Source organism: Phascolarctos cinereus, unplaced genomic scaffold (genome assembly GCF_003287225.1).
Source record: "Phascolarctos cinereus isolate Bilbo 61053 unplaced genomic scaffold, phaCin_HiC Scaffold_3;HRSCAF=262, whole genome shotgun sequence".
Classification (NCBI taxonomy): domain Eukaryota; kingdom Metazoa; phylum Chordata; class Mammalia; order Diprotodontia; family Phascolarctidae; genus Phascolarctos; species Phascolarctos cinereus.
Window position 1 is genome coordinate 235,403,112 of NW_027555736.1, and position 72,089 is coordinate 235,475,200.

A 72,089-nucleotide genomic window follows, 5' to 3' on the forward strand; every position below is an offset into this window, starting at 1 on the left:
ATGAACTACTGAGAAGTAGTATGGTATGATGGATAGAGTAATGAATCTTCAGTCAGGAAAAGCTGGGTTTGGCTCCTGTCTCTAACACATACCAGTTATGTGACCCTCGGCAAGGCACGACATCTTTAAGCTTACGCTTACTCCTCTATAAAATGGTGATAGTTGGGGCAGCTAGGTGGTGCAGTGCGTAGAGCACTGGTCCTGGAGTCAGGAGGACCTGAGTTCAAATCTGGCCTCTGACACTTGACAGCTACTGGCTGTGTGACCCTGGGCAAGTCACTTAACCCCATGGCCTAGCAAAGAACAAAAAAAATGGTGATAGTAACATATATCTCAGAGCTATTGTGGAACTCAAATGAGGCAATGTATATAAATGGCTTTGCAATTTTTAAATATTTATGTGAGTTATTTTTAACTGGCTTGTGATCTAATTGAAAGTTATTATCCTGGTAATATAATTTCTTCATTAATTTTTTTTTTCTTACCCTGTGTGTATTGCTAGGCTAATCTCTTCTGAGACTGATTTCATTGGAACAGCTTTGTTGTTGAGTCATGTCTGACTCTTCTTGATCCCATTCAGGCTTTCTTGGCAAAGATACTAGCGTGGTTTGCCACCTCCTTCTCCAGTTTATCTTATAGATGAGGAAACTGAGGTAAACAGGGTTAAGTGACTTGCCCAGAGTCACACAGCTAGTAAGCGTCCTAGGCCAGATTTGAACTTAGGTCTTCTTAATTCCAGGCCCTGAACTCTATCCCCTGTGCCACCTAGTTGCACATTGGAGCAGCTAAAGAAAACATTATTGCGGGAAATCTCTCTTATGTGACAGTCACAAAAAGCTTTAGTGACTATATCTCCTAGTTTTACAGCTCAGATACTGTAATTTGAATGCTTAGAGGGTCATTTAATAAAGTTCGTTCTTTTTCTGGTAGCATCTGCCAAGGACTCTTACATGAGCTTAACATGACAAAATGCAATATTAAATGCAGATTAAAACAATGTATGCCTAATTCCCATATGAAGTTTACAAGGAGAACACATTTACTAACACATTTTTGATTTGCTCTTTTCATTCTAAGTATACAAAATATGTTCTTCCTATCTTCTAAGATTTGTAGAAAATTACTGAATGTGAAATCAGTGGTGTGTGAAAACAGGAGAGGCACTTCAGCCTAAGGGAATACTGAAGCAAAATTGTGAAGTGAATTTTATATTCGATCTCCCTGATGGACTCTTTCTGTGCCTCTTACTTCTCACCTCCCTTTCAGATTTCCAGTGCCCTTCCTCCTATCAAATCTCGCCCCCTGGAAAAGATATGATATCAGTCATTTACATCTTTCAGTGAATTTGTCTGATGCAAATTGCCCATAGGAGATAATCTCCTAAGGCATTGTAGGCCTTATCACCACTTTTCCAAAGTAAAGTTTTGTCCTGGTTAAAAGAACACCAAATATTAGAAGACATATTTTGTAGGCAAAGGCCTTTGATACTTCTGAGATAGGTGTGATATTTGAAAAGTTCAAGAAACATAATTTCTGAGTAGTTGATCATTTTATTAACAATGTTAGCATTTTATTAATAAAAGAGGTCAGTGCCACTTTCAAATGCCAATGACCTGTATGGTGGCAGGCTCACAGCTTGTATGCCCTGTGAAAAGTGGTTGTTGCAGAGGGTGGCAATCAACTCTGATTGGTTAACAATTAATGAGAATGAATATTACAATGAGAAGTGGGCTTACTCCGATAAGGGTCTGAGAGAATGACATCATGTCACTCTTGGACAAAGAGACCATCTCTATACCCAGACCATCCCCCAGCCTTGGACAATCTAGACAAAGGATCTTTCTCCGCACAAATTTGAGTAGAGTACAATGGGCTTCCCTACTTTAGATTAAATTCTTTGTAAGACTGAGTGGGGTCTGACCAAGACTGAGGAGAATTAATTCAATCTCATGATCAGTAATGTCCTTCAAGAGACCTAACTTTGAAATGGGAACTATTGGAGAAAGGGGGAACTCTGGATCTCTCCAAATCATTGGTTCTTAATAATCATTTCTCTCATAGGACTAAGTAAGCTTAACTGCCTAGATTGCCGTATATGTGTAAAGTCATCACTGTTGTACAAGATATAAAAGTTTCTAAAGGAAAATTAAAGTTAGAAAAACCTGAGATCAATAACTTGAGAGAGATTTCCCGTTTGGGCAACAGTGAGAAGGTGGCAAGCTTCATCTGACTCTCATAGGCAATCTTACCTTAAGGACTCCAGGAGTGCCCTGATTTATACAATTTGTTGCTACAATATTAAGCATGAATGGTGTACAATGTCAGATAACGTCCCTCTCTGTGGCACTGCCCAAATCTTGTTTTGAACTACCTTTTAAACTCAGAAATTAAATGCTATATCCAGGTAACTTTTGTGCTAAACCCCAAACCAGTTATACTTGAAATTAATAAGCCTCTGCATTTCTAAATAGCATGACTTTATTCTCCTAAACCAACATTCTGACATTCCCGCCAGTAATATCCAATAGCAGGTGATTGAATATGTTCTCTATGCATGCATTAAAAGGATAAATGGTTAAGTGACTGAAGGAATCTTTACCATTTGGCTAAGAAAATCTTCATCTTTAATAGGTCTTCTCACTGGATACATCAATTTGGTTCATTTCCTCTTGTATTTCTTGAATTATTTGTCAAACTCAGAACATTTTAAAAGTTTATTTTCTACAAAAAGAAAACTTGTTTGTTAGGATTTTTAAAAAATCCTTTTGGAATAGAATGTATCACTATCATGAGGACTACTGAATAATATATTCTGTAGTGATATCTTTCTGATGATCTCTAAGAGCTTAAAGTCCATGAATATTGACAAATGGGTATTAACTCCTTTTTTGTTTGTTTGTTTGTTTTTACACCTGTGGCTCCAATAGTCTAATCCTGGAGCCACAGGTGTTAAAAAAAAAAAAGGACTTAATACCCGCCTGTTAGTCAACACAGTCTACAAATAGATATATTGGGTTAGCCAAGGCTAGAAAGGATAAGTACTTCTGGTACTCTTCATCTTTATATACTTTGTTTTCTCTCAAGGAAGCTGAAGTTAACCTACCAGTTATTTCTATGGTTCTCTCCAAGTCACAGATAAAGGAATCTATTTAGTTAAGAGCCTTGTACCCAGGATCATACCATGGGCAGGAGAAGCTTTCAAGTTTTGGGTTTCCTCTATGCCATGGTGAAGACTTCTTTTTCATTTTGGTCCAGGCCAATGAGCTGCCATGTTTCTCTGCCAAGAAGTCTTCCCAGAAGTTATCTTTGATGCAATGAGATGTGCTAGGTATGGTTGCTGAACATGTTTTAGAAGACAGGAAATTGCCCATGGTGGCTGGAAAGTATCATCTGAGGAATTTCTTTTGGGATGTTTTTTTTAAAAGATTTCTTTTGGAAGTGGGGGAGGTGGGTGTGCATGTAAAAAAAATCAAGGTAGATTCACTTACCAGAAAATAATTTCAATATTACCGGTCACGTCACATTGTAGTTGTTTGGAAATAATTATATCCGTATCACAGACAGTAAATAATAGATGTGCTTTCGCTGACATTTTATTCATGTTTTGTTTTAATATGGCAAACTTAGAAGTAATTTAATCTCCCAGTAAATTGAACTAGTAGGGGGTTCTTCACACAGAAGACTGCAAGTTATTAATTCTGGGCAGTCTTCATCTTGTACAATTAGTCACTGTTTGCAGCTGGAAATGTTTTATTAATTTTCCAGAGCAGTTGATTTTCCACAGTTTTCTCAGTTTAAATTAAGCAGTAAGAGCTGCTGTTTCTTCTTAAATAAATTTCCTTTCCACAAAAATACATGCCTCTGGCCATGTCAATTTTCCCATTTGATTAAAGTACCAGCAGGCAATTAATAATTTAATGCATTTTAAAGTACTTTTGGAAAAGTAATTTGAATAGCCAAACTTGTGTATTTGAATTGATTGTTGCATAAGATTTAATAGACATTTGAAAACCACAGAGCCTTGGGAAGGACAAATGAGGCTCAGTAATTCTCTGTTGGATTGTGGGATGTTCTCCTTAAATGAGTCCAAACTGTCACTAGCTTGTAAAAAAGAACACACAACTTCCAAGGAGATGGAAGGAAGACATGGTGCTTCAAAAACCCTCTAATTCTCAAAGGTGCATCAGGAACTTGGACTAAGGTACGTAGTACAGTGAGAGTGCAAAAAAGTGGATTTGGGAAATCTATTGGTTACAACAAAGAGATCATTCACAACAAACTTTTTATCCGAAAGGGAAAAACTTCAATAAAAGGACTATTGTGCTTATCTACCTTCCTTCAGATGTTTGGAAACGGAATAAAAAGGCCTAACTTTCAAGACAGTTAACACCATATTTTATACCAGTTCCCAAATGTCAAGAATCACAAGTTTTAATGAACAAAGTACCTTTTGTCCTTGTTGTTTGCCCAATTTTTTTGTCCTTCTAGTGGGAGAAATCTGCAGTCCACATGGCTGTTTTTGTTCCAACACCTGAAGCCACTTGAGATCAGAGTGGGATTTTCTCTTCCCTTCTGAAAGAGTGACCTAGGGCCCTCAGGTCCTGCTGACCTATCCCAATGTCTTATGTATTAATAATCTGCTTAAAGAAATGTCAACAACATTGATGATTGTGTTAAATTTCTAGGTTTCTGACAAGCCCATTCTTAGGGACCAGCCAATTTATTACTTCTATTATGTACCGGTTTTCAGGAAGTGTAAAATGTCTCTATGTTTTTAAAAAGCATCCTATCTTGTGTCTGTGAGATGGTGTTGGATTATTTTCCTGACACTGAGCTGATATGTTCCTGACAGCTCTAATGTAGATACAGAATCGAGTGCATGGTCTCAGGAGGAAAAGGAGTGGTGATTTATGTTGTGGATATCAGTGTTTCACACATCTAAAAGTGTGATGTACACCAGCTGAGAGCTTCAATTCACTTCGTGTATGATGAAATGGCAGCTGTGCTGCCTTGATAAAAAATCATGAAATAATAGGATTAATGCCAAACCATTGCTGGGGACCAGAAGGTCATTTTGATGGATGCAATTTTTATTATTAAGCATCAAAATATAAGAATGTTTTCCTCTTCTGGGGACCTGCTGAGGGGATAAGGAAGAATTCAGAATAGTCAAATGGTTCACCACTTCAGAAAATTGATTTTATCTTATGTCTTAGTTGTGTTGCCATCAGGTTTGGTTTTCTTGGTAGACTTGAGTGCAACAAAGTGGTAATTGATACACTTTAGTAGCTTGTAAGAGTATTCAACTTTCATTGAAAGCTTATTGTAGGCCTCTGGGAGAATGTGGCTCCTCCCCAGTAAAAACAGGTTCAAAAAGGGTTTATATAAGTTCATAGATGATCGATCCATGAGGACAATGCTATTTTAAGTTTTTATTACACATTCCTATAAAGGTTTCTCAATGCTACTGTCATACGCTTAATACAAGCTCACTGAAGGCAGGAATTAAGTTTTACTATATTTTTTTTCTATTCCCAACTAGCACAGTGATTTACACACACACACACACACACACACACACACACACACACACACACACACGTATATATGTGTGTAAATATTCTCTATGTATGTATGTGTATGTATGTGTGTGTGTGTATAATCTCAACCTGAGATTTCATTGGTGTAAAGAACTTATTCAACTAATACAAATAGCCAGATCATCCCTAATATACACTGTAAGAGAGTTTCCTGGTCACCAAGAGGTAACATGACTTGGTCAGGATTATACACCTGTCAGAGACTGATATTGAAACTAAGTCTTTCTGACTCCAAGGCAGGCCTTCTAACCACTACCACCCTATAACTCTCATGATACTCTAGGGCCCAGGGGTGGGCCTTGAGGCCATATGTGGACTTCTAGGGCCCCAGATGTAGCCCTTTGACTGAATCCAAACTTCGCAAAACAAATCTCCTTTAAGGATTTGTTCTGTAAAACTTAAACTCATTCAAATGGCTGCACTCAAAGATCTAGAGGGATACATGTGGCAAGGGTTCCCTACCCCTGTGTTTAGGCCGATATTGTTAGCATTTTTCAGAGAGACAGACAGAAACTGATTTAAAAGAACTGATTTAACATCAAAAGGCATAGAAGTATCAGAATTTCCATAGCTTTATTAAACAGATAAAGTCAAACAACCAAACTGAATGAAAATAGTCAATTAAGTCAGGCCATAAAAGGTGGTTAATAAGTATATGCTGGACAGAATTAGATACATATTGGAATTGATGGGCCACCAATTAGACCTAACATGGTATTTCTTCTCTTTCTGAGATTTAACTCTGACATTATAAGAGAGACACCATAATCAACTTTCTATCACCAGTAACCTTCTTGTGTCAAAGAACAAATTTGATAAGCTTTGGAAAATCCTATTTTTCATTATTAGTGTAACCACAGAATCCTTGGGTTTAGAAGTCTTGGGTACCCCATCCTACAAAGATGCCCTGGCTTCTAGACTCCCAAGGCTCAGTTCTATGGAAGCTTGGATGGTGAAGAAAGGGGTCAGGTTTCTTTTTTATTTTTCTTTCTCTCTGGTTCTTTGTACCTCCACCTCCAGATCCCCAAAGGAAATCATTTAAAGCTTATGCTTGGCTCATGTTAAGGGTCTCCCCAAAATGGATCAACACGGTCTCTTCTAGAAAAGCATGGAAGTACAGAGAAGACCAGTTATTAGACAGCTTTTTGCTTCCTCTATACTTAAGGCACAAAAGACTCATAAGTATTCATTGACAAAGACTTAAAATGTGATACAATAAGCCATAATTTCTAGAATAGTTAATTACCCAAGAGGTTGATATATAAAACATGTGAAATTGCTGGACAGCCATTCACTTTCCACCTTGGCCCTCCTGCACTTTCAGAGCAAATTCCTCAAGGTTCATATGTTCTGACAAGTCATTAATTAAATGACTTGGACTCATCTTCCTGGTGGTAGTCTTCTTCTCTGAGAAGGATTCAATTATAGAAAATTCTTCCTGCTAATACTTAGCTCTGACTGAGGAGCTGAGGGACTACTAAATTCATAGATAGCTACTCTCCCCCCCCCAAAAAAAAAATTCTCATGATCACTGTTCAGTCACCTACACTCAGGGAGAGAAAGATAAAGCAGAAGAGGCAAGCCAGACACTTGAGGTCCTGTCTCAGGGTAATGTATATCAGCATATGTCCTCCAACCGCAATGTGTCAATATAGCCTCTATAGACACTTGAGAAGAAAGGATTCTCTCCCTTACTCTAAGGAAAGTTTAAAAGAGATATTAAAAGAGACCCTGGCACTCTTATCAAATGAGAACTGAAAGTACAAGAAGGCAGAATCATCCTTTTTGAGGTCTATTTAGTGAATGGCCCTATTGGCTCAGTGATCGATCCTCTTTGATTTAGACCTTCCTTGCTGCTGTCACAAGGACCAAGAGACCAATAAAGACATTGTGAGAGAAATGATTATCAATAACCAAGGATTTAGGGAGATCCCTTTTTCTAAAGTCCTCATTTCAAAAGTTCAGTGTCTCAAAAGACATTACTGATAATGAGATTGTATTAACTTTCTTAACAATCTTGTTCAGACCCCACCCAGGTGGGGAAGTCATTGTGTTCTACTCAGGTTTGGGTGGGGATAAATTCCTTGAATAGATTGCCTAAGGCTGGGGGTAACTTAGAAGTGAATGACATAATCAAAGTTCATTAGAATAGGTCCAGACCCTCATTGTAATATTCATTCTCTTATTAATTGTTAACCAATCAGACTTGATTGCCACCCTCAGGAACATTCCTTTTCCAAGAGCATATAACCTGTGAGCCCACTGCCATGATTATCTTTGGCATTCGAAGGTGCCACTGACCTCTTTTTACTAAAATGCTGGCATTATTAATAAAATGACTTATAGCCCAGAAATTATGTCTCTTAAACTTTTTAAACACCACAATTGCTTCACCATCTCAAAGCTTAAGTCCATCTGCACTGAGCCCACGTGTCCTCCATGGAGTATGCACTAGTACAATCCTCACGACAGCAAGATGTTCCAGGAGTATAGAGACCAGATCCTTGTACCACAAAAGGTTGCTCAGTCTGTCTTTTCTCTGTAGAAGTCCTAAGATAAGAATCATACCTTATTATTAAGTAGTGGAAAAGCAAGGTGATGCAGACGTCTCAATTTATTCATTGAATAAATTTGTGAGTATAGCTGTTATTGAAATGGGAAGGGTTTTTGTTGTTGTGTGTAGGGGAGAGCTCTTTTTTGAATGACAAGAAAATGTCTTCATCATAGTTACCTAGTGACCATTTCCCTGAACACATAATGGCTGCCAATGTCAGGGCATTGACTTTCTGGTAATACATGAACAAAGCCCTGGATGACAGAAGGCATCCACCTGACGCTGACAATGATGAGAGGTATTTTAGATTCTTTCTGTGCCCTGACTGCCCTACCTACTGCTAAAGTAAAGCTACTAAGAGTACCTCTTCTTCTTCAAGCTCCTGGAGTCCTTCCTGCTAATTGGCTACTTCATCAGGTCCCTTGGTGTTACCTTGTGTTAAAAGTTCTTGCATAACTCATGAATATCTTGAGTGTGGTTTACTTAACTGCTTATGAATAAGAGGTTCCATATGACTTTTACAAAGAGTTAAAATGGAAAAAAGAGTTAGCAGTTCTTCAAATGTGATGTTTAGTTGTTTCTGTTGCATATAACTCTTCATAACCCCATTTGAAGTTTTCTTGGCAAAGATACTAGAGTGGTTTGCCATTTCCTTCTTCAGCTCATTTTACAGATGAGATAACTGAGGCAAATAGGGCTAAGTGACTTGCCCAGGATCACAGCTAGCAAGTGTCTGAGGTCAGATTTGAACTCAGGTCTCCCTGACTTCAGGCCCAACACTCTATTCACTGTGCCACCTAGCTGCTCTTCAAATGTTGAATGATAAAAAATGGAGTTGAAGAAAGGAACTTTCTTAAAGGCCAGTTTGTTCCTTATTTCTGGTTGGAAAAGAATAGAAGTTATTTCAAAAAATTGTGCTTTAATTATTTCCTTAGAGAGATGAAACATACAATAAATACTAAGTTTGGTGAGAATACTGATCAATGACCACTGAAGATAATTTAAACTTAATTAAAACGAAGAGATTTTAAAAAATGCAAGAACACTGGAAGAGTATTGTAAGACCAATTTTTTTTTCTCAGATAATGACATATGGGAAGCATACTGCTAGCCCTTTCCAAGTGAAGATGTAAGTAGCAGTTTAGATTCCCCAAATCTTAACAAACTTATTAAATTAGTTTAGATTTCTTGGCTCTATGGTTCAAAAGGTATTAAATTCCTGAAGGTGAAAATGAGACACTGTGGCAAATGTGTTGGCAAATAGGATTAAGTAATTTGCAGTGATGCAAAAATTTAATGAAATGAAACCAGCGAATATTGCATTCAATAATGCCAGCCTTCTCTCCCACATATCTCACCATAAAACTAACTTTCTGCTATTTACTATGCCCCAGATACTTGCACTGCCAGAACGTAATGCAAATGCTCTTTTGTTTGTATTCCATATTTATGAGCTTGGCAATTTTTTTTTATTATATAGGTTTGTCCTTGTAAGAGTTATCACTTTGGGATTGAGAAATAATCTATAAATTTACTTGATATGTATTGATAATTTCCATGCTCTCGTACTCTTGATATTTCCTGTTCCACCCCTCCTGATGGGGCAGCTAGGTGCCACAGTGGATAGAGTGTGGGGTCTAGAGTCAGGAATACTTATCTTCCTGAGTTCAAATCTAGCCTCTCATGTTAGCTGCCATTTAACCTTGTTTCTTTAGTTTCTCAACTGTAAACTGAGTTGGAAAAGTAAAAGGCAAACCATTCCAGAGTCTTTGCCAAGAAAACCCCAAATGGGGTCAAGAAGAACAGGATACAACTGAAGCAACTGAATAACAACAAAACCCCCTTCCAGTTCCAAAGGTATGATCATTCATGGGGAATCACTTTCTTCCTTGAAGTCTGTGAAGCAAACACCTTTGACAAGGATATCTCACTTGACTTAGGGGGTGTGTGTGTGTGTGTGTAAGAACAATCAAGGAACCTTATATCAACTGAGCATATGCATGGGGAACACTTTATTGGAGGAGAAGATTTGAGGTAGTACTTACTCTATTGAATCAAATGTTTGGGGAGTAATTGATAAAGAATAAACATAGCGGAATCTTGTATTTCCCACATCTTTCAGTCCATTATGTAGCTATAAAGATGTGGCCTGCTGCAGAATATTATTTGTAAAAGCTCACCTGTTCTTTTTTCATATTTTCATCAGAGATGCCCTCAACATGAAAATAAATCATTCTTATACATATTTTGTAGAGATGAGAAGTTAGGTATATAAATCAGTAGTTATTGACGTCTTCTTGATCACTTTTTAAAAAATCATAACACTGTCCATGAACAGGTTCCTGAATATTACTAATAAAGAACTGACATGGAAGAAGAATATCAGTGGAGAGGGGAATGACTAGAAATGGAGGATGGCTAAGACAAGGCAAGCGATAACCAGTGGAGGACCCCATGCTCTATTGGTTATTCATCCAATATCAAGAGATCTTGAAGGTGGCCTCCAGCAAAATGGGTAGATTCCTGTGGGAGATATAGATGAATCACACTGTATGAGTCATGGATGGGTTTCCATGGGTTCCTGCTGAAGAGTGAACCACTTCAATGAAATCATAGATCCAGCAAAGCATTGAAGAGTTATTCCTTCCCCTCTCCACTCCATTCATTCTCTAAAAAGGAGTGATCTTCATGGTGTAAATTTCAGATAGATATGTGATGGTAAAAGATGAGAAGAGCATGCATCTTGAACTTCAGGTCACTTAAAGTTTATGTTTTCTGTGGATCCATGTGTCTTCTGATGTTTTATTACAAGAGAGTATGAGAAATCTACCTATTAAGCTATGTCTCTTTAAATGTTTCCAGAAATAATTCATGGGTTCTCTGAATCACAGATGTCGTGTTTCCATGTAAAGTTACTGACCCAAGGTAATAAATGACCTATGGAGATTTAAATGTCAAAAATTCCCATCTGGAATTTAAAACTACATTCATTTGTTTTTCAGTTGAGAAAGCAGTTAATGGTACTTACTATGGGTTTCCCAGTTGAAGTAGAGAACTAAAATATTTGCAGACAGAGAATTCCCTCCCACTGTTTGTAGATCAAACACAAACATAAACAGTGGGTATATGGGAAATGGAGGGGGGGCATCCGTCTCTTACAGAGAGAATCAATATCAGTGAAACAGACAAAATCCCCAAATCTCAAAATAATGAAAACTAAGATATCCAAGTAATAAAATCTCTTAGAATCACAAATACAACGTAACTCAGGTCTCAGCTGGCTCAAAGAAAGTGTCCATTAACAAGGGATTAACACAAGGGAAGTACACAACCATCCAATAAGAAAAAAACATTTCACACAATCAAGTGCTTTCAGAGCCCTCTCTAGGTTATGTATAAAGAATATGTTGAAATGGTTAGGTGATTATAAAAAGAGAAACTTCAGAATCCAACATCAAAATAGTAATTCCCAAATTTGGGAAGAGACATACATATGTAAGACCTATCAAAGCACAAATTAGTTAAGATGTATGTATTTCTCTTGTAATTTTTATTAGATTCTTAGAAATAAAAAAGCTGTTCTTAATGATAAAGATTGAGTTTCCTTTTCATTATTGATCTAAAAAGTAGCATGTTGTAGTGAAAAGGGTATGTGCTTTGGCATCAGGAGACCTGGGTTGGAATCCAGTCTCTGTCATTAACTAATTATGTGACCTTGAGAAAATCACCTCACCTATCTGGGCCAAAATTGCCTTGTCTATAAAATGAAATCTTTGAGATCCCCTTCCAGCTCTAAATTCTGTGGTTTCATGATAGTTACTTGTTGGGGACCACTATTTCTCAGGCTGTAGCTATTTATTTTCATTGTCATAGTACAAAATATAAGGGAATGCATTTTCCATGTTAAATCCAAAAACAGTGAGGCATTTTACAATTAAAGACGCTACATGCTGGAACAGGTCAAAAGTAAATAGGAAAAAAATAATCATGTTTGTCCAGTGGAAATACAATTTATTGCAATAACAATTTCGCTTCCCAAATACAAGGTGGCTGAAGTATTTTCCTTGCTATTAAGGCTAGGTCATTGGACTGACTCAGGTGATTGTTTAACTCAGTTTGAAACAGTTTCATTTACCCAATCCTTATTTATGTGACAAGAATAAAACTCATTTGAAAGCATTAACCAGTTGAGCTTTGAAAAAAAAATGCATTCCACATCTTTTTTTATTTTCCTTTAGAAAGTGTCAACATTCTGCCGCGACTTGATTTAACATATCTTTTGATTCTGAAAATAGACTTGGTACAGTGCCCAAGATTCTAGATTATAATTAGGGATAGAATAGAATTCTAGATTCTAGATTAGAATTAGGAAGACCTAGGTTTAAATCCTGTGTCTCATGTTTACCAGCTGTGTGACCCTAAGTCAACTTAACTTCTCTGGTTTTGGTACAACTCTCTTGGATTTATTTGTGAAGGGGTAATAAATATATTTATTTCTTAGAAGAAACAAAATCTATTCATTTATTTATTAGAAAGACTGCTGGTAGGAAATATTCTCAAACCAGGATTCCTAGAAAGGAAATCATGGATTCTGTGACCAGATTTGGTATAGATACAGCTGGTACTCCAAGGAGGTCAAAGACAGAATGGAAGATTCCAAATACAGCAAAATATTTATAGCAATATTTTTTGTTGTAGCAAAAGCCTGGAAACAAGTGGGAGCTTATCAATTGAGCAGCGGCTAAACAAATTGCTACTTATGAATATAACAGAATATAATTATGCAATAAGAAATTGGCAGCTAGGTGGTGCAGTGGATAGAGTGCTTGGGCTGGAATCAAGAAGATCTGAGTTGAAATCCAGCCTCAGACACCTACTAGCAAGTCACTTAACCCTGTTTGCCTCAGTTTCCTCATCTGTAAAATGAGCTGGAGAAGGAAATGGCAAACCATTCTCATATCTTTGCCAAATAAACCCCAAATGAGGTCGTGAAGAGTTGGACATGACTGAAATGACTGAACAACGACAACAAATACAGTGAGGAGCAATGACTATGAGCAATTCAGAGAAAGATGGGACGATGGGGGGCGGAGCCAAGATGGCAAAGTGAAAGCAGTGACTTGCTTGAGCTCTCCCCCAAACCCCTCCAAATACCTATAAGAAATGGCTCTAAACAAATTCTAAAGCAGCCGAACACACAAAAAGACAGAGTGAAGCAAACTTCCATCCCAAGACAGCCTGGATGGTTGATTGAAAAGGTATATCGTGCCGTGTTGGGAGATGCACAGTTCGGTGTGGGTGCGCAGGCTGCAGTGAACCTGGAGCAGGCCTCAGAGGACTGAATCACAAACAGCTGTGGTGGTTTCCAGACTTCTCAACCCACAAATGCCAAAGACAACTTAGAAGGTCAATGGGAAAAGTCTGTTTCTGCAGTGGTGAGAGAGGAGCTTGGGGTTCCAAACGTGGCCCCGGGGCAGTGGCTGCCTCCTGAGCTTCTGGCCCATAGACTGAGGGGGAATCGAGTGGGGGGGATTGCAGGGATCTCTTTGGGGCAGGATTCTCTTGCTTTGCCCGTGCTTGGATCTGGGTCACAGTTCTGGGTGGTGGTCCAGGGGCGAGGAGGAGCACTGGCGTGGTGGAGGTTGTAGTGGCTGTGGAGAGGAAACCCTCACAGTTCCAAGACAGAAAAGACTGCTTGTCGTCACTCATAGACCAAAGCACAGGACAGGAAAGGAGTAAATACCTTGCCTTTGATCATAGCACCTGGGAAGAACTGAAAAGTATCTTTGAAAACAGCAGCACAAAACCCCTGAAACTTGGGACAGTATATTTTCCACACTGGAAACAGACTCCTACCTTGACAAAGAGTTTATAACTCAAGTAATTGGCTGGGATCATGAGCAAGCAGCGCAAAAAGAGTCAGACTATATTATCTTACTTTGGTGACAAAGAAGATCAAAACATACAACCAGAAGAAGACAACGAAGCCAAAGCTCCTACATCCAAAGCCTCCAAGAAAAATATGAATTGGTCCCAGGCCATGGAAGAGCTCAAAAAGGATTTTGAGAAGCAAGTAAGAGAAGTAGAGGAAAAACTGAGAGTGATGCTGAAGGAGACCCAAAAAAATACTGAAGAAAATAACACCTTAAAAAATAGCCTAACCCAAATGGCAAAAGAGGTCCAAAAAGCCAATGAGGAGAAGAATGCCCTAAAAAGCAAAATTGGCCAAATGGAAAAGGAAGTCCAAAAGCTTACTGAAGAAAATACTTCCTTAAAAATTAAAATGGAGTAATTGGAAGCTAGTGACAATATGAGAAATAAAGTCACTGTAACACTAATCTGAAAGAATGTGAAATATCTCATTGGAAAAACAACTGACCTAGAAAATAGATCCAGGAGAGAGAACTTAAAAATTATTGGACTATCTGAAAGCCATGATCAAAAAAAGAGCCTAGACATTCTCTTTCAAGAAATTATCAAGGAAAACTGCCCTGATTTTAGAACCAGAGGGCAAAATAGAAATTGAAAGAATCCACGATCACCTCCTGAAAGAGATCCCCAAAGGAAAACTCCTAGGAATATTGTAGCCAAATTCCAGAGTTCCCAGGTCAAGGAGAAAATATTACAAGCAGCCAGAAAGAAACGATTCAAATATTGTGGAAACACAATCAGGATAACACAAGATTTAGTAGCTTCTACATTAAGGTACCAGAGGGCATGGAGTATGATATTCTGGAGAGTAAAGGAGATAGGACTACAACCAAGAATCACCTACCCAGCAAAACTGAGTATAATCCTTCAGGGTAAAAAATAGCTAGTCAATGAAATAGGGGGCTTTCAAGCATTCCTGAGGAAATGACCTGAATATAAAATTTGACTTTCAAATACAAGACTCAAGTGAAACATGGAAGAGGTAAACAGGAAAGAGAAATCATAAGAGACTTATTAAGGTTGAACTGTTTACATTCCTGCATGGAAAGATGATATTTGTAACTCATGAGTCCTTTGTCAGTATTAGGGTAGTGAGAGGGAAAAAAATTATATGTATGTATACATAAATAGATAGAGGGCACAGAGTGAGTTGAAGATGAAGGGGTGATATCTGGAAATAAAATTAAGGGGTGAGAGAGGATTATACTGGGAGAAGGAGAAAGGGAGAAGTAGAATGGGGTAAATTATCTCACATGAAACAGACAAGAAAAGGCTTTTACAGTGGAGGGGAAATGGGGGAAGGTGAGAGGGAATGAGTGAATCTTATTCTCATAGGATTTGGCTTAAGGAGGGAATAACATACACAGTGGAGTATGGAAATCTAACTTACCATACAGGAAAATAAGGGGGAAGGGGACAAGAGAGCAGGGGTTGATAGAGGGGAGGGCAGATTGGGGAGGGATAATCAAAAGCAAACACTTCTGAGGAGGGACAGGGTCAAAAGAGAGAATAGAATAAATGGGGGGGAGGTAGGATAGGATGAAGGAAAATATACTTAGATTTTCACAAGCAGACTACTATGGAAGTGTTTTGCATGACTATACATCTATATAACCTGTATCGAGATGCTTGCCTTTTCAATGAGGGTAGGTTGGGAGGGAGGAAGAGAGAAAATTCATAACCCAAAGTTTTAAAAACACATGTTAAAAAATAAAAAAAATAAAAAAAAATAAAGAAATATGGGAAAATGCATGAACTGATATATAGCAGGACTACAACAGTATGCATGATGACTACATTAACATACGTAATAAAGTAAATAAGCATTTATGAAGTACCTACTAAGCACTTTACAAATATAATCTTCTCTGACTCTCACAACAACCTTAGGAGATAGGTGCTATTATTACTCTGATTTTACAGTTGAGAAAACTGAGGCAGGAAGAGGTTGACTTGCTCAGGGCCCACACAGAAAGTTTTTGAGATTGAATTTGAACTCAGGTTTTCCTGGCTGCAGGCCCATCTCCATGTCTCTAACATAAGTTAAAAGAACTTTAAAAATAAAATGGAATGCTGATTTTGGTTTTGAAGAAGAGATGAGGAAATTCCTTTCCACTTTGATGTTGAGATGTGGGAAGGGGGAAGAATCTGGGTGCAGAATGCACCATTCACTATCATGGTCTGATGGTCATTGTTTTGGTTGGTTTTGTTTAAATGCATTTTTTTTTTCCAATTTTACAAGAGATGACTAGTAGTGATAGCTGGGAATGATTGTAATGTACAAGCAAATGGCATCAAGGAGACATTTTAAAAAATAATCTGTATTATCTATCTATCTATCTGTCTGTCTGCCTGTCTATTTATCTATCTATCTGTCTATCTATCTATCCGTCTGTCTCTCTATCTATTTATCTGTCTATATCTATCTATCTATCTGTCTGTCTGTCTGTCTACCTGTCTATCTGTCTGTCTGTCTGTCTGTCTATCTGTCTTTCTGTCCGTCCGTCCATCTATCTATCTGTCTGTCTGTCTATCTATCTATCTATCTGTCTGTCTGTCTGTCTGTCTGTCTGTGTGTCTGTCTATCTGTTTGTCTGTGTGTCTGTCTGTCTACCTATCTGTTTGTCTGTCTGTCTATCTATCTGTCTGTCTATTTGTCTGTCTCTCTATCTATCTATCTTTCTATCTATTTATCTGTCTCTTTGTCTGTGTGTCTGTCTACCTGTCTGTCTGTGTGTCTGTCTGTCTACCTATCTATCTGTCTGTCTATCTATCTATTTGTCTGTCTGTCTGTGTGTCTGTCTATCTATCTGTCTGTCTGTCTGTCTGTCTGTCTATTTATCTGTCTGTCTATTTGTGTGTCTGTGTGTCTACCTATCTATCTGTCTATCTGTCTGTCTATCTGTGTATCTATCTGTCTGTCTGTCTGTCTTGTCTGTGCATCTGTCTATCTATCTATCTATCTATCTATCTATCTATCTATCTATCTATCTGTCTGTCTGTCTCTTTGTGTGTCTGTCTGTCTACCTGTCTATCTGTCTATCTATCTGTCTGTCTGTCTATTTGTCTGTCTGTCTGTGTCTGTCTATCTGTCTGTCTGTCTGTCTATCTATCTGTCTGTCTGTCTGTGTGTCTGTCTATCTATCTGTCTGTCTGTCTGTCTATTTATCTGTCTGTCTGTTTGTGTGTCTGTGTGTCTACCTATCTATCTGTCTATCTGTCTGTCTATCTGTGTATCTATCTGTCTGTCTGTCTGTCTTGTCTGTGCATCTGTCTATCTATCTATCTATCTATCTATCTATCTATCTGTCTATCTATCTATCTGTCTGTCTGTCTTTGTGTGTCTGTCTGTCTATCCTGTCTATCTGTCTATCTATCTGTCTGTCTGTCTATTGTCTGTCTGTCTGTGTCTGTCTATCTGTCTGTCTGTCTGTCTATCTATCTGTCTGTCTGTCTGTGTGTCTGTCTATCTATCTGTCTGTCTGTCTGTCTATTTATCTGTCTGGTCTGTTTGTGTGTCTGTGTGTCTACCTATCTATCTGTCTATCTGTCTGTGTTATCTGTGTATCTATCTGTCTGTCTGTCTGTCTGTCTGTGCATCTGTCTATCTATCAATCTATCTATCTATCTATCTGTATCTATCTATCTGTCTGTCTGTCTCTTTGTGTGTCTATTGTCTACCTGTCTAATCTATCTATATCTATCTTATCTATCTATCTGTCTGTCTGTCTGTTGTCTGTCTATCTGTCTGTCTGTCTGTCTATCTATCTGTCTGTCTGTCTGTCTATCCATCTACCTATCACAGGTGTTTGTTTCTTTCCCAGAGGAGTGCATGGCAGCACCTATATATCACCTGCCAGTGAAGCAGAGACAAATTTTCTCGTAGTGGTGATCCTAGTTCAATCTCAGCTCCTCCACTGACAATGTCTGTTGTTCAAGTGCTGATGTCTTTAAGAACCTCATTTACTGATTTTAACAGCAATAGTAAAGGGAGCAGAGAATATGGCATTAGTGGGTTCTGACCATAAAAAGCATTAAGGCATTGTAGGTAAAAATCACCTCCTATCTATAGCTTGTCTGGGTTTTCTTTAGAAAGAATTATAAAATTTAGAGCAGGAATATACCTTGAAACATTATCTAATGATTACCTTTATTTTTGTTGTTGTTCAGTTGTGTCTGATTCTTTGTGATTCCGTGGATGATAGTACACCAGTGTTGTTTGTGGGGTTTTCTTAGCAAAAATACTGGCTTGGTTTGCCATTTCCTCCTCCAGTGGATTAAGCAAATGGAGGTTAAATGACTTCCCCAGGTACACACAACTAGTACACATGAGGAAATGGAGGTCCAGATATAGTAGCCCCATCCAATATGACAAGCGATAATTAAGTTAGGAAGCAGACCAAAAAAACCAGTAGCTGTAATTGAGGAACTAATATTACTAGAACACAGAATGTAAATAGATACATATATTTAGGGTAACTAGAGGAGGAAGAGGGAGAACATTCAATGAAAGATATCAAGAAAGGCTTTTGATAGGATGTGGAACATGAGCTGAGCCTTGAAAGAAGCTAGTTTATTAGCTTCTTTCAGGTAATATTTATTACCTATATTCATACAGGTAATAAATGAACATTTTCATTTTTAAATGAAAATTACCTGTATGAGTATAAGTAATAAATATTTGTTGCATTGCATTTAAACACTATTTTTATTCACACAGACAATAAATAGCATCCCAGATCCTCTAACTCTAAATATCTAGCGGTGTGGTGGATAGAGCATCAAGCCTGGCATCAGGAAGACTCATCTTCCTGAGTCCAAATCTGGCCTCCGACACTTAGAAGCTGTGTGACTCTGGGCAAGTCACTTAACCCTGTTTACCTCAGTTTCCTCATCTGTAAAATGAGTTGGAGAAGGAAATGGCAAACCACTCCAGTCTTGGCCAAGAGAACCCCAAGTGGGATCATGAAGAATTGGATACAACTGAAACAACCCAATAACAAAAAACTATACTGTGTTGCTTCTGATATTTTGCTAATGAAGTAAGTCATACAGGCAATATCTACCTACATAGGCTAATCTAGTATTTTTTTTCACCCTTAAAGGTAATAAAACCATCATTAAAATTTAAATTGATACAGAAGACTAAGGCTTAAGGGATTAATTTAGCTTCCTGGTGGTCTAGGTACAAAAGGCAGTTTAGGAGTCACTGGCTACTTGGGCTCACATTTCTGTCCTGTGTTCAATTGGATCCATGCTGTACCCTGGCTGAATGTCCTCCCTTACCATAGTCAAGTAAGCCTCCTTTTGTTCGCTGTCAGATGGTCCATGCTGAGGGCCAGAACTGGAAAGTCTAAATATGGGATAAGGAATTCAAGTGAGAGCTTGACTCTTCCTTTTTCCTACCTGTAAGGGCTTCATTGTTCAGACTATTTGGCTCACCAACTTTCTGTGCCTAAGAGGTTAGAATACTCTGACCCTTAGACCTTGATAGCAAGCAGGTGTGAACAATTAAGGATGCACATAAAGGCTGGGGTATGATTGTTAGCTTTCACTATATAATCCGGACCCTCAGAATAATAAATTGGCTCAGTCTTTCACTGACCCGCCTGGCCACGTCTCTTTATTTCACACTCCTCCATTTGATGCAACACTTACTTGTGGGCGACAGGTTTACTCATTTCATTCTAGTCTTGAACCTGACCCTCCACATAGGCCTCATTTATCTTGACGTACATTTGGCATTAGTTGGCAGCATCAGATTGAAATGTGAGGGAAAGGAAATAGAAGGTGACCTGAGGTTCTAATTTATAGGTCCTCATATATGTGGCTTCTATAGTTCCAGCTCTGCTTCTGGTAGTACTTGTGATGGCCATATGCTGTGAGATATCTCCTCTTCCCTTCCCATCCCCTCCCATTCCTTTACCTGGGAAGCATTAGAAAGTAAACTATCTTTCGGCGTTCAACTACGTCAGACAGATGTGAATGTGCTCCATGCTCCAAGTCTTCAATGACCATATCCTAAAGATGATAAATATTACAAACTGTCATTTGTTGGATCTACATAGGTTTTGTGTTGGGGGCTGATAGTGATCTCCAGTCCTACCAACTGTGGGAAGCCCCAGTCCTTACTAAAGACTAGAATGTGAGGATGGTTTAAGAATTATCTCTGAATGGACTGCTTGGAATCACTGACATTATTCAGTGCAAGGCTCTGGAAGATTCACTTAAAAGGACAGAGCTTATGTCTCTAGAGAACTTTCCACAATTGGAGATGTGGGCAAATGTGCCAAATGCAGTACCCTCCCCTACCCTGGCAGAATCGGTACTTACTTGCACATGGCATCTAGAGCACATGCATTGGCCTAGAGAAGTCCCTGGCCACATCTTCTACTTTGGATCTTTTTCCCAGAGCACAGGTGAGTGAAATAGCAATCCTGAGATGGGTGTTCCTATGAGTTCCAGAGGTGAGTCTTTTTTTTTTTTAGGCAATTGGGGTTAAGTGATTTGCCCAGGGTCACACAGCTAGTAAGTGTCAAATGGTTGGTCTGAGGCTGGATTTGAACTCAGGTACGCCTGATTCAGGGCTGGTGCTCTTTCCACTGTGCCACCTAGCTGCCCCAAGAGGTGAGTCTTGACATAGCAGGACATCACTAGGTCTAGCCACAGGATTCAGTACTCAGACACCAGTGATCTTCCACAGCATCACAGGCCCTAGCAGTAATGGGAAGCAGAGCAGGCCCCAGCAGCAGAGGAGTAGGAGCCTCAGTGGCACTGAGCAGCATTTTGGGTGCTAGCAGGGGCAGAGTAGGCAGCAGTATGCAGTCCCAGTGGCACTAGAGTGGGTAACATTATAGGCCCCAGGGGTAGCAGAGTGGGCAGTGATGCCAGACCCCAGAGGGGTAGTCACTGGCATAGGCAACAATTTACTTTTGTTTACTAAAATCTAGAACTATTAAGGTCTCTCAACATTGTTGCCAGTAGAATACCTAGTGGTCAACAGATACCTTCTTCCCATGGAGGCACTGGAGGACCAAAGGGTCAAATTTGTTGGAAGATGACTTACTTTCCAAGGACTGGGGGAAGTGGAACTATTCAGCTTCCATGAAAGAAGGGGATAGTTTCTCATTAGAGGCTTCTAAAAGAGCAAAGATTTGGTATTTCCTTCCCCCATTCTCCTTCCAAGGGGAGATCCAGACAAAAACTAAGCATATAGAGTGCTTGGCTTAGAGTCAGGAAGACCTGAGTTCAAATCCAGTCTCAAACACTTACTAGCTGTGTGACCCTAGGCAAGTCACTTAACTCTATTTGCTTCAGTTTCCTCATTTGTCAAATGAGCTGGAGAAGAAATGGCAAACCATTCCAGTATCTTTGCCAAGAAAACCCTACATGGGCTCACAAAGAGTCAGACACAACTGAGCAATAATCGCAAGGCTGCATGTAAGAGGGCAGTGGCCACATCTGTACTTTACTATAAATGACTGTGACCTGTGATGAAGATAGGTGACTGGAACAGAAGTGCCATTATCTACACTGTGGTCCCAATGTTCCTGCTGCCGCTCTTTGCTCACAGCTTTATGTGTCAACTTCCTATGAAATACAAAAATTTAGCATCACCCACCACATAGACCCTATTGTTATTATCTAGAAACTGGTCCTTCAGAAGTAGGGGAAAAAATCTGGAACTTCTGATGTTTGTTCTCCATCCTCTATCACTCTTTCAGGGGGCTAGTTGTCATTTTTGCTATCTTTCTGTTTTCTTTTTCATCTTCCAATGCTGCCTCTGCCAGGCGTTTTTCATCCCAGAGGCCAGAGCTGTATGATAATAGCCCTGGGAGATCCTTTAGAAGACCTTTAATGGGGCAGCTAGGTGGCACAGCGGATAGAGCACCGGCCCTGAAGTCAGGAGAACCTGAGTTTAAATCTGACCTCAGACCAAACACCTGACACTTACTAGCTGTGTGATCCTGGGCAAGTCACTTAACCGCAATTGCCTAAAAACAAACAAAAAACAAAAAAACAAAAAAAGAAGACCTTCAAGACCTCACCACTAAAAGGACATCAGATATACTGGTTCATTGAAGAAGTCAAGTTCTCCAAGGTAGCCTATGCCATAGCTTATAGGATTCTCCCCTATAATCAGAGATGTTAGCTACCAGTGTGCGCTTTTTCATATTCCTTCGTGCTCATAATATGCCTAATTCCCTAACGAGATGCCCAGAATGTAATAGACACCTTCTAACTCTGTTAGGCTTAAGTTCTGCAGTTGACAGATGGGCTGAGAAGAATCAGATAGGCACACAACAGCCAACACACACAAGCACACACAGAGAGGTTGTTCTATCCAAAGCGTTCAGTTCATTGCCAGATTTATTAAGAATAATTTATGAAAACACATAAACAATTGCTTGAAAGTTTCAAATAAGGAGATATGAAGATTGGAGAAAAGTCGACAGGTCTTGCAAGTAATTATAGAGAGAGATTTTCAGATATGTGGTAAGGCCGAATTCTTTCTTCAAAAATAACTTCTGTTTACCTAGTAACACCTAGGTGGAATAGTGCCTGGAGTCAGGAAGACCTGAGTTCCAGTCCAGCCTTATACATTTACTAGCTGTGTGACATTGGGCACTTAACATCTGCTGTCTTCAGTTTTCTCAATTCTAAGATGAGGAAAATAATAGCAACTACCTCCCAAGGTTGTATAATGAGCGAATATTCATAAACTGTCTGACACATAGGCACTTAATGCCCGAAAACATTTACCTCCACCCAACCATCTGATTTCTGAAATTATACTACTCCAACTTTATTCCTTAATTAGGCATTTACATCTTCATTTGAATGAGTTTGATGTCCTTTCCAAAAATGAAGTTTTTGAAAGGCTAAATGAGACCATGAAGGCTCTGGATACTTGAGAAAGGAGTCGGGGAGGATATTAGGAGAAGAGAAAAAAGGCACAGATAGGTCACAGTGAGGGAACCACAGGCAACCTCCTACGTCACAGTTTTGTTCAAGTTGGGCCCTAAGAAAATGACATGTTAATGTAATGTAACCAGAGACTATAACCTCTGAGAAGATAGATTTTGATGATTATAAACCGGAAAAAGTGTTGAAATCAGACTAAGCAAGATAAGAAATGAGACAATTTACATATATATGTATATATGTGTATATATACGCATGTATATACACATATATACACGTGTTTATATGTATAGGTATATACATACATAAAGATATATCTTATCATCAATATATATATGTATGTATACATATATATATATCTTGAAGACTCAAAATATTTAGTAAATGATATTTTTCATATCTTTCTTTAATTATCATTTGTCCTTGTTCAGTCTTTTCAGTCATGTCCAACTCTACATGATCCCATTTGGGGTTTTCTTGGCAAAAATACTGGAATGGTTTGTCATTTCCTTCTCTAGCTCATTTTACAGACGAGAAACTGAGGCAAACAGGGTTAAGTGACTTGCCCAAGGTCACACAGCTAGTAAGTGTCTGAGGCTGGATTTGAACTCAAGTCTTTCTGACTCTAGGCTGGGTGCTCTATCCACTGCACCACCTAGTTGCACCATACCGCACTAGAAAAAATTCTTTTGTTTTGATTTTTTCCCCTTTTTTCTAGTATAAAATTCTCCTATTTACTGATATTGAAAAATCTAATTCATTCCCTGAGTAGGAAACAGTGAACCAGAATGAAGTAGCCAGTGCATATTTATGTATGAGGGGGACACACTCATATAGAGGACTGGTTTTAGAGTGTGAAGACTCAAGGTTCAAGTCTCCCAGGTCTGCTATTTATTATCTGTCTGTGACTTAGGTAAAATTATTTATCCTCTTTAGCCCTCAGTTTCTTTATAGGTAAAATGCAGGGGGGGAGGTAAACAAACTAGATGATCTCTAAGGGATTTTCCACCTCTAAATTCTATGAATTTCTGTGTGGCCTTAGTCAAGTCACTTAACAGTATTCATTGCTATCATAATTCACCCATATTAAAGTTTCAAGGCCACATGCAGATGCATATTGTCAATTCTGTTTTTAATGTCCATCTCATATAGGTTATACAGATTATTAACATCTCTCTAAGAGTATAGCAGTAAATGAGATGTTGAGAAAGGCACTTTGTGTTGGCAGTTTTTAAAGTGTCCATTGAATTTAGACACACAGGTAATACCATAAACAAATTAAGGGAGTGTGGAATAGTTTGCCTGGTAGATCTATGGATAAGGGAAGAATTTATGACCAAACAGGAGATAGAGAGCATTGTGAAATATAAAATTAATAATTTTGATCACATCAAATTAAAAAGGGTTTGCACAAACAAAACCAATGCAGCCACGATTGAAAAGGAAGCAGAAAACCAGGGAGAAATTTTTACAGCAAGTTTCTCTGATAAATATCTCATTTCTCAAATATGTAGAGAGCTGAGTCAAATTTATAAGAATATGAGTCAGTCCCTGGTTGATAACTGGTCAAAGGATATGAACAGGCAATTTTCAGATGAAGAAATCAAAGCTATCTATAGTTATATGAAAAAAATGCTTGCAATTGATTAGAGAAATGCAAATGTTAAAATTAATTATCTGAAATAAAAAAGAAACTGAGGACAAAGTTACCAAGCCATCTATTATTTAATTTGCAAAGCTAGCATTCATATACCAAATCAAGTCACTTGGCTCTCAGAGGTCAGAGACAAGAGTGATTTACAGAGCTGATTTTTATAACAGAAAAGAGGAATAAAAAAAATGGCAGAAATTTGTTTTGAACATAATTCAATTGGACAAGATAGGTCATCTGACTAGTTAGTTTATCCCAGGCTTTCTTAATTCTACCCAGAAGCTCTTTCCTTGGAGATGGTACTTTTTGTAAACCAGAAAGTATACTGGGAAAGAGGGACTTGTGGTCAGCAGTTAGCTGTACCCCCCCATCCCCTCACACCCCCACTCCTTCATCCCCCACATCTTCCTTGGAAGATTCCATTACTCAGCTTAAACTCTACTCAAGAAAAAAAGGGGAGCTTATCCACTGAGACTAGAAAGAGGAATTTAGCCTCTGGCTAACCTTTCTTCAGCTGCCAGAAAGGGGAATTTAGCCTTTGGTCAACCCCCTTTCTGCTAGAAAGGAAATCCCAGCCTTTTAAAGAACCATATAATCTTGTGATGATTTTATTATGTCTTAATGTTAAATTATCTGATACTAAATGACAAGGTCTTCTCAATCTATCTGTTCACTAAATCTATAGGTAGGTTGGACTTAAGAGATTCTCTGTGCTAGTCTGGCTTAGCTTTCAGGGCTAGCTTTACCTAAAGAAGGGAGTTTAATCTTGTGATCAAACAAAAAAATAAAAGTAATCAATACTAATTGATTTCCTTTTCACAAATTAAAACAATTCTGAGGTGCCACCTTGCACCTATCATATTGGCTAACATGACAGAAAAGGAAATGACAAATATTGGAGGAGATGTGAGAAAATTGGGACACTAATACACGATTGGTGAAGTTGTGAACTGATCCAACCATTCTGGAGAGCAATTTGGAATTATGCCCAAGGGGCTATCAAACTGTGCATATCCTTTGATACAGCATAGGTTTGTGTCCCAAAAATAATTTTTTTAAGAAAGGAAAAGGACCTATATGTACAAAAATACTTATAGCAGTTCTTTTTGTGTGGTAAAGAACTGGAAATTGAGCAGATACTCATTGATTGGGGAATGGCTGAACAAGTTGTGGTATATGATTTTGATGGAATACTATTTGTGCTATAAGAAGTGATAAGCAGAATGGTTTCAGAAAAACCTGGAAAGACTTATGCAAACTGATACAAAGCGAAGTGAGTAGAACCAGGAGGACATTGTATACAGCATTATATAATGATCAATTGTAAATGACTGAGTTGCTATTCTTAGTAACAGTGATCCAAGATAATTCTGAAAGACTTATGATGTAAAATGATATCCACCTCCAGAGAAAAAACTGAAGTTGTCTGAATTCATATGAAAGCATACTATTTGTTACTTTCTTTGTTTTTTTGTCTTTGTTTCCTTTCACACCATGACTAATATGGAAATATGTTTTGCATGACTGAACATGTATACCTACATCAAAATTACTTGCCTTTTCAATAAGGGGAGAGAGAGAGAAGGAGGAAGAGAATTTGAAACTCAAAATTTTTAAAATGAATGTTAACAATTGTTTTACATGTAATTTAAATATTTAATAAAATAAATAAATTAAAAATACAAAAATATGAAGTGTCAGTTGAGGGAGACAACCTGCTATGAAGTGCTTCTCTCTGTGGAGTCAGGAAAAAGGCATGTTTTATGTGTGATCTATATGGAACTATTAGGAATCTGGAGAAAACAAAGAGGTGATATGCAATTTCTTCCTTATCAAAACTGTTGCAATACGTGATAAGCTTCATGCAGATAATTTCATGATGAGCAGGTGCTGGTCATTTTCAGGTGACAGCTGAGAAAATGACTTAAGCTAAAATATTTCACCTTTTGGAATCAGGGGGAAGGTCTTTGTGTTTTATCTATGACCCTTGAAGATCTATGAAGGATTTGTGGAGAAGACATAGGAAGAAGGTCAGGAGAAACTTCTTTCTTTTGGGAACTATTTTAATTGTGATGTTATAAAGAAACTTTATAAAGACAGTTTTTTGATGAATCTATGAAGGAGATGTTGAAGAAATGTTTCCTGTGATTATTGGAGAGAAGACTAATTTTAAGGAGAAATAGCAAAAAGATTCTTAAAAGATTTAATCAAAATCTCAAATGAACTACTGTTTTATTGAGGATTTGAGCCTATTTGAACTGTCATCTCATTTGTTAAATGACTTGGATATGTTAGTTAATTTTAATACTTATTTATAGATAAATAAGTACTATTGGGGGAAAAGAGATTACATAATTAAAATAAGATAAATAATGAATACGTATCATCTAGGGTAGAGAACTCAAACTAATTAGTTAATAGAAAGATATTAAAAGTTTATTAATGAGAAACAAATTTTCATAAGATATGCCTAGATCCCTACAGAACTTGGTGTTTAAAATTAAATATATACTAATAAAAAAACTGGCAGGCTGAGATTGGGGGATAACATACAAGTGATGTTGGTTATTCCATTACGCTGTTGTTGTTTTTTGTTGTTGTTGTTCTTCAGCCATTTCAGTCACGTTTGACTCTTCATGACCTCATTTAGGATTATCTTGGCAAAGATACTGGGATGGTTTGCCATTTCCTTCACTAGTGTATTAAGGCAAACAAAGGTTAAATGACTTGCCCAGGGTCACATAGCTAGTAATTGTCCAAGGCCAGATTTGAATCAGGAAGATAAGTCTTCCTTACTCCAGGCCTGGCACTCTACCCACTGCACCACGTAGCTGCCCTCCATTGTTGTACTGGTTGGCTTATGTAGCTGTGCTCTCTCATATTCCTGATATACATATAATAGACTTCCTTGTCCCCAACGTACTTAGAGGAGGGGAAAATATGGTTGCTTTAGCAACTAGTGGGTTTACGTGGTGGTCACATGTGATGTCAATCACCCCAGATAACCTAGAAGAGGGGAGGATAGAGATTCCCTCCTCAAGCTTAGCAGTGTTTGAGGTCTAGTGCCTTCTTGGATGTGAAGCCTATTTCTGTTTCTATTTCTCTTTTTTTAGTATGGTCTGCAACCTTCTAATGGATGTGGTTCTGAATATTAGTGTTATGCAGAATGCAAAACCATCCATCTAGGTTTTGCTTTGACTGTTTGCTGTTATTTAGCATCCACTCATTCTCCTACTTATGTAGTCTCAGCTCCCTGAGCATGTTAGAACATTTCTGAAAATGGTATTCAACTTATGCAGTTTATGTAGGAGGTTATCTAATTTTTACATTAAATTCTATAAGCATTTTGGCCTTCTAGAGGGTGTTTTTGGGGGAAGGATTTAGGGAACAAAATCTTGGATATTTGTTTCTTGGATAAAAGTACCTAAAGCTATATAATTTGTCTTCCCTTGATGCTTGCGGAGAATTTGGGTCAACATTAAGATGAGATCTGTGTATAGTGAAAGGGAGAGCATTTAAAACCTTACTGGCATTCTAGTCCAGATTATATCATGTTGAATGTTGAACAATTCTTAACCTGAAGTGCTTAACAATGGCTGGATTTAATTTCTGTAGTTGGAAATAAAATGTCAGATGTAGTGACAATCTTCTTGTGCATCTACTTTAGAACATCATGCCTGCTGATTTTCATTAAATGCAGTTTAGAAAAATAATAGCATGACTGTGTTAGTGCTGTTATTAAAAATAAACCATTGGTTCAGTTGATAAAATAGAACACTAACAGTTTGGGGAGGGAAGCAATTATTTCCTTAAAGACATTCTGTGTTGCTCGAAGGAGAAAGGTGCTGAATAGAATTCCACTTGTAATTTACCATATTCTGTAAACTTGGCTGGTGGCGCTATGTAGTTCCTTTCAGAAACATCAGTCACAGATTATGACTACAAGGGGTGCCAATATTTAATCTCATTTTTGGAGGAAGTAATATTATTAGTTTTTATGAATTTATGGTATTAGATTCAAGAGGTTAATATCAAGGGAGACAGCATCGTGCAGTGGAAAGAACACTAAAATTGGAGTCACAGAACCTGAGTTTGAATCTCAGCTTTGCCACTGACTTCCAATCTGTACTGGGACAAGACATTTAACCTCTGATCCACAGTTTTCTTATCTGAAAATTGGGGTGGTTAGACTAGTTGACCTCTAAAATGAGATACTTTTCAGGCAGGCAAACAGTCAATAACTATTTATTAAGCACCTACTATGTGTCAGGCACTGTGCTAAGCAATGGGGATATAAAGAAATATAAAGGACACTCCCTGCTCTTGAGGCACTCACAATCTAATGGTGGAAGGAATATGCAAACAATTATTTGCCAACAAGATATATGCAGGATAATAAATAGAAGATAATCGACAAAGGGAAGACACTAGATTTAAGGCAGAAAGGCTTCCTGTAGCAGGTGAGATTTTACTTGGGACCTGAAGGAAGCCAAGGAAGGTAGGAGGTGGAGATGTGGAGGGAAAGTATTGCGGGCATGAGGGACAACCAGTGAAAATTCCTAGAGTCAGGAGATGGAGTGTCTTACAAAAGGGACGGCAAGGACGCCAGTGTCCCTAGATCAGAGTACCTGGGGTTGGGGAATGGGATGTAAGGTGTAAGGAGACTGGAAGGGGGGGCAGTTATGAAGTGCTTTGAATGTTAGAGAATTTTATATTTGATCTTGGGGGTAACAGGGAGTCAGTGAATCTTGTTTAAACTTTTAGCTCTATATCTATGATTCTATGAAGAATTACGTCCACAAATATTTATTCTTAACTCTTTTGAAAGGATACTTACTAAATCATTTCGATGGTTTCCTTTCCACTCACTAGTTTCTTGAATACCTTTTTGAGAAACTTTAAAAAATTTAGGAAATCTTTGCAACTACTCTATATAAGTGAATAAACTCAGAGTTGCTAGAGAGTCAAACAACTCTCTCTTTTGTTGGGTTCTGTCTTCCATGCATATTCCTATTTATTTCCTCCAACTTAAAGCGCTATTTTGGGAAAACTTTTCCAATGTGGGGAGACACTTGACATTTGCTAGAGCACCAATCCTTCAGACTTAACCAATCCGTATGACTTATCGTACTGGTGAGTAACAAGGTCTAGATCTGATTTTCCACCTCTGGGCACTGGGTCTTACTGTTTCTTTGGTCCTTCATTCTTTGGCTACTGCCAGGCCAGAGGATCATGGAATCATATCCTTAAAGTTGGAAAGGATTGTGGAGATCATATAGTACACCCTTCCCCTACCTCACTTAATTTTTTTTCCATTTTATTTTCTTTATATTTTGAGCTTAATAAACACCAAGTAAAATGAGCATTTACTTATACACAGGGGAACAGAAGATTGATATACATGAATCTACAAATTTTTATTGTAGAGTTTGTTTTTTTTTTTTAAGTACATGATAAATTCAACATGAAACTTCCAAAGTTGTCCTGCGTATCTGTGATTCCTTCTGGCCTTCCTTCTATTCTCTTTTCATTTCAGGGGAAGGACCTAACCCTCTTCTCCTTTCTCGCCCCTTTCAAATTAAAAAAAAAAACAACCCTTGTAACAATTTTGTATGGTGAAGAAAATTGTACGGCCACACTGGCCATATCCAAATGTATAAAAATGTATGTCTCATTCTCCATCTTGAGCTCATCACCTCTGACAGATTAAATCTTCCCAGATTTTCTGAAATTGTCCGTTCCATCATTTCTTATAGTATTATTCCATTGCATCTATGTACTATAATTAGTTCAGTTATTTCCCACTTATAAGGTTTTGTTGTTCTTTTTTTTTAATTGGTGATGAAAAGAGGGGAAAGAAAATACTTATTAAATGAAAAATAAACTAAAATAAGGAAATAAATTGGGAGTAGAGAAAAAAATACTTGTTCATCAAAATCCTTTGACTGATTATCTATTGAGGAATTGCTCTTATGTATTTGAATCAGTTAAATTATTTACATTTCTTTTTTTTTGAAATGAGACCTTTATCAGAGAAACTTGTCGAAAAGATTTTTCTCCAGTTAACTGTTTCCCTTCTAATTTTAACTGCGTTGTGTACAGTGTTTTGCTTGTATACAACTTTTTAAATTTTATGTAATCAAAATTTTATATCTATCTATCTATCTATCATCTATCTATCTATCTATCTATCTATCTATCTATCTATATCAGAATTGTAGCCCTCTATATATCCCTTGTTGGCCTACAAATTCTTTCCCTATCCATAGATCTGAAAGGTAATTTATTGCTTGTTTCTCTGATTTGTTTACTATGTGGTCTCTTTTCTCTAAGTCATGTATCCATTTGGAGCTTATCTTGGTATATGGTTTGAGATGTTGGTTTATATTTTATTTCTGCCAGATTGCTTTCCAGCAGTTTTTTTGTTAAATAATGACAGTCCTTCCCAGTAACTGGGCCTTTAGGTTTATTGAACACTCTGCTACTGTTTGCTTGCTTCTGCCTGTTTTGTACATTATCAGTTCCAATTATTGACTTCTCAATTTTATTAACCAATACTGAATAGTTTTCAATCAGGGATGGGGAATCTGCAGCTTCCAGGCCACATGTAGCTTTCTAGGTCCTTGGGTGAGGCCTTTTGACTGAGTCTAAATTTTGTAGAACAAATCCTTTTATTAAGGGGATGTGAAGTTTGGATTCAGTCAAAGGGCCAAACCTGAGGACCTAGAGGGCCACATGTGGCCTTGAGGCCATGGGATGATTACTGCTTTGAAGTATAGTCTGAGATCTGGTATTACTAGGCCCACTTCCTTCCCACTTTTTAAAATTGATATTCTTGACCTTTTGTTCATCATGATGTATTTTGTTTTTATTTTTTTTCTAGCTCAATAAAGCAGTTCTTTGGAAGTTTGATTAGTATGGCACCAGAAAGGTAAATTAATATAAATATTATTTCCATTTTCATTATCTCAGCCTACTCATGATTCTACTCAGATACCTACTAGCTTTAAGTATATAAGGCACTTAATCTCTCTGTGACTCAGGTTCCTCATCTATAAATGAAGGGGTTGGACTTAATGGCCTCTAAGTTCCCTTCCAGCTCAAAATGATTGTTCTAGATGAGAAGAAGGAATGGAAAGTTCTGCGAACCAAATGGAAATAGAGAATTCTGGTGCATTTGGGTGAAGGTCTAGGTACTGCTTTGAACAGATTAAAGGAACATTATAGGCATGTTTGGCTTATAACAAGGCTTGGTCATGTACATGGGGGAATTATCCAACCCTGGTGGGATGGAGTAAGACAGCTGAATCTAATACAGTGGTTCTTGGGTCTCCAACTCACTAAGAAGTGAAGGGGGCAGCCTCCTTTCCTTACACCTTTGGTGAAAAAAACCTGCTTAACAGTTTTTTAAACTAATGATTGCAGAATGTTCACAAGGAATTCTGTCTGGCCTCTTTAAGCAATCAGGTGGTAAAAAGAGAAGCTTATTCCCACAGAGGAGAAAAACACAGAGTGCATAAATTAGGGACAATTACGTAGACTAGATACATGTATTAGGAGAGAGGTGAATTTGAGAATGGAGGTCTGCTGTGCCAGACCTACAAGAAGGAAAGAACATTTCTCTACTTATTTAGGTCAGTATTTTTTAAAGAGTGTTTTTAATTATATTCATATAGTTCTTGTCTGTGTCTTGGTAGGCAGACTTCCAAATATTCAATACATTCTGTAGTAATTTTGGATGGAATTTCTCTTTCTATTTCTTTTTGCTAGGTTTTGTTAGCAATACACATAAATGTTGATGTAGCTCTCTCTTTTTATAGATGATGAAACTAAGGCAGTTATTAATGTCAAAAGCAGAATCTGAATCCAAGTCTTTCTGACTCTAAGTATAAGACATTATCTAGTAGACCATGCTGCTGGTACAAACATTAGTATTTGTCAATGGTTCTCTCTGTCTTTGTCGCTCTGTCTCTGTCTGTCTCTGTCTCTGTCTCTCTGTCTCTCTCTCTCCCCTTGCTCCCTTTAGATGCTGTTGTTTATATATGAGAATACTTGATCCTCAGAAAGTTGAAGTGACTTGGTCAGAGCCACACAAATAGTGAGTAATAGGACCAGAATCCAAATCCTGGTCTGCTAACATTAAATACAGAATTCTTTCCATGATACCATACAGCTACATGAATCATGGATAATGTCATATGTTTAATTAACGGCAGAATGAGGACTAAAATTCAGTTCTCTTCTTGTTTCAGATTGAGTTGGAGTAGTAGGAAGATGGAAGGAAAGATGAAGAATATTCAGGTCAGTAGTTTGGGCAGTGTATATGACAGTGGCAGTCAGAGGTATCAGTGAAGTTTATCATAAAGGGACAAAATGAAGAAAAAGTGATGCTTCAGAGTGGTATTGGCCAAACAGTGGTACAAGCCTGGCATTCAGAAAAAATGACATTGAATGGCACCATTTCACTTATATATTTGTAATTACTAGACCTTCCCGCTGTAGGAAACATTTCTCCATCAGTGTATACCTTTCTTGGACAAATATTGCAGATGGGTCTAGAATTGAAAAGGAGGAAAGAGGTTAGATGGCTTGTAGAAAATTATGTGGTTTCGATTTTATTTTAATCCATTTTATAATACCATATAAGTCCATTTCAGTGGTTAGAAAATGCTACAAGTAGCATAATCAATCCGTCTATCAATCAACAAACTGTTATTAAGCACATACTATATGCTGGGCACTATGCTAAGTGCTAGTGAGACAAAAAGAGGCAAAAGATGGTCCCTGTCCCTCCAGGAGCTTGATTTAATGAGTTGTGTGTGTATGAAAATGCAAACAAATATTCAATTCAATAAACATTTATTAAATGCCTACAGGCACTGGGCTAACCACATATTTGTATATAAATACGTGCAAAGCAAGCAATATACAGTATATGTTAAGATGATGAAATATTACTTGAAATTGAAAATATATTGAGAATTTATGCCATGTAACTTGAAATAATCCTAATATCATTACTTATCTACCATTTTTAAAAAGGCTGAAAAAAAAGCTTTCAAGGAAAAATATCTCTAATGGAGAAAAATGGTTATAGATAAGCATTGTATGACATTAAGTTTTTCACTTAGGGTAGAGAGTAGGAGGTATAATAGACAGGGGTAATAGGAATAGGGAAGGCAAAAATAGAGAAAAAGGAAAATGATAATTTCAGAACTTTTATTTTAAAAATGCCCAGAAGAGACTAGAAGGAAGACCAAAAGAATCATAGTCAAGTAAAATAGCTTTGAAAATTACATGTTGAATTTATTATTTACATAACATATTTTAAAAGAAAAGTCAGCTGTACAAGAGATGAGTAGTTTCATGTACAATCCTCTTTTTCTGTTCTACTATGAATCTGGAAATGCCTACTTTATTTGGTTTTTAACAGAATTAAAAAGAGTTCAAAAATAAATTCCCCACTGTCTGTGGGATATCTCCACCTTGGTCTAATTGACACCTAAAACTCAAAATGTCCTAAAAAAACTTTACCTCTTTACCCACAAAACTTCCCCTCTATCTAGCTTTTCCATTTCTTTGGCTGGCATGACCATTCTTCCAATCACTCAGGCTCAAAACCTCAGTCATCTTTAATCTCTCCCTCTTTCAACATCACATGACCAAGCACTAGCCAAGACCCAACAATTCTATCCTCACATCTGTCACATTGGATTTATCTCCCTACTCACAAAGGCCACCATCCTCGTTCAGGCCTCCATCACCCTATCATCACAGTCTCTGAACTATTCTCCCTGTTGTCTCTTCTCTTTCCAATCCCACCCTTTAGGCTGCTAAACAAGTTACCTTTGTGAGGCTCCTTATCACCACCACAATATCTATAAAGCAATATACACCAGTTGTTCTTTGATTATTTTCTTTCATTTTAAAATATCTTGGTTTTCTTGGAATCCTCTCCACTTCTTGTACCTGTGTGTTTATACCACACTCCCTCCACAGCTAAGTAGGCACTAATTCTTTTTTCTATAATTAGCCCTAACCAATACTTAAGTATTTACATTTTTAATTTGTTTGTTTTGCCCACACACACTAAATCATGGCTGTGGCACGGCAACGACTGCTCTGATCATTTCAATTGCTAAGATACCTACAAGCTTTGGGGTTCCTTATTTAGAAAAACAGCAAAAATGTGGTGGTTGATTATATTATTATTGTTGTTATTGTGGACATATCCTATGATTTCCAGCACCACCCTCCTACACACACACACACACACACACACACACACACACACACACACACACGCATACACACTTTCACACATGCACATGTTCTATTCTACTATACATATATTTAGGAATAATTAAACTTGTATGTACAAAATTGCCTTGAGCTATTCTTTAAGTTAATTATCACTTCTTTTGGTACTGTGAATGACTGTTCAATGACACTGTCAGCAAGTGGAATGAACCAAATTACTTTAATTATGGAGTAATTGCACAGAGTGATGGTAATTAAATCTTGATCAGTTTAAGTGAGTGAATTAATTGCTCTAACTTGGAATGCACACCACAGCAAAAAGAGTTGTTTTGTAGTTTAATTAACACTATCCACTAAATTCTTATCATATCTAAAATGCAGACAATTAATGAGTTTGATTCTCTTCTCACCTTAGCAGGAACTAGAACAGAACACATGCTGAGAAAGGTAGCATAGCTGGGACTATGAGAGAAAACTTAATATTCTTGTCAGTTATGTAGATATATTGGTTGAAATCTCTACTTTGCCTTCCAGTGAAATGTGCAAATAGAAATATTTCCATATAATTAGCTTCTGGCCCCATTTCATTTCAATATTCACTAATCTGCAAAATAGCATACTTTTCCAAATTGGTTAATGTTTTAAACTTTTGTGGCCAAACCTTCTTTGTTAGCACCCCTCCTTACCATGTTTCCTTTTCTAACTAGTATGGAAGTTTCAGCCTCTCATTGTTGGAGGTGTGATTGAATTCTTCACATGAATTTGATATTTAACCATGTATCATCTAAATGAAATGTATTTTTACCTGAAGCTTCATGCTCCTTTGATTATATGTCATAATAATAACAATTGTAAATACTTTGTATTTCTTTTTCCTCCTCTCCTCCCCAATCTCCTAGAACTTCTCACCTATATACTGTCTCCCTTATCTTTAGAGGAAGATAGTATTATCATCAGTTTACAGATGGAGTCATGGTGACTTGGGGAGATTGGGTGACTAGCTCCATGGGGAGCTAAGACTGGTGTTCCTGCCACTCAACTTTTCTGCCTCCCTCTTTTATAAGTAATTCTTCACAGTTGCTCTAGTGTAGGTCAAGGTTATGACCACATTTAATAAATAAGAGAATTGAAGCATAGAAAGTTAAACTGATTTATTCAGTGATCTCAAAATCATGTTAAGCCCCAAATAAGGGAAAAATCATCTGAACTATGGTACCATAACACGGGCACAAAACTGGTTATTATTGACTTAGATAATGAAATAGAATGTAGTCACTATATTCAAGGATAACAAGAGGCATTAGATAACAAAAAGAATGTTAAAAGGTAAGTAGGATTTGGGGACAGCTAGGTGGTGCAGTAGATAGAGCACCAGCCTTGGAGTCAGGAGGACCTGAATTCAAATCCAGTCTCAGACATATAACACTCACTAGCTGTGTGGCTCTGGGCAAGTCACTTAACCCCAATTGCCTCACCAAAAAAAAAAAAAGTAGGATTTGCCTCACTAGATGTATGAAGCTGATATTTCCTACCTAAGCCTGTCTAATGGGTCATCCTAGTATGCTGCAGCCCTGAAGGGACCAGATCTTATTTAGATGATCCTGGGAACTTAGGAGATGTGTGGATCATTCTAGGTAACCTGTTTGCTAAGAGTTTATTTCAGCTTTCAGACCAAACTATATTTCTGGGTCTGAATTCTTAGGACCATTCAATGCCAACTCAGTATGCCTAAGGTTTTTGGAATTAGGTTTGAATGAATACCATTCCAAACTCTTCTCCTTTCTATTTCCAAGACTGATTTCATTAGCATTGGTCTACATCAGCATGAACCTGCACCCAAAAACTTTCAACCAATCTCAGATACGCAGCACAATTTACTCTGTTTCTAGTATTTATGCCAAAGATAACACTGGGAAGGATAAGGGTGGGATCCATACTTACCTTGAAAAAGACCAAAGTGCCTAGAAAAATACAAAATAACATTCAATAAGGACAAACACATGTTAATATACTTATGAAGGGAATACACAAATACAAGATGGGAAATTATAGGCTTCTTGAATGTCAGCCTTCTTTTCCACTCACCCATCTTCAGTATTTCAGAACTCTCAGAATTACCCTCTCCACTTACATCCCAAGGAATTCTGTGAATGAACCTCCTTGAAGGTTTCTAGAGCAATGTCGACATCTTTCAGGCTCTCCTGTAACTTGGGATACAAGGGAAGAAGTTTTCTAGGATCAGATAAAGATCCGAGATCTTTCAAAGATCCACTCCCCCAAAAAGAATTTGAAGAGCATTTAGCTAGCTGAGTTCCAATTAAGGAACACATATAGAGAGTTGAGTAATATGAAATGAATATAAATTAGCAGGCTCTTTTATTTATGTGACCTTGCAGAGTTTGAAATGTCATCAAATTTGAGACTCAGGACATTATCTTCATGACTCACATCCTCAATTGACTCCTAGGAGAAGGATCTGGGAACTCCTCTTCTACATACCATAACTGAGATGAAGGAGGTATATCTTGGTATCAGTTTAATGCATAATGTTTGCTTTTCAAAGTGTTTTGCCCTGTATAGAATCCTGGAGTTTGTGTTTCAGTGGTTTGGGGGAAGGAAAGTATTGATCATTACAAATGTTTTCATTTGTGTCTGTTCCACTATCCTTAAGTCCCTCTGTAACATTATGCTTGGGGTTACAGTTTCAGTGTATTGAAAGATCAGGAGAATGGTTATTCAAAATAATACAACAAACATTTATGATAGGAATGCACCGTGCTAGGTAATGGATGAGATACAACGTTTAAATAAGATATAAAGCTTGCTCACAAGGATCTGATATGGGGATCAGAAACCAACACACACTCATTACAGGTTAAGTGAATTGGAGAGTAACAAAAGAAGATTTTGTTTGAAGTGTATGTGAGGGTCATCATCAGGAGGAGTAGGGTGGTGGTGGAAAAGGTGGGTTTGAAGTTGGTTTTTAATGCATTAAAGGGAGTGCATTCTAAGCACAGAGAATAGCCAGAGAAGAACACAGAAGCACGAGATTTTATTTTATTTTACTGGCAAAGGAGGAATTCAGAGAATAGATCAGTTTGACTGGACCAGAGCAAGGCATACTATGACATAAAGCTGGAAACAGCACAAGATTATAATATGTTGAAAGCCAGGCAAAATAATTCAGATTTTACTTGGTAGGCAACTGGAAGCCAGCAGATTTTTGAGTAAATGAGTGACATGATCAGAAATATATATATATATGTATGTATATATACACACACACTTTTTTTGTATATATGTATATATATATATATGAGAGATTGTTTCATTAGCAGTATGAAGGATATATTGGAAGGGAGGAGAGAGTAGAGGTAGGAAGATGTTAGAAGGCTATTGCAATAGTCCCAGTAGGTGGCGATGAGGTTCTATGCTATGGTGGTGTCCCTGACTACAAAAATAGATGCAAGAGAATTTTCAGAGGTAGAAATAACAGAATTTAGTAATTGATTGGTTATGAGAGACGAGGGAGCTGTTTCATCATATAAGGAAGGTCTCGCCTGCTAAATTCCACCCTACACTTTTAATGTGACTGGCTCTTAATGTCTTTAAGTTTCTACATTGGTTGTACCCCAACAGCAACATTTTCCCATTTTAAAAGAAAAGGGTAAGCCTTATGTTCACTCTAATAGTAGGTTTGCCAAAGGAAAGAGACAGCTGGTCCTCGCACATCCCTGGGAGAATGACCCCATCATCACCTCCATAACAAGCTCAGCCTTCTTGATCCAAAGCCTCAAATTTCAAAACAATTTCCAGGATCAGAAGCCCCACTTAGTAACTTAAGAAACTGAAAGTGGGTTATTTCAGCCAATTCTGTCCTGGATCTTTCAGGAACCCTGTCACTTTTTGTTCCAAGGAAGAGGATGAGTAGGCTGTTTTGGTGGAACTGAGGCAAACCCTTGGCATTTAGGAAGGGGAGAAGCAGGTGTGGGAAAGCCTTTGAAGCAGTCAGGTACCAGCCTGGCAGTTGGTGAATACAAGACAGAGGTGACCAGCTTACTTTTTAGGACTATGATGCCAATTACATTGTCCCATTGCATCTTCTGCCAAGCAATCCACATAATTAGCATTTATTGAGACAGAAACAGATGCACAATGAAAGCCCGAGAGTGAGAGAGAGAGAGAGAGAGAGAGAGAGAGAGAGAGAGAGAGAGAGAGAACAGTGTATGTAGTAAAGTATTAAATATCATCTATTTTGGGAGAAAAAATATTAATAAACAAAAAGGTTTCTCCTTTTTCTCCTTTCATCCCTCTCTGGGGAGATTTGGTAGCTTACTTTATTCTAGTCTTTCACAACACATTTGCATAAAGCTGCTTTTAGCAAAATGCTTCTTAACATTTGCACCTACTCTATGTAATATGAATGTTTTAAGGGGCACAGATAGTTTTTAAAAACATGAAAGTTCATAAAATCACATTTCTTTTTTGTTTACTTGGTGTTGCTACCATAAAGCAAATGTTATCCTATTCAGCAGTTTAGCTTGTACTACACTATTTAAAAACAACAACAATAATAAAAAATTGAAATGATCAGAAAGTATATTCGTGACCTTATGTTTTAGGAAGAAGTGGCTTTCTTGTCCATAAAACATTTTAATGCACAGAGAGAGACACACTTTTATCCTTCTATTTATACAAGGCCCAATCAACTGACAGGATTAAGTCCTAAATAATCTGACATTAGTATTAAAACAAATATTTAAAGCATGAGTATCCATTATCCATGCATACTGGGACAATATGGATGGAGCTTTCTTCTTGGTGTTAAAACATATGCTGAGCAAAAAAAAAAAGCATTAGCAGAAACCACACAGATCTGTCGAGTGAGATTGTCAGGGAGAACAGATTACAGTTTACATCACTTTTTCAGTAAGTAGTAGAAGAAAGATTGGATAGTCATTTTAAAACTGATTACAGAGGCAGAGGATTATTTGACTAACTTGTGACAGAGACTTTGCAACATTGTCTTTGCCTTTGCCTTTGATCGGTTGAGAACTGAAAGACATCTGTTGATGATGGATGGAACTGTACACTCTTCCAAGGTTCAGCTGCTAAGAAATACTGTGACTGGCAATGGATAAATCAGGGGAAATTCTCTCTTCTGGGCCCCTGAAGACCACAAATTAGACAGTGCAGTTACCAAGTGAATTTGAATTAACCTTTAGTATTAACACAGCTTCAACATGGGGTTACATGTATTCAAACTAATTTTCCCTAAAAACAAAAGTAGTATTTAGGAAAAAAAGTATTGCCTTTTATAGTCAAGAGTCTAAAAGTGTTTTACATAGAACTACTTGGATTTTTTGCAGTGTCCAAGATATCACTTGGGCATTTATTTATTCATATTTACATACAAAATATTTACTGTAGAAATCAGAAAATGTAGACTACAGAACATGCATGGTTCTTGCTCTAAAGAAGTTTATAATCTATCTGGAGAAATTGTGTACACACACACACATAAATGCATACAGGTATATATAATTGTATGATTAATTTATAACGTATACATATGTGTACATATATACAAAATCAATAAATATATGTTTATTAAGTACCAGACATTAATGTCCTAAACACTGGGGATACTAAAAAAGATAAAGACAGTCCCTGCTCTCATGGACCTTACACTCTAATGGGAGAAACAACATGCAAACAAATATATACAAAGCACACACAATAAATGTTATTCACACAATGATACAGATCTGATCATGGCAGTCACCTGGTCAGAAATCTTCAGTATTTACACATTTTCTTGCAAGCAATATTTGTTTTTTGGTCCAAACCTATGATTTCATGCATGGAGGTTTAACTCTAGCTTTCTAGGCCCCTTCTTAGAAAGTACTGTTATAATGAAATCACACTCCAAAAATGGAGACTAGATTCTGCTGAAGAGTTAGCTGGCTTGGAGATGCCTTTTGGAACATCTGGCATGGAAGGACATGAGTCTGGGTCAACCTCTGGGTCCATTCTGGATGTCTGCTGCTCTGCTGTCGTCTCCCTCTAAGACTTTGGTGGGCTGTTGTTATAAGATGGAATGTTCACAGTTGCGGGGTGCCAGACAAATTACCAAGAGCTGAGAGTGTCAGCTGGCAAGATTGCACATCCACTGAGGCAGGACACTTTCCATTCCTTCATCTCTGTTCTGGGTAAAGGAGCAGCCCCTCTCCCCATCAACTGCTCAATTCATCTCATTTATGTTAGGCAAATGGTGGTCCAGTGGATAAAGTGGATAAAGGCTTGGAGTCAGGAAGAACTGAGTTCAAATATGACCTCAAACATTTACTAGCTGTGTGACCCCAGGCAACTCACTTAAAATTGTTTACCTCAGTTTCCTCAGCTGTCAAATGGGGATAATAATAGCATCTATCTCATAACATTGTTGTGAGGATTAAATGGGATATTTGTAAAAAGTGCCTGGCATAGAGTAGATGCTTAATAAGTGCTTATTCCTTTTCTTTACCTTCTCCCTACTGTGTTCCCCTACCTCCCTACCCATACCCCGAGTAAGAGGGAGTTTCCAATAAATAGGAGAACTCATAAGAAAAGAGCCACACTATTTACCTCTAGATCTAACTGACATAATCTCATGAAACAGGTGAGCTGAGGCTAGTCAGGGCCAGCTTTCTATACTCTGATACAGAACAATTCTAGTACTAGATCTATGTGCATGCTGGACCTGCCCTCCACTCTTAGTTACTCTCCTCTCCCAGTGACATCATCCATTAGAAGCTGAACTCTACTCCATCTCTTTCATCTTGCTACATAGGGCATACCCTGAAAACACCAGCTGCTCACAATTATGAAGAGGTTTCTGAGGTAATTCCTCTGTAACTTGTAGTTTCGTAGTGTTGCTATGAAGGATGGCGATGTCAAGCAACTAATCCATGCTCACACAGGTAGTATGTTATCAGGAGCAGGACTTGAATCCAAGTATTCCTGACCCCAAGGCCAACCCTCTTAGCCACTATGCCATGTTGCCTCTGTGAAATACAAAAGCCTTGACCTGATATTTAGAGACCCACATATGACTCCAGCCCAATTTCACATTACTCCCACATTCTCTATCTCAGTCAAGTAAGCCTATTTGCCATTCTTTCTATAAAATATTCTGTTTCATCTCCAAGCTTTTACATAGGCTATCCACCATGTTTGAAATGGCCTCTCTCTTCACCTCTGACTCTAAGAATCCATATCTTTGGTCAAAAGCAGCAGCTTTTGGTGCCACCTCCTATGTGAAGCATTTCCTGATTCTCCCTGTTTTTAGCACTCTTTCATTCTTGAATTTATTCTGTATTCCTTTAATTTATATTTACATATCTGTGTACACATATTATTCCCCTAACAGAATGTAAGCTCCCTGAAGGCAGGGAATATTTTCTTTTTGTCTTTGTATCTGCAGCACCTGGCATAGTACCTTTTACATAACAGGAACTTAATAAATGCTCATTAAATTGAATTGAAAAATACAAGTCAATGACATAACAAATACCTCAAATTAATATATAATTAAGTATCAAATGAGTGGTACAGACAAACATACTACTGATTCATAGAAAGAAGAACTCATGGTGAGTCAGTGTCCAGGGAAGTCTTCATGAAGCAGGGGCCTTGAGGGATGCAAAGAATTGGATGGGGGGAAAGGATAAATCAAGTCAGCAAGTGTTTTGTTTGAAGTGAAAAAAACAAAAACAAAAAAGGATAGTTTGTCCCCAGGAACAGTCCTTTCGTGCAAGTACTAAAAAATCGTGGCATGGTTTCAGCCTCATTAAAAAGTAGGATGGCCTTCTGACTCATCTCATTTGCCCATCTTACAAATTCAGGCACTGTCCAAGTTGTAAACAAGCTACCTTTGGAAGCTACATTAACTCTTTCAAGTCTCAGAAGACCTAATTCTATGTTTTCTTTCCTATTCAATGAGCTGGTACAGTAGATAGAGCACTGGACTTGGAGTCGGGAAGACCTGAGTTTGAATTTTGCCTCAGAAACTTATTAGGTATGACCCTGAACAAGTCACATAGTCTTCTCATTTCCTCATCTGTAAAATAATAATTAATAAATCATATTAGCACCTACTTCAAAAGGTTACTGTAAGGATCAAATTAGATAATATATATAAAGTTCTTTGCAAACCTTAAAGTGCCAGATAAACATTGGCTATTACTATCAACCTGTCATCGATACTTTAATTTGTTTTCTGTTAGTGAAGACAGAACTGAAATACTTCATTTGTAATCTTTTTTTCATAGTCCTCCTGAAAAGAATCTCTCTCTCTCTCGTTGTTGTTTGTCTTTTACTCTCGAAGAGGATCATGACATCACTGAGATGATGCCATGACATGCAAGAGAACTGGATTTAAGTGAGAGAGGGCCGTGTCACTTTCCCCTCTGGAGTCTAGATGCAGTGGGAGACCTTGGCCTTTTTAAGCTAAGGTCTCAGTTTGACTGCAGCAGTACCCATTCAGTGATTAAGGCTAGGTAAGAAATGAGGCAGATAATGGTCTCTTTACCTAGGTAAAAAAAAAAAATTCAATCTGGGAGGGGAAGACCTTCAGTGGTTCTGGCCAAAACAGAAATAATTGCTATTTACATTCACTCTGAGCCAATCAGGGCCCAGACAATGACCAAGTGGGGCTTGGCCTGGGACCTACTGTTGGCCAATCATACAGCATATACAAAGAAAATACACGTGTACTAAGAACAAAGAATAACACATGGACATCTTGAATATTGCACAAGAATCAACTAAATATCAAGAGAACCCAGAGCCAAGTTTCTCTGATAAAGACTTCATTTCTCAAATATATAAAGAATTGAGTCAAATTTATAAGAATATGAGTCATTCTCCAATTGATAAATGGTCAAAGGTATGAATAGGCAGTTTTCTGATGAAGAAATCAAAGCTATTTATAGTCACATGAAAAAATGCTCTAAATCACTACTGAGTAGAGAAATGCAAATTAAAACAGCTCTGAAGTACCACCTCACATCTATCAAATTGGCTAACACGATAGAAAAGGAAAAAGACAAATGTTGGAGAGGATGTGGGAAAATTGAGACACTAATGCACTGTTGGCGGAGTTGAGAACTGATGCAACCATTCTGGAGAGCAATTTGGAACTATGCCCAAAAGCCTACCAAATTGTGCATCCTCTTTGACCCAGCAATACCACCACTAAGTCTATAGCGCAAAGAGATCAAAGAAAAAGGTAAAGAACCAGTATGTACAAAAATATTTGGAGCAGTTCTTTCTGTGGTGGCAAAGAACTGGAAATTGAGGAATGTCCATCAATTGGGGAATGGCTGAACAAGTTGTGATATATGATTGTGATAGAATACTGTTGTGTTGTAAGAAATAACAAATAGCATGGTTTCAGAAAAATCTAGGAAGACTTACATGAAGTGATGCAAATTGAAGTGGGCAGAACCAGGAGAAGATTGTAGATAGTAACAGCAGCTATGAATGATTTAGCTATTCTGATTGATATAATGATCCAAGACAATCCCAAAGGACTTATGGTGAAAAATATTGTCCATCTCCAGACAAAGAACTGATAGAATCTGAATGCAGATTGAAGCAGAAATTTCATACTTTCTTTATTTTTCCTTCTTTTTTGCAACATGGCTAATATGGAAATATGTTTCGCATGATTTCACATGTATAATTCATATCATATTTCTTACCTTCACAAAGGGTGAGGCAGGGGTGGGAGGAAGAGAATTTGAAACTCAAAAAAATTTTTTAGATGACTGTCAAAAATAAATAAATAAATAACTACTAAATTTTAAAAAGAGAGAGAGAAAGAGAACCCAGAGGAAGAACTTCAGCACATGGGGTGGGCTCTCTTTGGAGGATTTAAGGAAAGACATGAAGAAAAATTGTGTAGGATCAGAAGGCATGAATAGGTTGCAACCTGCATTGCTGGGAAAGTATCTACATAGAAGAGATTAGAGGATCGTATATCACATGATTCTAGATTTAGAGCTAGAAGGGACTTTGGAGGTCACAGGCCCATTGAATTAATAATTATGTATGTGTATACACACATACGTGTGATAACTGGATGCCCATTTAACAATGTGAAGTACAGGTATCTATATATGTGTCCTTACTACCTGTGTGATCTTAGACAATTCACTCAACTTCTCCAAAACTCAGTGTCCTTATCTGCAAAATGGAAGAGTAAAATGAAATTGATTTCTAATCAATTGATCATCTTTAATTGAGCAGGCACTCTATTATGTGCTGGGGATTCAAAAGCAAGAATGAAAATGGTACTTGTCATCAGTGTGCTTACAAACCAGTCAGGGGAGAAAACATACATACACACATGCACACATATCAATGCACATCCATGCATATATGTGTGCGGAGAGAGAGACAGAGACAGATGGACAGAGACAGACATAGAGAGAGAGGAATTTACAAAGTAATACAAGATAATATTGGGAGGTAGGCACTAGTCATTGTGGAGGAAGAATCAGGACTTTCAGTAGAAAAAATGAGGCTGGAATTGTGATTTAAAGGAAGGCAGGAATCTCTAAGTTCCTTTCACATAATCTTATATGATTATATGAATACCTTGAATTAGAACTATAAATACTTACTAAACACACTTATTATATGATTAGTCTCTCTTGATTAGACAGCTAGTCTATTAGCTAGACTAAGTATATAGACAGTGGATAGAACAATTCTCATTTCTTTCCTTCTTGGCTGGTTCCAGTGAGGAAGACATACTCCCGATGGGGAGAAGATTTAAGGTCTTCCCATTTGTGAATACAGGCCCTATCTTTTGCCACTTTAGATTTGTTTATGCCAGTCTGCTGAAGGGAATATAAAATGAGGAAGCAATCTTGTGAGCTTCCACAGGTTGGGAGGGGAAACCCCTAGAAATTCTTGCAGCTAAAGTATGACAGATTTTGTGGGCAGCTGAGCCTGGTGAGGAGCAACCTGCCTGCTGGAGCTGAGCAAGGACATTGAGATGATTTAGTAAGTGCTTTAAGGTTGAGCCCACCTTCCCCAAGAACTGAAGTGGCATAGGTGAGAGAGGGCCTTCAGGTGCCTAGCACAGAGTAAATGCTCAATAGTTAGCTTATTGACTAATCACCTCATCCTTCCTCTTGAGCAAAACAGCTTTTCCCACTTGATTATCTGTACCATAACTAGGGATTTTATACTTTTCTTTGGGTAATATCTATTGTCCCTCGTTGCAGATGGAATTTCAGAGAGCTTTAGAAATTTAGCCATTGCTCAGGAGGGAGGGGGCATCTGGAAATAGATTCCCTTTCACAGGAAATATTTCTTCTCTTATACCAAATAGCCTTCCTGATTATGTCAAGTTGTGGTTGAAATCCCCCAGCAGTTTAGTGGCTAAAGTACCCTCCGGACACTTTTAGTAGAACTTTAAAAAAGCTTGGGGCTTTCACATTTTCAAAACTTTTCTTCTCCCCAAGATCGATAACTTTTGTTAATGGATGAGAAGGATCTATAGGGAAGAAATAACCACAGGTTTTTTGTCATTCATTGGAACATGTAATTGGGCTTAGTTGAAACAGTCATCTCCACAATTCTGGGTAGCTGTGGCAAAACCCCAATCATGGCACAATAAACAAATGGACAGGGATGTAAAAGTGAAGGAGGGAAAGAGAATTGGATCACAATCTTCCTACAATTATGGTGCTTTTCTCCAACGTGACCAATACAAGATGGCTCTACCCATTGTGGTGCAACTTAGCCCACTTCACTCCCACCTTCTACTTATCACTGGTCTCTCATGATTTTGCATGCTCTGCCAACCCCTCTCCTCTTTTCTGCCAGGAACTGGCTTCTTGGGGTTGTTAAAACCGAACCCCTAGCCTAGCATCTGCTGCAGGTCAAATTCATCTTTCCCACTCCCAGCATACTTGTACTCTTACCTCCAGCTCATATCCTGGCTATGGCAGGTGCCCCTCTCCTGGTTAGCCTCTGAACTCTGGGGTAGTTGCTTGTGAGGAAAAGTGCCATCCCTGCCCCTTTTGTTTTTATTGTGATATATAGTGTAGCACAGAATAAGGAGACATGGATGGGTTACACTCTTTACGTTATCTTTCCTCCTAAACTCACCTTTCTGCTGAACTTCCCTCTTACTATTAAAGACACTACTGTTAACTTCCCAGTCACCCAGATTCAAAACTTTGATGTCATGCTCAAGTCTTCATTTTCGCTCACCTAAAATATTCAATCAGTTGTCAAATCTTGTCATTTCTATCTCCACGGCAGCTCTCCCATCTGTTTCCTTCTTTCTATTTACACAGTCACTACTCTGGTTCAGGCCCTCATCACTGCTTGCCTGGATTAATTGGTCTCCCTGCTTTAAGCCTCTCCCACTCTAATCCATCCTGTACACAGCTGGCAAAGAGATTTTCCTAAAGCACAGGACTGACCATGTCAACCCCTTTTCAATAAATTCCGGTGGCTCCCTATTGACTCTAGGATCACATACTATTTCATCTTTACCCCATCTTTTAAAAATTTCTAGTTTTGGATCAACTTTCTAATGTACCTAATTATAGTAGCACATGAATATAATTTACACATAAATAAATACACATATATTGGTGGTGTGTATTCAAAAATGGTTTTTTGTTTGTCTCTTTTTACTGATCATGCACTAACCCAGAAAGTTTGGGGACCACTGGGTTAGTGCATGATGCTAAAAAAAAGGTCAATGTTGTGAATCTAGGTCCAACATGGGCAACTTAGGTTCACTCTGAGCAAATGTTCCTTGATGACACACTGAAGTTCTTATGAGGACAGTCAGCATTTGGGGGATGTTATGCCACTGGTTCCAAAGCAACAGAGTTATTGCCTCCAGCTTTTCCCACTTCTGCTCCAGTTCATCCTACAAGAAGTAGTCAGATTAATATTCCTAAAACAGTTTTGGACATGTCATTTACTTCCTCAGAAGCCTATAGTTGCTTCTCGTTGCCTAAAAACATAAAGTCCTAATATATTTAGCCTATTATTAATTTTTTTAACCATAATTTGTCTTCAATGTGCCATTCTCATATACTTTTCTCCTTGCTAGCATGTTTTTCCTCCTTTTCTTTGCTTCTCTATACCATATGTGCCAAAATATTCATAATAGTACTTTTATGGTAGCAAAGAACTAGAAAGTGTCTGAGGCACGGCTAAAAAGAATTATGCAACAAGAATATAAGGAATATATTTGTGTTTTAAGCCATAAAGGAGGAATTCAGAGAAACATGGAGGGACTTATTTGAACTGATAAGGAGTGAAATAAAGCAAAAACAAGAGAACAACATATACGATCATTCCAATAATGTAAATAAAATCACTAAAATACAGCTGAACTCAGATAAATTGTAACAACCAATCTCAGTCCCAGAGAGAATGAACATACTTTCATCCTGTAGATAAAGAGGTGGAGCACTACAATGTGGAAAACTGCAGATGAGCGACCGTTGCTTCATTGGTTTGTTTTACTTAACTGTTTTGACTTACAAGGGAGGGTTCAATGTATATGGGGCATGGGGAGTAAAGTGTGTCAAGAAATGATGTATAAATAAAAAAATCATTAATAATTTTTTAAAGTTTCTAACCTAGTCATGGAAAGCAAGTGTAAACATATGAAATTACTTTGAAGTAGTAACGAGGGCAAAACTAGTGGGATTGGTTATTTAACTTTAATGCTATTTTTTCCAATTACATGTAAAAAGTATTTTTAATATTTCCAAAAATTTCTTTGAGTTCCAAATTTTCTCCCTCCTTCCTCTCCTTTCTCACTGAGAAGGCAAGCAATTTAATATGAGTTACATATGTGCAGTCATGCAAAACATATTTCCATATTAGTCATGTTGTGAAAGAAAACACAGACCAAAAAGAAAAAAAAACACAAAAAACCACACACACAAAACCCAAGCAAAAAAAGTTTTAAAATGTATGCTTCAATCTGTAATCAAACTCTATCAGTTCTTTCTCTGGAAGTGGATAGCATTTTTTCATCATAAGTCCTTCAGAGTTGTCATGGATCATTGTATTGCTGAGACTAGCTAAGTCATTTGCTGTTGATCATCATACAATATTGCTGTCACTGTGTACAATGTTCTCCTGGTTCTGCTCACTTCACTTTGCATCAGCTCATGTAAGTCCTTCCAGGTTTTTTTTTTTTTGAAACCATCCTGCTCATCATTTCTTCTAGCACAATAGTATTCCATCACAATCATATACCACAACTTATTCAGCCATTCCTCAAGTGATGGGTATCCCCTCAATTTCCGATTCTTTGCTGCCACTTTAACATAAGTTCTATTCTTTTCTTTTTAAAATCTCTTTGGGATATAGACCTAGTGGTGGTATTGCTGGATTAAAGAGGATGCACAGTTTGATAGCCCTTTGGGCATAGCTCACAATTAGACTAGTTTACAATTCATCAAACGTGCATTGGTGTCACAATTTTTTCACATCCCCTCCAGCATTTGTCATTTTCTTTTTCTGTCATAATCTGATAGGTATGAGGTGATAGCTCAGAATTGTTTTAACTTGAACTTCTCTAATTAATATTGATTTAGAGCATTTTTTCATATGACTATAGCTAGCTTTGATGTATTCATCTGAAAACTGCCTGTTCATATCCTTTGGCCAGTTATCAATTGGAGAATGACTCAGTTCTTTGTGTATTTGAAAAATGAGATGTTTATCAAAGAAACTTGCTGTAAATTTTTTTTCACAGTTATGACTGCTACGTAGTTTCCTCCATCCTATTTCCCCCTTTTATATCCTTCTCTCCTTCCTCTCACCTTGTCCCTCTTCAAAAGTATTTGTTTTTTAATACTGGCTCCTCAATCTACTCTCCCGTTCTATCAGCACCTTCCCTCTCCCCTTGCCATCTGCCCTGCCACTTCTCTTATCTTCTTCCTCTTCTACTTCCCTGTAAGATAAGATAGATTTTTATATCCCCATGAGTGTGTATGTTATTTCTCTCTGAGCCACTTCCAATGACAGTAAGGTTCAAGAATTGCCTGCCATCCCCCATCTTCCCTTCCATTGTAAAAGCTCTTTTGCTCCTCTTTTATGTGAGATAATTTACCCCACAGTTATAATCTCAACATAGTCAGTTCATCCCCATGCCCTCTGTCTATGTATACTCCTAACTGCCTTAATAATGATAAAGTTCTTAGGAGTTACAAATATCATCTTCTAGTGTAGGAATGTAAAATTTTAACCTTATTGAATCCCTTATGTTTTCTCTTTCATGTTCACTTTTTTATGCTTCTCTTGAGTTTTGTATTTGAAAGTCAAATTTTCTATTCACTTCTGGTTAAATATAGATATACATCAGGAATGCTTGAAAATACTCTATTTCATTAAATATATACTTTTCCCCCTGCAGGATTATACTCAGTTTTGCTGGGTAGGTGATCCTTGGTTAAAATCCTAGCTTCTTTGTTTTTCAGAATATCATATTCCAAGACCTCTGTTCCTTTAATGTAGAAGCTGCTAATTCTTGTGTTATTCTGACTGTGGCTCCATGATACTTGAATTGTTTCTTTCCGGCTACTTGTAATATTTTCTCCTTGACCTGGGAGCTCTGGAATTTGACTATAATATTCCTAGCAGTTTTCATTTTGGGATCTCTTTCAGGAGGTGATTGGTAGATTCTTTCAATTTCTCTTTTACCCTCTGGTTCTGGAATATCAGAGCAGTTTTTCCTTGATTATTTCTTGAGATGTAATGTCTAGGCTCTTTGTTTTATCATGGCTTTCAGGTAGTCCAATAATTTTTAAATGATCTCTCCTTGATTCCAGTTTAATTATTTTTCCAGTGAGATGATTCACATTTTCTTCTATTTTTTTCTTCTTTTGATTATGTATTATTATTTCTTGATGTGAAATAGAGACATTAACTTCCATTTGCTCAGTGCTAATTTTTAAGGAATTATTTTCTTCAGTGAGCTTTTGTACTTCCTTTTCCATTTGGGCAATGTGCTTTTTTTTTTTTTGGCTAGGCAATGGGGTTAAGTGACTTGCCCAGGGTCACACAGCTAGTAAGTGTCATGTGTCTGATGCTGGATTTGAACTCAGGTCCTCCTGACTTCAGGGCCGGTGCTCTATCAACTGTGCCACCTAGGGGCCCCAGCAATTGTACTTTTTAAGGAGTTCTTCTCTTCAGGGAATTTTTTGTGCCTCTTTTACCATTTAGACTATTCTTTTTTTTTTAAGGTGTTATTTTCTTCACTGTTTGTGCCTCCTTTAACCAAGATGTTGACTCTTTTTTTCATTATTTTCTTGTATCACTCTCATTTCTTTTCCCTAATTTTTCCTCTACTTCTCTTATTTGATTTTTTAAAAAAAATCCTTTTTGAGCTTTTCTAGGAATTCTTTCTGGGCCTGAGACCAATTCACATTTCTGAGCCTTTAGATGTAGCAGTTTTGACTTTGTTGTCTCCTTCTGAGTTTGTGTTTTGATCTTCCCTGTCACCATAGTAACTTTCTATGGTTAGGTCCTTGTTTTGTTGTTTGCTTAGCTCCCCAGTCTATTTCTTGACTTTTAACTTTATGTTAAAGCTGGGCTCCATTCCTGGGGTGAAGGGGCCACTGATCTAAGCTTCAGGGTTTCTTGCTGCTATTTTCAGATCTAGTTCTGTAAGTCTAAGTTTTCAGTTCTTGCAAGGTAGTATGGTCTAAGGAGAAGTTTGGTCACTTGTCTCCTGGCTAATGCTCTGGTCTGTGAGTGACCCTCAAGCACTCTTTTCTGCCCTAGAACTGTAACCAGGCTCTCCAGTGTCCTGTGACTGAATGCTTTTATGTGCTAGGGCTCTTCCTCACCCTGAGCCTGAGACCCAGAAACACACATAGGAAATGCAATAGAATCTTGCACCCCAGTGCAAGCAAAAGGTTTCTTGTAATCTCCTTCAGAGCAGTTGTCTGATTCCTTTACCATTTAGGCAGGGGTGAGGAACCTGTGACCTCGGGGCCACATCTGGCCCTCTGGGTTCTCAAGTGTGGTCCATTAACTGAATCCAAACTTCATATGTCAGTCAATGGCTGCACTTGAGGGCATAGAGGACCACATGCAGCCTCGCAGTTGAAGGTTCCCCGTCCCTGGCTTAAGGGCTAAGAGCTCTGGAAGCCACCTCCAAGGCCTACTGCCGGCTTGCCAGTGCAGCCTGTGTTCCACTCTCACCCCAGGAAGACCAACCTTTCCCGCCCACCTTCTAAGTTGCCTTGGGCTGGAAAGTTATTTCACCTTGTCTTTTTGTTGGCTTTGTCATTCCAGAATTCATTTTGAAGTGTTATTTTAAAGTTGCTTGAAGGGGAATTTGGGAGAGCTCATGTGAGTCCCTGCCTTCACTCCACCATCTTGGGGAGCGATTATTTTAAAAGAGTGTAAAAAACGGTTCCAAAAGATGTAGCTCTTCGTTTTGTTTCCTCTGTGAACCTATCTGTTCTCTTTGTTAGAATGTCTTCCTTTTAGTTGGATAAACTCGGAAATCCCTTTCCATTTCCTAAAACACACACACACACACAAACACACACAACCAAGATGTGTGGAGAAAAGAAATCTTTTTCACAACTAAATCCTTTGTAAGATTGCCTTTCATAGCCCCAGGTGGCACAGGACAGCTGCTGATATTTAGCTGTGTTCTGCACCAGAAGTTCTAGTATTTGGGAAGCTAAATTCATTTTCCCCGTAGCTTATAAAGGCCTGAGGGTAAAGAAAGTGAAGAAAACAGGTGTTAGAGGCCTAAGTATCAGAAGAAGCTGTTACTCAACTGTGTTCTCTAGGCACTTGTAGTATGAAAGGTTCACTTGAACAAGGAAATCATATAGACCTCACATAAGAATATGATTTTTACTTAATATAATATTTAATCTTTGGATTTCTAATCTCCATCTTATCTAATCTTGCTCCACTGTTTTAGTGACAAAAGAAAAAAAAAGAGTCTCTTCTGTTATTTAAATGATTTCAGACAAAAAAATAAGTATAAACATTAAAATAAAAGAACAAATTTATATGTGTAGGGAAATGTTCTGCAGTTAAAGATATATCGACTTTGAGGCAAACTATCTACTTTGTAAAAGTTGCACAATTATTTTACATAATGTTTGCATTTGTGGCAAATTAATTATGGTCCAGAATCTTGGGTTAGGAATATAATTAGACTGATTAGTGTCATAGGATAGAAATAAAAAGCAAAGTTTGTGACAATCGCCCAAGACCAGCCCAGAAAGGCTCTTGTAGGAACATTTAAAACACAAGCTTTTGTTCAGTCAATCTGCTGCTTTCAGGTCAGGTGCAACCTGTGGTGTGGCTGAAATATTTCAAACAGTCAATCACAAATGTGTCATTTGACCTGCTGTTCTTCCAAAGAGGTATGGAAAATGTGTTTCTTGCTGAGATAACCTGAAATCAAATAAACATAATCTCTTTAATTCATTCTAAATAGTTCCATATTTTAAGCCTAAATACAATAGAACATAAAGCTTCTAGCTAAAAAAAAAGGTTTTTTCTTTTTTTTTTTTTGGTGTGTGTGTGGTGTTGTTTGTTTCCAGTTTGTGTTATTTTAAGAGTATAATTTATTGTTAAAACCAGGTGGACCACTTTCATTCTATATTGACACAGAGGTGGTCATATTCCTCAAATGGGCTATTTCTGAGCAAGTGCAGTTAATATGTTTGTGTATATGTAAAAAAAAAGTTATGTATGCATACAAACACATGCATATGTACATGTGTACATACATGTATGTATGTGTATATACCTGCATACATGCACATATATGCACTCTGAGCAAATACAGGTATATGTTATATATAATACATATTCTCTTTGATCAAATGTGTGTATATAGACATACATATATGATATTTCTATATTTATGTATACACACATTATAATACATGATAGACAAGGGGAAGGCTTTAAGTAAGTATTACAGCCTGCTGAACAGCATTTTCTCATGCAAAACTGGTTCTGATCCTTCATTTTTATTTATTTGTAATAATGGTGTTCGTTCAAGTTTGTAATAACACCGACACGAGTGAACAAAATTTGCTTTAAGTATTACATGTATTACCCCTTTCTCTCTATCACCTTTAAACAGAATCTCTCTGAAGAGGAAATCTAAACATGATTTTGATTTAAGAAAGAAAAAAAACCAAAAAACTTTACTAAGCCCCAGCTGGGTCAGGGGTTCAGGATGTTCTAAGATAATTATTCTTGTTTGTTTGTTCTTGGCGTGGAACACTGCCTTGGATAATGGAAGAAGAAAATGGAGCATGATTTCTTCTGAGAGGAGAATGCTAAGGTCTGAATGGACATGCAATGTTCTATTAAGGTCCTATACCATTAGGAGGCAAGAATAACCTTTTGCCCAAACAAGCAATCTATTTTGTTATTCATGTTGCTCTAGCAAACCCAGTAACCTCGAATACTTGCTGTGCTTGATGGCCACTAGAGTATGCTCTAATGCCACAGGTCTCAGATTTAAAAAAAAGAAAAGAGAAACCTAGTCAAAGAGTTCTTTGAATTATATGGAAAGGTTTTTGAATCTTAAGACCTCAAGAGAGTTTTTAGGATTGGGCTGCTACGACCAACCATGTTGGGTAAAGAAGAGACAAAGACAAATCTCACCCATCATATGGTCATAATATTTCAGGTGAACAGTCAGGTAGTTTTGACTGAATTCACCTATTCAACTACAGTGGAATAGTGAGAAATACCTGGCCCTGAACAGCAACTGTAGAAAGGAGAACCTTTCACTTTATCAACGATATGGATGAACATATCTGGCCCTCAAACATGCTGGGCAGGATTTACTCCTATGGCAAAGAGAAGCTGAGGCCAATAGCAGGAACCATCTCTTTTAGTTTCATTCTAACTTTTTTCTCTGTCTTTTGTTGTTTCTCTAGGTAACATTCTGAAGGATTAATTTTCAGCAATTAAGACTCTTCCTAAAGATTTATAGAGTATTATGTATAACAGTTGTGTTTCATGGAGCCTCAGAAATCTTCAGGTGTTTTTGTGGGATTAGCAGGACTTGTAAGTAAGGTATATTGCACATGACCCAAACGGAACTCATCATTCTTAAATCCCCATTACTGCCAAGGGCATCACTGCTTTCCCACTCCCTCAGACTTGGGACCTCAGTGTCACCCTTGACTCCTCACTCTCATTCACCCCACAAATCTAATTTGTTGCTAGATCATGTTTCTTACTTCACAGCATCCTTCACATATGTGCCTTTCTTGGCCACTCACACAGTCATGACCCTAGTTCAGGACTTCATCACCTTTTGCCAGACTATTTCAATAGCCTTCTAACTGGTCTTTCTGCCTCAATTTCTTCCCACTCTCTAAAACTGCCAAGGTGAATTTAGAAAAACAAAGTGTTGGTCTGACCATATCACCTCCTTACTCAATGAGCTCTAGTGGTCTTCTATCACCTCCAGAATTAAATATAAAGTCCTCTGCTGGGAATTTAGAGGTTATATGTGACTTGGCTCCTTCCTGCTCTTCAGGTTACTTATATCTTGTACCTGCAGGCACTCTGTGAACCAACTATAGTGGAGCTGCAGTTCCTCAAATATAATACTCCCTCTCCTGTCTCCTATATCTTTGTACTGGCTATCTCCCATGCTTAGCCCCTTACCTCTGCCACTTGGCTTCTCTGACTTCCTTAAAACTCAGCTTAAATCCCACATTATACAGGGGGATTTTCTAGTCCTCTTTCTCCAGTCTACCCCAAGCAGCTAGTTCCTTTAGGTATCACATTATCTGCCATCTAATATGTACACATGTATATACAAATACATGTTTTCTATACCAAGTTTTTTACATGTCATGTCCCCTGTTAGAATATATGATCCATGAGGGAAATACTGTTGTTTTTCTTTGTATTTCTGGTCCTTAGCACAGTGCAAGGCACATAGTAAGTGCTTAATAAATGTTTGTAGACTAACTCACTACATAGTAGTCATATAGTAAGTGTTTATGGTTTAACAGAATAGTTACTGTGAATTCTTATTTGATTTCTTGAGGTCCTATCAGGGGTGGGGAACCTGTGGCCTTGAGCATGTAGCCCTCTAGGTCCTTAAGTGGGGCCCTGTGACTGAATCCAAACTTCACAGAACAAATCCCCTTAAGGGGCCTCGAGGCCACAAGTTTCCCACCCCAGAGTCTTTGGAACTTCCTAAGTAGCTCCTGAAAGTTCCATGGGTCTAGGCCACATGTGGCCATCAAGGCTGCAGGTTCCCCACCCCTGGGACTCTCAGCCATCAACATGATAATTCCAACAAAACTTAGTCAGGTTAGTGACGAAATTGCAAACTCCACTAAATTTGGAGTGGGATGAGTTTTGGGTTTAAAACTTGCCTCTGTCAATGACTTTATATTATAACTATGACCTTATACAAATCACACGACATCTCTGGGCCTAATTTCCTTATCTGTAACATGAAGGAATAGGATTAAATTACTTCTGAAGTCTCTGACAGATCTAAATCTATGATATAATGATACTAGCTATTTGGCTGAATTAACTGATCACTTTGATTTTGGACGGATTATTTGTACATGTTGACAAGCTAAAAGAATCCCTCTTTTTTGGTTAGTAAGCACTGCCCATGGGGCATTATACTATTTTTATATTTTCTCAAATGAATTTTAATTCTAACATGACAAAGATATGGCAGTATTTAAGAGAAAAACTTCTTGACATCATATGGAACATATTTCCATATAAAGACTATAGATTAATGAAAAAAAGTTATTAAGTATTTACCATGCGCCAGGCCCTGTGCTTAGCATTAGGGGTGCAAAAACACGGAAGCAAGATATCCGATGACGTTAGCTTACATTCAATGGGGGGAAATTACATATATAAGAAAGTGGTGAACAGGGGAGGGATGTTTTGGTCAGAGAAGTCATAAGGAATCCTAGGGCAACTGAGGCAGGTAGGTGGCATAGTACAGAAAGCACCTGGCCTGGAGTCAGGAAGGTTCTGAGTTCAAACCTGGGGGACCCTGGGCAAGTCACTTAATCCTGTTTGCCTCAGTTTCCTCTCCTGTAAAATGACCTCTAGTATCTTTGTCAAGAAAACCCCAAATGGGATCATGAAGAGTCAGACATGATGAAACAGCTGAATGACAAAGGGCAATTGATTGGCATGTCATTACCATGAATGACAGTGTTGATCTGATGATTGCTCTCAGAGCTTGAGTGAGAAAAGGAGGAAGGGAGAGGTATACACATAGCAGCATGGCAGATAGCTAGAAAATGGCATGGCAAGCCGGGTACTGGAAGTCAGTGACAGCTCAGCAATCAGAGTCCAGGAGTCACAGTGGGGGGGGGGGGGCTTTCAGTTCCAGACAAGGGGAAGCTGGAAAGCAGCTGGCATGGCATGGAGAGGGCTGCAAAGTGGCGCTCCTCTTATTTGTAAACCATTGTCTATACCCTAATCAAGGCAATTCTGCACATTATCATCCTGACTAATGGAAAAATGCCATTCATACAGTGTAACCAAATCCCACCAAAACATTGTGTCCCATTAGTGGTGGCTCCTAGGACAGGTAGGAAGAAGGGGACTTGCAGCAAACTGTAGCTTCGAATGTTGGATTTGGCATCAAAGGGCCTGGGTTTGCATTTCAGTTCTTGTACATGTCAGCTTGGGCAAGCCACTTCATCTCTCTAAGACTCAGTTTCCTCATTTGTAAAATGAGGGAATTCAGTTCAACTCAGTGAGCAATTATTAACTACTTAGCTTGTGCCAGCCGCTGTGCTAGGTAGTAGGGAAATAAAGATGAAAACAAAATTGTTCCTGAATTCAAGGAGTTCATATTCTATTGGGGAGATTCAATATATATGCAAAAGTACTGTGGGAGGTGGGGCAAAGGGGAGGAGAGGAGCAATACCAGCTAGGGGATATCCCCAAAATGCCAGGATTTGTGTAGGAGGTGGCATTTGACTTGAGTCTTGAAATGAATTAGGGAATCCACGAAGGAGAGGGGAGCAAGGAGAACATTCAAATCATGGGAAGATAGCTTAAGCAAAGGCATAGAAAAGGAAGCTAGAATCTTGTGAGCGACAGCAAGAAGGACAGTTTGATTAGGATAGAAAGTGTGTGAAGGAAATAACAGGAAATAAATCTGGAAAAGACAGGCTAGTGACAGATTTTTAGGAGCTTCAAAAGTCAAAGAAAGGGGTTTGAATATGATCCTAGGGGCCAGTCACTGAACATTTTTGTGTGAAGGTATAACATGGTCAGGCCTGTGCTTTAGGAATAGCAATTTGGCAGTTGTGTGGAGAAAGGCTATTTGAGTGGAGGTGAGTTAGAGGAGGGCGAGACTAGTACTGGAAGATTTTGTAATTGCCCAGATAAGGATGATGAAGGCCTGAACTAGGCCATTTGAGGGGAGAGAGGATAGTTGTGAAAGATGCTGTGAAGGGAAATTGAACAGAATTTGAAAGTAATTGAACCTTGTGGTGGAGGGAAGGAAGAATGAAGAGTTAAGGTCAACTCCAAGGTCATAAACATGGGTGCTGAAAAGATGATGGTGCCTTCAATAAAAGTAGGGAAGTTGGAAGGTGAGTTTTGAGGGAAGGGTACAAATTGTACCATCACTGTCACTCTCAGCACAACATAAGTTCCCCATGCACAGTAACTTTTTCATTTTGTCTTTGAAGTCCTCTGTGCCTAGCACAGTGGCTTGCAATTGTGAGCTTAATAAATACTTGTTGTATTGGCTTGTATTAGAAGCTACCAGATGATCCAACTAGGGTGAGTTCTTATACTCTCACTCTTTGCCTCTGCTTAGTGGTCTCTGGCTTCTTTCCAGCAAGAGGTGCTTTTCCTGCCTTTTGCAGCAAGTACAAAAAGTCATAGTTAGAGCTCTGGTGATAAGACACATACTGAAATAAGAGAAGGGAATTGATTTAGGAGATTTGGGATGTGTGGAATCCAAGAGTAGAAGTCAAAAATGCTTTTCAGGATACAAACATGCATACATCAGAGAATGGTCGTGCCATGAATAGAGATCAGGAAGTAACAAAAAGATGCAGCTTTATGGGTAAATATGTGTAAGGGATGTAAATATGGTGAAATATGTGTAAGTATGTGGCAATAAGATAGCTATTTCTGTATAACTGCAGATAGAAGCCAGGTTGCAAGGAGCTGAGGAGTGAGAGGTAATGAATCAAAGGCAGTTAAGTGTAGACTACTTGGAGTATTCAAGAATTTTGAAAGCGAAAGTGAAACAGAGATAGGAAAACAGCCTGTAGATGATGGAAGAGTTGTGTAACAATGTTTGCTACTCCTAATTCTAAATCAAAAGGTTTGGGGCATTTATTTATCTATTTATTTTTGAGGAATAAAGGTTCTTAAAAACCTGACATAATGGATGTATAATATAACAAAAACAGAAATTATTTTATTTTGAAAATGCATGCAAATAATTTTAAACTATTCTATTAGATGATATGTCTATTTTTCATCCTACTCATCACTTTATTCCTGTTAATTTCCTTTCCAACCTTGAAATAGAAAAGCTTTTGTTCTATCAAATTTCATTCATTTACTTAGGCAGATTTAATAGTATATCTTACAGAGTTTCTCTGTCTTAAGTATAAGCTTCCTGAAAATACGCATCAATATTTCTGTTCCATTGTCTTTTCACCAATTGGATGTGTCTGTGTCTGTAATGTGCATTGTACAGAGCATGCAGAGATACTGCCTGCCTGCTTCCTGTTGTCAAAAGGAGCTTTGGAGTAGGCTTTGGGCCATGATATGATTCATGGCTAAAAGGCTCGAAGAAGTTTGAGTTCCCTTGACTGGCTGCTGATACAATCAGCCTTTCCATTTTCCATTCTAGCTTCTAATAATGCAGACTGTTTGAGCTTCATTCCAAGATTCCAGTGGGAAAGGGGTTTGCTGGCTCCATTCCCCTGCCTTGATCTCCATCAGACTATGAACACATTGTGGAGAGCACATGTTCTGCCTGAGTCTGGTTAGGGCTGGCTCTTTTGTGTTTTCTTTTCTGAGTAGGCAACCAAACAGTAACCTCAAAATGGACATGTCCAGGAAGTGATCTTGTGAGTTCAAAGGGTTGGGAGGTCCATAAGTTCTGCCAGTGTTATTCTTGGAGGATGGCAAAGGAAGCTGATGCATCAGAGAGGGTGGCCATAAACAAGAGGACTGACCCAAGCCAATGAATCAGCAGATAAGTAATGGGAGTGTTGGATAGTATGGTGCCCAGGTGAAATGTAAAATACCTAATTAGCAATCTTGGAAAAACTGCTTTATATCCTGATAACATTCAAATACTAGCCTCCCAACACATTGTAATAGCACTCGTAAATTTACTTAATCTTGTTAATGTCATCTGTCTTTATTGTGTCACATTTCTTTTACGTGTGTGTGTAGGAATAAATTACGTCATACCCAATTCATATTGTGTCTTCAACACCTCTTTTATTCTCTGTTTCTGGGGAACTTCTGGACTTTTTGTTTGTTTTGTTAGGCAATGGGGTTAAGTGACTTGCCCAGGGTCACACAGCTAGTGTTATGTGTCTGAGGCCATCCTTCTGACTCCAAGGCTCTATCCACTGTGCCACCTAGCTGCCCCTGAACTCCTGGACTATTGAGTCACCATTTAGTTTACTAGCCAGTGTGAGGGACTTAATGAGCCAATGTGTGGGAAAAAAAGGGAGCTCTTTCACCAGAAAATATGCTTCCTGGGATTGAACCTGGTCCAAACTCCACCTCTGGGTAGAGAATAGAAAATGGGCAAGTGCCTCAGCCCCTGTGGCCAGATATGCATATGCATATGTGTACATTTATTACATATGTATTTTTTGGTCTAGATATGTGATATCATTAGTGTGGGGAACTCATGTGGCAACTCCCTTTATCCTTCCCCTACAGACAAGGAACTTATCTATAACACACACACACACACACACACACACTCACACACATAGAAATATTTATACATACATACACACATATAAATACATATACATGTATGTGTGCATGGTGGATCCTAGAATTTAAAACTGGAAAGGACTCTAGAGCTCGAGTCCAGTTCTTCAATTTTACTGATGAGGAAACTGAGACTTAGTGACTATCACTTAATCTTTATATTTTATCCTCAAGTTTTTGGACTGTTTAAAGAAAATCCTTATCAATAAGACAAAAATCTCTTTGTATGTATTGTGATGGATGGTTTGGATCTTATTTTGCCTGGAAGCAACAGAATGCAAAAGATGATCTCTTTAGGACCTTTCCAATCTTATTAATCTGTAGCATCATGATTTCCCATTTCCTTTTCAATCTAATAGGAAATATTTCTGTCATGTCACTCTGATCTCCTTTACCTTAACGAATATCAATAACTTCATTCTGATATAGTTCCTGAGATTAGAATGGAAAATGGTATTGACAGGTGGATGATTGGAACTGTAAAACTTCTCTATAATCTGGATCAATTTTCCAGGTACGAAGTCATTATAAAAAATTCGAAAATGGTGACGTGGCTTGTTTTGACTTTTTTTTTTTCCACTGACAATTATATATTGGAATTGTGGTTTAGAGTTACTATTCACTCAGATGCTGTCTTTGCTTAATCCCTAATTGGTGGGGACCACAACAGTTTCCAGCTATTACATTAAGTAAAGTTCCACTTATTTGTTTTCTATTTTTATTGTTGTTTTAAATAGAAATTGGTGCTATGTCTTGTCAAAAGCATTTCTGTCTGTTGATCTAAACAGATGATTTTTGTTATTAGTCAGTTTTGTTTATAGTTTCCCTAATACTATATCAACCATGCAAACTTGTCATAATGTTTCATTTTTGTGATATGATGCCACAGACTCTTGATAACATTTTATTTTAAAATTCAATGCTCATTAGGTATATCGATCTATTTTGATTCTTTAGTTTGGGTACCAAAGCTTTATTTGTATCATAGAAGATATTGGTAGGAACCCTTCTTTTGCTACTTTTACAAACAGTTATAAAATATTATAATTAATTGTATTTTGAATGTTTGATAGAATTCACATGAATCCATTTGGCCCTGGTTTTTTTTAGTTCATTTATTGCTTATTCAATTTCTTAGTCTGTGATTGGGGTTTTTAATTCTCAATTTCTTGTTCTATTTCATAATTTTGTAAACATCCATACATTTCACCTATGTTGCCAGTTTTGTTAATGTATAGTTGAGCAAAAGTTTCTAATATTCTTTTTTTTACATTTGCTATGAATTCTTTTTTTCATTTTTGATATTGGTAATTTAGTTTTCCTTTTTCTTTTCATCAAATTTTCACTGTTGTTCGGTTATTTCAGTCATGTATGACTCTCTGCAACTGCACTTGTGATTTCCTTGACAAAGATACTACAGTGGTTTGCCATTTACTTCTTTAGCTCATTTAACAGATGAAGAAATTGAGGCAAACAAGGTTAAGTGAATTGCCCAGGATCACATGGCTACTAGTGTTTGAGGATGGATTTGAATTCAGATCTTCCTGACTCAAGGCCCAGTGCTCTAACCACTGCACTACCTACCTGCCTAGCTAATGGTTTATCCATTTTATTTTTTTCAATAGCACCTAATTTTACTTATTAATTCAATGGTGTTTTAAAATTTTGTTACTTTTTTGCTTTTCAGGATTTTGATGCTGGTGATTTTGGGGGGTTGTTTTATGTCCATTTCATTTTCTCTTTGTTATTGATGAAAGTGTTTAAAAATGTAAATCTTCCCCCATTACTGCTTTCGCTGCCCCCCAAAATTTTTGTATGTTGTCTCATGATTATTTTTAATGGAACTCTCTACCATCTTTATGACTTGTTCTCCAAACCACCAATTCTTTAGGTTACTTATTTTCCAGTTGACTCGTAATCCTTTTTTACTGAATATAATTTTTATTTCATCACAACCAACAAAGGATGTATTTAATACTACTTTTCTGCATTGGTTTGTGAGGTTTTTATGCCTTAAACTTCATTTTAAAAGGTGTTATCTATCGTTTAGAAAAATGCAAACTTTTCAATTCTCATGGAATAATCACTAGAAGTATATCATATCTAACTTTTCTAAAATTCTATTCAGTTCCTCACCTTCTTCCTTGCTTATGTTTGGTTAGATTTGTCTAATTCTGAAAGGCATATATTTAAAAACCCCAATATCATAGTTTAGTATTTCTCCCAATAACTCATTTAGCTTTTCCTTTAAGTGTTTTTTTATGCTATGTCAATTGTGCCTTTATGTTAAGAATTGAAATAGTCTGGTTCTTTTCAGCAAAACGTAGTTTCCCAGTTTATTTCTTTTAAAATTTTGCAGGTATCTTGTCTGTAATCATTATTTCTACCCCTGTTTTTAAAAAAAAGGTTGTTGTTGTTGTTGTTATTCAGTTGTTTTTCAGTTGTATCCAACTTTTGTGACCTCATTTGGGGTTTTCTTGGCAAAGAAACTGGAGTGGTTTGCCATTTCCTTCTCCAACTCATTTTACAGATGAGAAAACTGAGGCAAACAGCAAGGTTAAGTGACTTGCTCAGGGTCATACAGCTAGTGTCTGAAGCCAGATTTGAACTCAGGAAGAGGAGCCTTCCTGACTCTAGACCTGGCCTTCTATCCACTCTCATCTACCTGTCTTTTTTGAGGTTAGCTGAGGCATAGAGGATTTTGTTCCAACTCCTCATTGTAACTGTCAGTGACTTTCTTGTAAACAACATAGCATTGGATTCTCTTTTCTAGTGTTTTCTTTCATTTTATGGTTGAGTTCATCCCATTCACATTCAGTTATGATCATTCATTATATACTTCACTTTCTATTATCTTATACTTTTTTTCCTCTTTGCTCCCTGCCCTGTCTTTAAACCAGATTGTGCTTCCTTACTTGAATTTTTTTCTCACTGGTTGTTTTTTTTTTTCTTTCTTTGATCCAGTAACTGATTTTAGCAATAACATTCCTGAGAGTTTTGATTTTGGAATTTCTTTCAGGAAATGATCAATGAGTTCTTCTTATTTTCACTTTGTCCTCCTGTTCTAATATGTCTGCATAGTTTTCTTTCATGATTTCTTTAAAATTTTTTCAACTATTTATTTTTCTTCCCTTCAACCCTCCCTCAAGCACTGAAAAGGAATACAATACTCATTTTGCACATTAGTTCATCATCTATTAAGTCATGAGATAGGCAATACACTTTATCAATCATTTGGAATCATGATTTCTTGAAAGATGCTGTCCAGGCTTTTTTTTGGGGGGGGGGTGAAGGGGGGCATGTTTCATGAATTTTGAGTAATTCAATGTTTCTTTAATTATCTTTCTTTGGGGACAGAGCCAAGATGGCAGAGTAAAAGCAGTGACTTGCTTGAGCACTCCCCCAAACCCCTCCAAATACCTGTAAAAAATGGCTCTAAATAAATTCTAAAGCAGCAGAACCCACAAAAAGACAGAGTGAAACAAATTTCCAGCCCAAGACCACCTGGATGGTTGATTAGAAAGGTGTATTGCACCGGGCAGGGAGAGGACCTCAGTTCATCTTGGTCACGCAGGCCTCAGTGAACCTGGAGTAGCCCTCAGAGGACTGAATCACAGGCAGCTGTGGCAGTTTCCAGACTTCTCAACCCATGAATGCTAAAGACAACTTAGAAGGTCAGTAGGAAAAGTCTGTATCTGTGGTGGTGAGAGAGAAGCACAGTCCCAGTCCCAGTCCTGGAGCGCAACCCTGGGGTGGCAGCTGCCTCTGGAACCTCTGGCCCACAGACTGAGGGGGAATTGAGTGGCTGATCAGAGGGGGATTGCAGGGATCTCTTTGCTGGTGCAGGCTTCTCTTGCTTTGCCGGTGCTTGGATCTGGGTCACAGTTCTGGGTGGCAATCCTGGGGTGAGGAGGAGTGCTGGCATGGTGGAGCTTATAGTGGAGGTGAAAAGTAAATCCTCCTCACAGTTCCAAGACAGAAAAGAGCACTTGTGGTCACTCACAGACCAGAGCACAGGCCAGGAAAGGAGTAAACACCTTGCCCTTGATCATAGCACCTGGGAAAAAACCGAAAATTTACAGGGCCCTAGAAGTATCTCTGAAAACAGCTGCACAAAACCCCCAAGCTTAGGATAGTACATTCTCCACACTGGAAGCAGACCCCTACCTTAACAAAGAGTTCAGAACTCAAGTAATTGGCTGGGATCATAAGCAAGCAGCGCAGAAAGAGTCAGACCATAGAATCTTACTTTGGTGACAAAGAAGATCAAAACATACAACCAGAAGAAGACAACAAAGTCAAAGCTCCTACATCCAAAGCCTCCAAGAAAAATACCAATTGGTCCCAGGCCATGGAAGAGCTCAAAAAGGAGTTTGAGAAACAAGTAAGTAGAGGAAAAACTGAGAGTGATGCAAGAAAATCATGAAAAACAAGTCAACAGCTTGCTAAAGGAGACCCCAAAAAAAACCCTGAAGAAAATAATACTTTAAAAAACAGCCTAACCCAAATGGCAAAAGAGGACCAAACAGCCAATGAGGAGAATGCCCTAAAAAGCAAAATTGGCCAAATGGAAAAGAAAGTCCAACAGCTTACTGAAGAAAATACTTCCTTAAAAATTAGAATGGAGCAACTGGAAGCTTTAAGAGAAATCAAGACATTGTAAAACAAACACAAAAGAATGAAAAAATAGAAAATAATGTGAAATATGTCATTGGAAAAACAATCAACCTGGAAAATAGATCCAAGAGAGAGAATTTTAAAATTATTGGACTATTTAAAAGCCATGATCAAAAAAAGAGCCTAGACATCATCTTTCAAGAAATTATCAAGGAAAACTGCCCTGATATTTTAGAACCAGAGGGCAAAACAGAAATTGAAAGAATCCACTGATCACCTCCTGAATGAGATCCCCAAAGGAAAACTCCCAAGAATATTGTAGCCAAATTCCAGAGTTCCCAGGTCAAGGAGAAAATATTGCAAGCAGCCAGAAAGAAACAATTCAAGTATTATGGAAACACAATCAGGATAACACAAGATTTAGTAGCTTCTACATTAAGGGACTGCAGGGCATGGAATATAATACTCCAGAGGGCGAAGGAGATAGAATTACAACCAAGAATCACCTACCCAGCAAAACTGAGTATAATCCTTCAGGGGAAAAAATGGTCATTCAGTGAAATAGAGGACTTTCAAGCATTCTTGATGAAAAGACCAGAGCTGAATAGAAAATTAGACTTTCAGATACAAGACTCAAGAGAAACATAAAGAGGTAAACAGGAAAGAGAAATCATAAGATACTTATTAAGGTTGAACTGTTTACATTCTGCATGGAAAGATGATATTTGTAACTCATGAGTCCTTTGCCAGTATTACAGTAGTTGGAGGGAAAAAATTATGAGTTTAAGATGGAGGGGTGATATCTGGAGAATAAAATTAAGGGATAAGAGAGATTATACTAGAAGGAGAAAGGGAGAGGTAGAATGGGGTAAATTATCTCATGTAAAACAGACAAGAAAAGGCTTTTACAGTGGAGGGGAAACAGATGAAGGTGAGAGGGAATGAGTGAATCTTATTCTCATTGGATTTGGCTTAAGGAGAGAATACATACATACTCAATTGGGTGTGGAAATCCATCTTACCCTACAGGAAAATAGAGGGGGAAGGGGACAAGAGAGCAGGAGGATGATAGAGGGGAGGGCAGATTGGGGGAGGGGGTAATCAGAAGCAAACACTTCTAAGGAGGGACAGAGAATAGAATAGAAGAGAGAATAGAATGGGGGGGTGGGATAAAATGAAGGGAAATATACTTAGTTTTTCATAACATAACTACTATGGAAATATTGTGCATGACTATACATGTATAACCTGTATTGAGTTGCTTGCCTTCCCAATGAGGGGGAATAGGGAGGGAAGAAGGAAGAAAATTTGGAATCCAAAGTTTTAAAAACAAAAGTTAAAAAAATTGTTTTCACATGCAACTGGGAAATAAGATATACAGGCAGTGGGGTATAGAAATCTATTCTGCCGTACCGGGGAAGGGAATGGGGGGAGGAGAGAGATAGAAGGGAGGGCAGATTAGGAGAAGGGGTATTCAGAATGCATGCCATCTTGGGGCAGGGGGAGGGATGAGATGGGGAGAAAATTTGGAACTCAAAATCTTGTGGAAGTGAATGTTGAAAACTAAAAATAAATTAATTTTAAAAAGTTTCTTCCTATGATCTGTTTTTCAGATCAGTTATTTTATGTGTTATTTTCCCTATTTTTTCAGTCTTTTTACTTTGTTTTAGAATTTATTATCTCATAGGGTCATTAAGTTCTGTTTGGTTCATTCTGATTTTAAGGTAGTCTGTTACTTGGGTCACTTTGTATCTCTTGAAGTAAGCTATGTAGTCTTTTTCTACTGCTATAGAAAACAGAATTAATTCAAGGACTAAAGCTTTAATGAGAGCAGTGATTCTCAACTTCTATTTTTTTTTTAAACATCCCTAGTTAATTCTTGAAACACACATTTCAGACTGCCATTCCTTTTTCTATTTTCTTTGAGTGGGTTTTCTCTCTGTTTTTGCTTGTTACTTTGTGTCAAAAGGGATGATTCACTATAGGCTAGGGAGAGAGCGTTCACTATAGGGAGTTTGTCTCAGAAATTACTATGATACACAGACAAAATGCATCAATAAAACATTTTAAGCCTAAGCATAATCCTCTTTTTATTTATAGTTCTGAATTTTGTTGGTTATACATATTTTTTTTCCTGTAACCAGTCTGGTACATCATAATATTATCACTTTTGAGGTCCCTCCCAGCTGCTTAATTCTCTATGACCATCTAGTCATCAACTGCTGCAAATAATGAGCTATATACTCTTCCCTGAATATAATTCTCTTCGCTCTCTTCTTTTTTAGTGGGGGATAAGAGAAAATGTGCTTGTTGGCAGATGATCATCATTTTAGTTTATGGATTGTGCTATTTCCATACGCATTTAACAGTGATGACAGAAATTCATGAAAGAAAAGCATGACTATTATTGTGAATTTTCTATTGCAAAATTTGAGGCCTTGGCTGTGAAATCATAAGTGTTCGCAGAATAATTTGGTGAGGGTCCTATGTACACAACTAACCAGAATGCATTTTTCCTGGTTGAAAAACCACAAACCAAAGAAGCATGTAACCAGTGGTGAGAGGGATATATATATATATATATATATATATATATATATATATATATATATATATATATATATATATATATATATGTATATATATATATATGTATATATATATATATATATATATATATATATGTATATATATATATATATATTCACCTCTCTAGCAAGGGTGATGGATCCTGGTGTGCATACTAGCTTCCTGCTGAAGGGCACGTGGCGGCATTCTAGGATAAGGAATCATTATCAGACCAATAAGAAGTTCCAAACCTTGTGAGCTGCTCAGAAAATGAAGACCCAAGGTCAACGTGGAGTACCTGTTCCCCAGTCCCACACAGTCGTCTACCTCCCAGAAAAGCACAATAGGTGACATGTTGTTTCGGTGTGAATCACTTACTGATGCACATTCATGAGTCATTTGCTTTTTTAAGCATTTATTTTGCGGTAGAGAAAATATATAGATAATTTAAAATAAAATATAGATTAAGCAAATTGATATCATGTGATATCTATGCTGTACATTAAGTACTTTTTCTAAAAGGGATCCTTTTAATCCTTTTCAGAGGAAACATTAAGATGTATAAGAAAAAAAGTGTGACTGCCCTCTTTAGGGTCAGGACATCACTAAGGCTGAATCTAGTCTGTAAGTCCAGAGCCCTCTGAATAGCTCTGCTCTGCTGGTAACATTTCAAAGCATTCCACAGGCAATTAACACTTCGTGGTTGTTTTTCTGTCTCTCTTATATTGACCTTACTCACCTTCTACTCATACTTTTTCATGATTTTGACACTATTTGTTAATGAATAAAATTATTATTGGGGCAACTAGGTGGCACAGTGCGTAGAGTGCTGGGCATGGAGTCAGGAAGACCTGTGTTCAAATTTAACCTCAGACACTTATTAGCTGTGTGACCCTGGGCAAGTCACTTAACCCCTATTTGCCTCAGTTCCTTATCTGTAAAATAGGGATACACTGGAGACAGAAATGGCAAGCCACTCCAGTATCTTTGACAAAAAAAAAGAAAAAACTAAAACAACCCAAATGAGGTCACATAGGACACAACTGAACAACAAAAAAAAAACCCAACAAAAAAATAATTCCTATATCTTAGATCATTTGGAATATTTTTTGGTGGGGGTGGGGGGGTGGTTCTATCTTCATCTCCTTCAAGTATATCCAGGAGCAGAAATACTGGATCAAATGTTATGCAGTGTTCAGTGACTTATCTTTAAATAATTCCAAATTGTTTTTCTGAATGGTTGATACAAATCACAGTTCCACCAACAGCTGCTACCTTTCGACAGCCATTTAGGCATTAATTATTTGTCTTTTATCATCTTTATCAACTCGGTGGTTGTGAAGTAAAATCTCAGAATTCCTTTAAATTTACATTTCTCATATTAGTAATTTGGAAAAAAATTTACACAGTGATTGATCAATTGCTTTATTTTAGAGATGAATAGTATTACTATTGCCAATTTATACGTGAAGAAATTGAATCCTGGAGTACTCACTCAAGGACTCACTCAAGAGCAAGAATCAGAGCTTAGGCTTCCTGACTTCTAGTGCAATGCTTTTTTAAAAAATATTTTTTCCTCCAAATTAGGAACTTTAACACCAACAAACATGAACCTTAAAATATAGAAAGGGGAAAAATCATTATTGCATATGAATTGAGAACTTCTACCAGGTACACATAAGCTAGGGTGGAATACGTACCTCCTCCCTTCTCCTGCCCCTAGCTCAGCTGACATAGTTATGCCTATTGCAGTTTTAATGTGTTAACAAGATGTAACATCCCATGTTCCCTTTCTGAGAAGCAAACAACTAACTCTCCTTGAGTCAAGAAGGCAACAATGAGGTTGACTGAAGAAATTAGCCATGCCCATAGTCAAGCCTTGGGCAAATTTCAGGTATATAGTTTTGAAGGGGAACTAATGGACTATTAGGAGACATTGTATCCAGCACAGAGCAGAGACACAAATGCAGAGACGCTCACTTACAAGGTAGGAAGCAGCTTCGAGGAGCATGACCCCTGGAAGTTCGTTCTCGTTCTCTCTCTCTCTGTCTCTCTCTCTCTCTCTCTCTCTCTCTCTCTCTCTCTCTCTCTCTCTCTCTCTCTCTCTCTCTCTCTCTCTCTCTCTCTCTCTCTCTCTCTCTCTCTCTCTCTCTCTCTCTCTCTCTCTCTCTCCCTCTCTCTCTCTCTCTCTTTTTTTTGAAATGGCTTTTTTTGTGAAGCAATCAGGGTTAAGTAAATTGCCCATGGTCACACAGCTAGTAAGTGTCTAGTGTCTGAGGCCGTATTTGACCTCGGATACTCCTGACTCCAAGGCTGGGGCTCTATCTACTGCACCACCTAGCTGCCCACCCCCTCTTTTTTTTTAGAGAAGATAGTTGGTCTATGGAGAAGATTAGTCTCTAGGAACCCAGCTCAACAGTCCATTTAGCAGAGATACTAGACCTTGAGATATTGCATTAGGATTCTATGAAGAAAGAAAGTATGAGATGCTCTAACATCAAGAGTTGTGAGCTTCCTTTATCATACACATATCCCCTGAGCCCACTCTCCCCGTGGATGCTGTGTGTGTTAACAGGAGAGTCCACTTCAGGTTTACTGAAGGAATGTTTTTATGAATAGCTCTTGCTATGTCATCTGAGAAAATGCCTTAGCTAAGAACTAATTGAATCTACTGGTTTATTATTAATGGTAACCATAATTTTTAATAGCATCCATCACAGGGCACTTCAGAATCTGAGATAGTAGCCACACCTCTGGCAACCCAATCCGGAGTTTGGGTGCAAGGTGGAGTACATCCCAGACAGGGGATGCTTAGTGTTTTTTAAAGTGTACATTAAATAATAGTGACCAAATGGCCTTCTTGTCTGCATGCCCTCCTGAACTTTTGGCTGCTCCCTTCCGTGAAATTTTTTAATGTTTCATTGATGCTCTTTTCCTTTCTCTTTTTCTGTCTGTCTTTCTTTCTCTCTCTTTTTTTTTTGCATCTCTATTACTGCTTACCAATTCATGCTCCAAATGGAAACTTTCCCTCTTAACCAATAAACCAACCAAAACAAATCAACATATTGGCTATGACTGTTAATGGATGTCTCATTCTGCATCTTTAGTCCCTCACCATTCTGCCAAGAGGAAGGAACCATGTTTCATTATCATTCTTTGAGTCCATCATACTGTATGGGACAAGTGAAAGTTACTCATGTGAAATGTAAGGTATGCTCCATAAATGTAGTGACGCTTCAGCATCAGCTGGGCCTAAGTTTCACTTTCGTTTTTGGGGAACGGGGGCTATGCACTAGATGCCCACCCCCCTCCCTTGTTTTGTAACCACCCGTTCTATTGTTTTGTGCCTTAACTTTACCAAATTAGGCAATCCTCTAGCTCCCAAGCTAGTTTTGAGTAAAATGTTATCTCTTGGGTTCTGAAAATAGACTGTGAGGTCTCTCGCCTCAGCCAATGAGGATAAAGAGATTGAGACAGATAGGTGGGGAGGGGGCTTTTTGGAGTGGTTTGCCTAAGACTATATAACTGCTTGCTGCTGTTTGTGCTGGGCCTCTCTACACCAGTCGGCCCTGGGTAGGAGACGCCCAACTCTCGCACGAGACTTGCTAGAATAAAACCTTCTGTTTTCTACCTGGAGACACCTCTGAGTTTTTATTTGGGTAAGTGGTCTCTATTCCACTCAATATTCATCATTTATTATGGCAAAATAATATTCCATTACATTCCTATGATTTGTTCAGTCATTCCCCAACTGATGTTTTCCACTTTGTGCCATTTTCCTCTTTTGTCATCTTTGCTAATCTGATGGTTGTGAAGTGAAATTTTGAGGTTGTTACAATTTGCATTTCTTATTAGAGCTAAGGAGCATTTTTTTCATCCAGTTGTTGATAGCTGATATTTCTTATTTTTTTTAAAGAAAAATGCATTATTGATATTCTGT